The sequence below is a fragment of the Lithobates pipiens genome, unplaced genomic scaffold (assembly GCF_037356315.1).
Source record: "Lithobates pipiens isolate NorthernLeopardFrog02 unplaced genomic scaffold, aLitPip1_a1.2 Scaffold_27, whole genome shotgun sequence".
Taxonomy (NCBI): Eukaryota; Metazoa; Chordata; class Amphibia; order Anura; family Ranidae; genus Lithobates; species Lithobates pipiens.
Window position 1 is genome coordinate 214,683,269 of NW_027507788.1, and position 72,089 is coordinate 214,755,357.

Below are 72,089 nucleotides of genomic sequence, written 5' to 3' on the forward strand. Positions count from 1 at the left end.
ATATTTCCATGCTCTACTGCATGACTGATAGCCTTCAGTTTGAAATCCGCTTCGTAAGCATGTCTCTTAACAGGAGCCATTTTTGGGGCAGCGGGTATACCGTAGAAAATGAACGAATGAATGCGCACACCTCCTGACTAAGATGGCCGTAATGCCTAATCCAAGCAGTGCAGCTTCGTGAGCATTACGGCCATCTTAGTCAGGAGGTGTGCGCATTCATTCGTTCATTTTCTACGGTATACCCGCTGCCCCAAAAATGGCTCCTGTTAAGAGACATGCTTACGAAGCGGATTTCAAACTCATCGCTATCAGTCACGCAGTAGAACAACCTGAGAGGTTTACGGTACGTCAGTTTACGGTAAGAGACCGGGTGGCTTTTTCCACGAATCTCCATCCCTATTGATCTGTGACTCCATGCGCGCCCATCTGACAGATACTGTTAAAGCCCAAGTGAAGAAAACGAATTCGGTGCTTGCCATCATGTCAACAGGTCATATATAAGGCGCACCGGATTATAAGGCGCACGGTCGATTTTGTGAGAAAATTTAGGCTTTTACGTGCGCCTTATAGTCCGAAAAATACGGTATATATAGATAAGACAGATATAAAAGCACATAGGGCTTTTTCTCTATCTCTCTCTATATATATATATATATATATATATATATATATATATATATATATATAAAACAGCAAGTTGCAGAACAATTATCAAGGGGGACACCTGAGACTCTGGGAATGTGGGGGGACTCTGATGACTAGAGACGACCTTCCGCAGAAAGAATACACTAAGGTAAGGGGGGTGGATTACTGACAGGGCCACTGATAGAAATCATGGGGCCCCGTACAGCCTACCTGATGGGGCCCCCTTCAGCCCCATCCCTCGTCCCCCATGACCCTGCCCCTATACAGAGAGGCTAGGGTATACATAAAGGCTAAATTGTGGGCTTGGCTAATTTAAAAATATGTGCTGCACGGAGCAAGAAAATGGACATGGTTTAAATTACGCTTAATTATTGGGCATGGCTTAAAAGGATGTGGTTAGTCTTAGCCCTTGTACACACGGTCGGACATTCCGACAACAAAATCCGTTGGATTTTGTCCGACGGATTTTGTCCGACGGATTTTGTCCGAAACCGGTGTTGCATACACACAGTTGGACAAAGTTGTCGGAAAATCTGATCGTTCTGAACGTGATGACGTTATTTCATTATGATGTGACTATGTTCAGGCTAGTAGCCAATAGCTTTGGTCTAGGAATTTGATCTGAGCATGCGTGGCACTTTGTCCGATCGGAATTCTCTACACACAATCGGACAAAGTCCGATCGGATCATGTTGTTGGAAAGTTTTATAGCCCAGCTCTAAAACTTTGTCCGTTGGATATTCCGATGGAAACAGTCCGATGGAGCCCACACACGGTCGGATTATCCGACAACACGGTCCAATCGGACATTTTCCGTCGGAATGTCCGACCGTGTGTACAAGGGCTAAGATGACTGTGTGTAGGATGCAGATGATACTGTGCTGCAAAGAAGATGCCATTTGTGTCAGCTAAGGCCACTTTAAAATAAAATAAAAAATTCTAAACTTTTGAGAAGGGCTTGTTCACACCATGGCTGCATCTGAATTGTGAAGGAATGTGCTGTGGATTCCTCTACAATTCAACTTGCATGCAAAATGCACTGCTTTTGCGATCTGCAGCGGGTGTCAATAAAAAGTTAACCGCAAACGCAGGTCGCAAACATAGTGTGTTTGCCCTGCACCAGCCAGCCCTGGATCACCATGTGATCTGGTTACAGTGCATTTGTAAAAGTAGTGCATACACACCTTTTGTGCATTGCAATTTTAGCCCATTCAAAATGAATGAGCTTGAAATTGCACTGCACAGACCCACATGTGAATTGCACAGGAATGAACGGTGCGTTCCCCTGCGATTCAGCTCCAGGCATGTGATCCAGTGATCTAATCATTTAAATAGAAGTAATAAAAAGTGGGGTTTGCTGACATTGATGGCATCTCCTTTTTTTTTTTTTTAAGTTAAATGTTTATTACGTTTTTCAACAATGCAAAAAATTACAATATAGAGAAGAAAGATAAATAATAACAAAGTAGAAGGATCGAAACACAAATAATAGTAGTAGTATGCAGGCATGTTAAGAGTATATTCCTGATACTGCTAGTATAAATGATAAGATTGTCGGAAAGAGTTATTCAGTCATAGTTTACATGCTTTTATATTTGGTAGTCCAAATTTCCCAATTTTTGTCAAAGGTTGCACATTTGAGAGAATTAATTGCCAACATACCTTCAAATGTGTAGTTTCGTTGTATAATTTTGATATCAGTAATATTTGTGGCGGGTGCATTTTTCTAGGATCTGAGTATCAATGATCTAGCTGCCAGTAAAATGTGGGCTACAACCGATCTTATTGTGTATGGGAATCTGTCTATTCCTATGTGTAGTAGTGCCAACGCCGGGTTGGAGTGAGTAAGTATGCCTGTTAGTGAGGATATTAATCGGAATACCTGATTCCAGAAGCTAGTTAGGTTTGGGCATTCCCAAAACATATGCATGAGGTGGCCTTTGTGTCCACAATTGCGCCAACAGAGGAGGGGGGGGTAGTTGGGAACATTCTTGCCAACCTGCTTGGGGTATATTGCCATCTATTAAATATTTTGATCATCATTTCCCAGTGTCCTACACAGTGCGTCAATTTGTGGATTGTATGGAATGTATACTTTCATTGATTGCCCGTAAATGTATTTGCTAGCTCTGTCTCCCAATTCCTAAGTGCTGCTGTCTTTCTGAATCTTAGTTTGCCTTGTAGGATATTGTAGTACATAGATATGTCCTTACGTCTTGTTCTCTGAAGAGTGAGGTGGTTCCTTACCCTGAGTGGTACCTGTATGTTAGGAATGGGATGTGCACATAGAAAATGAGTAACTCTGAGGCATGTGAAAAACCTATGGCTTGTTAAACATATTCTTTGATAATATTCTCTACTGTTTTAGGTGAGTTGTTTATTGTTAAAGGGGTTGTAAAGGTTTGTTTTTTATTTTCTAAATAGGTTCCTTTAAGCTAGTGCATTGTTGGTTCACTTACCTTTTCCTTCGATTTCCCTTATAAATGTTTTTTTTTCTTTGTTTTCTTTGTCTGAATTTCTCACTTCCTGTTCCTCCTCAGTAAGCTGTTCAGTAAGCTGTTCTGGCTGACTAACCACCAGCTCGGATGATGGTGAGAAGTTTACTGAGGAGAAACAGGAAGTGAGATATTCAGACAAAGAAAAAAAACATTTAGAAAGGAAATCGAAGGAAAAGGTAAGTGAACCAACAATGCACTAGCTTAGAGGAACCTATGTAGAAAATAAAAAACAAACCTTTACAACCCCTTTAAGTCTTGGACAAATTCAATCCCATGACTTAGAAGGTGTTTCAGGGATAACATTGGAATTTTGGCCTCTAGTATGTGTAGAGGGAATGGGTAATTCACGGTTTGGTTTTCCCTATGTTGTTGGCTGAGAAAGAATCTCCATGTTTGCAGAGATATCTGTATAGTAGGGGGAAAGTCTCTAATGTCCCATGGAACCCAGGTGTCACCCATGAGGAGAGTCGCGAGTTCTGGTGTTGCGGCTAGGTGTTTTTCAGTGTCAACCCAGCGTGGTATATCACACTTAGAGAACCAATATTTGAGTTGGTCTAGTCTGGTAGCCTACATATAGTCGTGGACGTCTACCAGGCCTGCACCTCCTACATCTTTATGTGGGATTAGGTTATTCCTTGAGCATCTGGCCTTCTTTTCACCCCATAGGATTTTCCATAAAAGGTCGGATAAGGATTTAAGGTAAGAAGCTGGAATGTGTATTGGAAGTGCCCCGAAGATGTATAAGATTTGTGGTAGGATCGACATTTTAAATGCCGCTAATCTCCCAAGCCAAGACAATTCTTGTTTCACTATGTTCTTGGCCTGGGTGTCCAGTTTGGCCAGTAGGGGTTTGAGGTTAGATTCCGCTATCATTTTTATGGAGGTGGTCAGAGTCTTGCATAAATATGGTATACCAGTTTTATTCCAGCTGTATGGAAAGGATTGCTGTAGTGTATTGCTCATCTTTTTTGGGCATTCCTAGATTCAAAATTAAGGATTTGGTAAAATTCACTTTATAGTATGAGATCTTTCCAAATGTATGAAACAACTTGTAGACTGTGGGTAGTGAGGTAAGTGGATTTGCTAAGAGTAGTATGACGTCATCAGCGAACAAATTAACAACATGGGTATTGTTCCCAAAAGTGAAACCTGATATTAAAGGGTGTGTTCTAATGGCCTCCGCCAGGGGTTCGATCATCATTTTGATGATTGTTGGGGGTAGTGGACAACCCTGGCGGGTGCCATTGGTTATGCAGAAAGGAGTGGACGGCATGCCGGATGTGTAAACTTGAGCCGAAGGACTCGAATATAATGCCAGAACAGCATTCAGAATGTGTCCACTGAAACCAAACTTAGAAAGTGTCATTGACATATATTTCCAATGAACTCTATCAAACGCCTTCTCTGCGTCTATAGAAAGCATCAGAGAAGGCGTTTTGGATTGTTCAACATAGTGTAAGATATTTATAATTCTACGGGTAGCGTCCAAGGTTAGTCTCCCCTTCACAAAGCCCATTTGGTCGCGTTGGATAAGAGAGGGCATAAAATCTGCTAATCTTTTGGCTAATAGCTTGGCGTAGATTTTGATATCTGTATTTAATAAAGAGATAGGACGGAAGTTGGATGGTGTATTTGACTCTTTTCCTGGTTTAAGTATTGTGACTATGTATGCTTTCAGCATTTCTGGGGGAAGTGTTGCTGTATTTGCAGCTTTAGTGAAGACTGGTTGCATATGAGGTGCTAATGTATTACTGAATATTTTGAAGTATTTGTTCGAGAAACCATCAGGCCCTATTGATTTGCCATTAGGTGAGGTAGCAATGGCCTCTTGGATTTCGTGAGCAGTGAAAGGAAAATTTAGTGTGTGTAGTTGGGTCTCCAACAGAGAAGGTAGGTTCCGTTTTTGTAGAAACCGTTGTATGTTAACAGTTGTGGGTTGGTTAGTGGAGGGGTCCTCATGCAGGTTGTATAGTGTACTATAATAACTGGAAAATTGGTTTGCAATGTCTTGTGGGTTGGTGATTTTGTATTTAAGGGTAGGGTGGATCAGATGTGCTATTCTGGTTTTGGTGGAGATAGCTTTGATTCTGCTAGCTAGGTATTTACCTGCTCTATTTGCATTAGTGTATAATATAATAGCTCTCTCAGCTTTCCTCTTAATCGTGAGAGCGTGTGAGCCTGGGTTGGGTTGGGTGAAATTTTGTTGTGTGATTCTAAGGTGTGTATGTCATTTAAAATAGCATTGAGTTTGGAGGTGTACCATTTTTTTCTCTTGTACCTAATTTAATTAATATGCCTCTCATGTATGCCTTGTGGGCGTTCCATAGGGTGAACGGGTCCTCTAGTGATTGGGCATTATCCCAAAAGAAGTTTTGGAGGTGTTGGGAAAATTCAGTAGATGTTATGAGTTCCTGTAACATCCTAGTATTACTATGCCAAATGGGTGGTGAAGAGGAGACAATCTGGTCGTTAATAGACATTGTAATAGCTGCGTGATCTAACCATGTGATATCGTGGATCTCAGCTTTTTGTAGCAGCCATTTATCGGTTAGAAATAAGTCAATATGTGAATAAGAGCAATGCTCTCCACACATCGAATAGGTCTGCTTTGTGTTGTATGGTGTTCAAACATCTAGAATGGTTCCCTTTGTGTGCTGAATAGTCCAGTTGTGGATCCACAATGAGGTTAAAGTCTCTGCAGATAATGATGTTACCATACGGGCTAGATTGACCTTTTTTGAGCAGTCTGTTTAGAAAACGCGTTTGATGTAGTGTAGGGTTTAGAGTTGATATTGCCCTTGACTATAATGTATCGGCCATTGTCGTCTATAGTGGTTTCCTTATGTTGGAAGGTCAGAGTATTCTTTAGTGCCAACACCACTCCTCCTTTTTTCTGGTGTGGTGTGCATGCTAGGAATACATGGGGGAAATTTCTATGTGTACACATTTTGGTGCTTTAGAGGTTTAGAAGTGAGTTTCTTGAACACACAAAATGTCTGCCCTGTGTTTTTTGGCCTCAGCCCACATGGAAAATCTCTTCGCTGGGTGATTCAGGCCCCTGGCATTGATAGATAGACAATTAAAGGCCATGGAGGTGGAGTGATATGATGTGATCTGCTGTAGGGTGCATATACTCACTGTGGCCATAGCAGTCTGTCATGGATGTTGACCTTCCATGGAGTAGAGGACAATTTGCCAGGACAATTTGTGTGCTCGCAGGTGGAGTATAGGTTGTGATGACTTCAGGGCGTTGTGCTGCATTCATGGTGCAAAAAGAACAATAAAAAATAAGCAACGTTAAAGAAAAAGATTCAAATAGAACTTTAAGAATAGGATCTTTAAACCGACCCATTTGCAGACGTAACTGCTGCGATAAATTTGAGGGAGAAAACAGGGATTATAACTGTGAACCCCTGTGTCCAGAGAGATATGTATAATTGATTAATAGTCTGTTCACGAGTTGCCACCGGTGTTGTTGTTTTTTGAAGAACGTTTGCGTGAGACCATTTGTCAGTCTTCTTGAATTGGACATGGTTGTGGGTTAGATGAGTTGTGCGTATTATGTTCAGGGAGTTTTCCCCATTGGCGCAGGGCTGCAATGCCCTCCTCCAGAGTGGAAATAAAGACGGAGACCCCATTGGGGTGACAGACAGCTTTGCTGGGTATTTCCACTTGTGGAGTATCTTATGGTTCCTTAAGGTCTTCGTAATTGTTGCCAGATTTCGGTGTTGTTGTAGGGTGTGTCTGGACAGATTTAGAAGCAATTGGAGCTCCGCATATTGAGGATGAATGTTTTCAGCCCTGCGGGAAGCCATTAGGTTCTGCTCTTTCACATGATAGTAGTGCACGCTGAGAAGCACGTCTTTGGGGGTGGTTTCTGGCAAAAAGGAGGGTTTGGGGACACTGTGTATTTGGTCCACTATGAGGTCCTGTGGTGACAGGGCAGGGATCAGAGTGGAGAATAGCGTTTGGGCTTACTGTAGGAGCTGGGGGTGGGAGGTATGGTTTCAGGCACTCCTCTTATTTTGATGTTGTTCCTCCTGGATCTATCTTCTAAATCTGCCACTTTGTTTTTCAGCCATGTTACCTCCTCATTTTGGGTGTTATGAGCATCTACCAAGGTGTTGAAGGACTCTGAGTACTCATCCATTTTCTGCTCTATATGATCCACCCTGCCACCTATGGCCTGAACTTCCCTCTGGCAGGTATTGATTTCGGCTGTCATGTCAGCTTTCAAGGAGGCTTTCAGGGACAATATAATTTCTTTTAGAACCGTGTCAGAGACTTGTCTATCTGAGGTGGGGAAAGATACTATGGGATCATGTGGGAGATGTAATATGACGCTGCTCTTATCAGAGGGCCCGCTTACCTCCATACCAGGATCTGCCAGTGGCCTTTCTGGTGAGTTAATCCTCTTCTTCTGTTTGGCAGGGCTTCTGGTTGTGGGACTAGAGGTCCCAGAAGAGGATCCGCTTTGTGATGCCAGCCTGTTGGCAAGTTTGGGGGTTTCCGTCTTGCCGTTGGGAGTAAGCTGCGGCCTGGTGATCCAGCTTCTTGACTCGCATGCCGCCATTTTGTCGTGGTCCGCATGCAGCAAAAAAGTTATCCATCTTCCGAGGCTGCTGTGGATTTTTTCGGTGCCTCGGCATGCTTTGTGCATGCAGCGGAGTTCGGGGTGAAGATGCTGGTCAGCGGGTGTGTGGATGGAGTCGGTGGGCTCGGATGGATGCCGATTCTCTCCAGCGGCCGAGCGGAGCTCTCAGCTCAAGAGTCCATCTTGGCGCTCGGTCACCACACCCCGGCATCTCCTTTTTCATGTAGAACTTCTGTGAGAAATATGGCAGTGCAATATAAAACCCAATTTCTCACAGTCAGGACAGCTGTGCTACATGAAAAATCAGACATTAGACTTTACATTGCAGTTAATGTGACTGTGCTAACCTGCAGTCCCCAGAGAATCCAGATCCACTGCCACCATAATGCAGCTCATATGTGCACACCAGAAGAAGTCAGGAAGCTGGCCACACCCCCTCCTGCCCACTCAAACTATAATATCTCACAGTCAGGCTTCGCCTCTCTGCTTCTGAGATGTTTAGCCAGAGTGAGTGCACACTGAGAGCAGCTGAACAGCTGCTGAGGGAGGAGCGGAGGAACGGGGAGTTGGAGAAAGACTTTTTTTCATTCTTCTGCAATCTGTTCAGATTGCTCGGGCCCCCCCTGGTGGTCGGACCCGGTACAACAGGGCCAGGGCTTTATATCGGTGCCCCCTTACATTATTGTATTCACTACCCCTTACATCAGTGACCCTCCTCAGACTGTCCTGGAGGTGCTGTCACTGACCTCCTCTCAGGTGCACCTTGCAGGGCTCAATCAGTCAGCTCCAGCTTGGTGTCTCTGGTTTTCCTATAGTCTCCTCTCTACAGTTCACACAAGTCCGACTTCTCCCATGACCCCATCCTGGCGGTGCTGCCATTCTTGACTCCTCTCCAGACTCCCTCAGAGACTGCAGACATGATATAAGACAGGAGATGGTCAAAGGTTGCAGACGTGATACAGGAGATGTCAGAGGCTGTGGGCATGATGCAGAAGATGTCTGAGGCTGTGGGCATGGTACAGGAGATGTCCGAGGCTGCAGGCATGGTACAGGAGATGTCAAGATGTCAGAGGCTGTGGGCATGTTACAGGAGATGGTCAGAGTTTGCAGACATGATACAGGAGATGTCAGAGGATTTTGGCATCGTACAGGAGATGTCTGAGGCTGCGGTCATAGTACAGGAGATGGTCAGAGCTTGCAGACATGATACAGGAGATGTCAGAGGCTGTGGGCATGGTACAGGAGATGTCAGAGGCTGCAGGCATGGTACAGGAGATGCCAAGATGTCAGAGGCTGTGGGCATGGTACAGAAGATGTCAAGATGGCAGAGACTGCGGGCATGGTACAGGAGATGTCAGAGGCTGCAGGCAAGGTACAGGAGATAAATGCAGCGTCACTGTGCCTGTCAATGCAGCCTCACTGTGCCCATCAATGCAGCCTCTTTGCCAGTCCATGCAGGCTCGCTGTGCCCATCCTCACAGCCTCACTGCCCATCAATGCAGCCTCACTGTGCCCATCAATGCAGCCTCACTGTGCCCACCATTGCAGCCTTATTGTGCCCATCATTGCAGTCTCACTGTGCCCATCATTACAGCCTCACCGTAACCATCATTGCAGCCTTACTGTGCCAAACATTTCAGCCTCACCATGCCCATAATTGCAGCCTCGCTGTGCCCATTTTTGCAGCCTCACAGTGCCCACCATTGCAACCTTACTGTGCCCATCATTGCAGCTTCACTGTGCCCATCAATGCAACCTCACAATGCCCATTACTGCAGCCTCACAGTGCCCATCATTGCAGCCTTACTGTGCCAATCATTTCAGCCTCACCATGTCCATAACTGCAGCCTCACTGTAACCATCATTGCAGCCTCACTGTGCACATCATTGCTGCCTCACTGTGCCCACCATTGCAGCCTCACTGTGCTCATCATTGAAGCTTCAATTTACCCATCAATGCAGCCTCACAGTGCCCATCATTGCAGCCTCACCATGTCCATCATTGCAGCCTCACCATGCCAATCATTGCAGCCTCACCATGCCAATCATTGCAGCCTTACTGTGCCAATCATTGCAGCCTCACCATTCCCATAATTGCAGCCTCACCATGTCCATCATTGTAGCCTTACTGTGCCCATCAATGCAGCCTGACCATGCATAATCATTGCAGCCTCACCATGCCCATAATTGCAGCCTTACCTTGCCCACAAATGCAGCCTTACAATGCCCACAATTACAGCCTTACCATGCTCATCATTGCAACATCACTGTGCCCACAATTGCAGCCTTACCGTGCCCACAATTGCAGCATTACTATGCCCATAATTGCAGCCTTACCATGCCCATTGCAGCCTCAGCGTTCCCATAATTTCAGCCTTACCATGCCCATAATTGCAGCCCAGCCGTGCGCCCATAATTGCAGCCTTATAGTGCCCATAATTGCAGCCTTATCGTGCCCATAATTGCAGCCCCACCGTGCCCATAATTGCAGCCCCACCGTGCCCATAATTGCAGCCTTGCCATGCCCATTGCAGCCTTACCGTGCCCACATTTGCAGCCTTACTGTGCTCATCATTTCAGCCTCACGACAGTCAGTGCCTGGCTGAATTCCACACAGCAGGCATCCATCTCCTGCTGTGTCACAGTCGGAGTTCAGTGTGAAATGTTCTGCCGCACTGCCTGTGACAAAAGTCCCACCCTCCTCTTAGACCAGCTTGTGTGATAGACAGAACACTGCATCTATCACATGAGCTGCTCTAGGAGGAGGGCGGGACTTTTGTCACAGCGTGGACAAACTTTTCACATTGAATTCCGTGCCTGCTGTGCATGACAGGAGGAGGGAGGGGAAGCGCTGCAGCCATCCACAGCCACGGCCTATCTCAAAGCGGCCCCAGGGAAGGCAGCCTACCGGGAAATGTCCTGGTATCCCAGTAGGCCTGTCCGGCCCTGTTTGCACCCCCCCCTGGCCCCCGCCCTTAGCGGGCGCTGGTCTCACCATCCTTTTAGTACGCCCCTGACACTGGTTTGCTGTATTTTGGCCCATTGCTAGTGTATCCGCAGTTTTCCTGCGTTTTACCCACAGTCTTATTGATTTCTATTAGTTTGAGTGTTTTTTCTGAAAGCCCACCAAACTTCCTGCATGCTGCATCTTTGGTGCACTGTCAGCAAATGCAACAAAAACTTGAAACCTAATATAAACCAATAGGACTGTAGCTAAAACTGCAGATACACAAGCAGTTCAGCCACTGCAGCACACCAGTGTAAGACCAAAGGCTTGTACACACCCCCCTCTGTAGAACTTGGTCTGATCAATACTGCTGGCATTCATTTTACGCACAGCCATACCATCCCAGTTCAGGAGGGGTGGGGGCTCCAGGGATTTTTTTGCCTATGCAAGCCCTGTCCCTTCTACCCATCCGGACAGAGTCCTGGAGGGAGTGGCAGGCTGCTGGTGGCAAGGGGTACATTGCATCTGGTATCAAGTGGCACACTGTATCTGGTGGCAAGGCTGTGGGTGGCAAGTGGCACATTGTATCTAGTGGCAGGCTACTGGTGGCAAGTGGCACACTGTATATGGTGGCAGGCTGCAGGTGGCAAGGTGCACACTGTATCTGGTGGTAGGCTGTGGGTGGCAAGTGGTACACTGTATCTGGTGGCAGGCTGCAGATGGCAAGGTGCACACTGTATCTGGTGGCAGGCTGTGGTGACAAGTGCCACATTGTATTTGGTGGCAGGCTGCTGGTGGCAAGTGGCACACTGCACCTGGTGGAAGGCTGCTGGTGGCAAGTGGCACACTGTATCTGGTGGCAGACTGCTGGTGGCAAGTGGCACACTGCAACTGGTGGCAGGCAGCTGGTGGCAAGTGGAACAGTGTATCTGGTGGCAGGCTGTTGGTGGAAAGTGGCACAGTGTATCTAGTGGCAGGCTGTTGGTGGCAAGTAGCACACTATATGGTGGCAAGTGGCACACTGTATCTGGGGGCAGGCTGTGGGTGGCAAGTGGCACATTGCATCTGGTGGAAAGTGGCACACTGTATCTGGTGGAAGGCTGCTGGTGGCAAGTGGCACACTGTATCTGGTGGCAGGCTGCTGGTGGCAAGTGGCAAACTGTATCTGGTGGCAGGCTGCTGGTGGCAAGTGGCACACTGTATCTGGTGGCAGGCTGCTGGTGGCAAGTGACACACTGTATCTGGTGGCAGGCTGCTGGTGGCAAATGACATGCGGCATCTGGCGGCAGGCAGCTGTGCAAAGTGATACACTGAATCTGGTGGCAGGATATGGGTTGCAAGGTAACAAGCTGCATCTGGTGGCAAGTGACAAGCTGATTCTGCATAATAGTGAGTTGAACTATTTCACTATATATTACAATGTAGTAATAGACATAATGGAATTTGATCATCCTCACACCATATCAAGCATGGTGTTAGGATGATTTTAAGTGTCAACACCAGCCATTTGCCTGACAAACCACCCCCACTGCCAATTTACCCATCAACCCAAAGACTACATCCCCGACCCTCATCTTTTTTTGGGAAGGGAGGGTTGTCCCTGAATGGCAGTTTGGAAATGTGGTCTCCTATGTTGCTGCTGGTGACAGACTGCATAGCAGGTGGTATTGGTGGTGTTGCTGCTGCTCAAAGGCTGCACAGCTGGTATTACTGGTGAGAGTATATTTAATTTGTTTTAGCGAAAAATTGTTTGACTTTTTTATTTTGTTTCCATAAAAAGGCCCCCAAAATCCTCAGCACCAGACCCATGATGCTCTTAATCTGGCCCTGAGCATACATGGACCTCACTGTCCTATCAGTAATGTGTGTTTAGTGGCACAGCTCATCCTCAACCGTCATTGATAGATGATGGAAACCTCTTCATTTTTCTCAGTTTCCTCCTCCTCTTTCTTCCCCACACTCTCTTCTCTTTTCCTCCTTCCATCTTTCTCTTCTCTCTCTTCCTCCTCTTTCCTCCTTCTCTCTCTCTCCTCCTCTCTCTCACACTACCAATACTAGGGTTTATTACTGTGTGTGGAAACCTAGATTAACCCCCTAATGGTCAGAAAATTTCTTCATTTTGGAGATGTGGGGGTGGGGGAGGAGCGGTGTGGGGAGGTTTATGTAGACATGAAGGCCAAAAGGTAAGAAACTCCCAGACCTCTGAAACATATGAAACACTGAACTGAATGTTCCTCTGTGTGTAATCCCACTGGGGGGTGTTCTTTCATGATAGAAACTCTCATATTACCCCCATACATTCCCATCCTTATATTGTACAACCAGTACAGTCCAGGTCATTCTCTGTTATCAATTATTGGTCCACAGGATCATTAAGGATGGAGGATGACCAGAGTCACATGACGGAGGAGATACTAAACCTCACCTTGGAGATCATCTACCTGCTGACCGGAGAGGTGAGGAGGATTCTATAAGGTCACATGACATCACTCTTATCTCTATTAATAAAACACAGACCTGACCGGAAAGGTGAATAGGATTCTGGGATTCTAACATGATATTCCTATTGGTTCTCCAATACAGAGTTTTACTCCAATAAGGCCAGGTGATCATATGACCATCACATTGCCTCCATGTGACTCCCTAAAACCTGAGAGACACAACATGCAGAAGGTTCTAGAAGTCACCCAGAAGATGACGGAGCTCCTGACAGGAGAGGTGAGCGGCGCTGGGAATTTTGGGGCATTATCCAGTAACAGACAAGGGATGGGTCTGGATGGTGACTGTATCATTGTGTGTGTCAGGTTCCTATAAGGTGTCAGGATGTCAGTGTCTATTTATCCATGGAGGAGTGGGAGTATTTAGAAGGACACAAGGATATCATGATGGAGAATCAGCCGCCCCTCACATCACCGGGTAAGTGGAAACTGTATAGTAAAGGAGAGATCGGTATGGAGGGTCCACCTACTGTAGATTCTCCATCATCTGATAAACACATAGAAACAATGTATTACATGTACACTATTGTATTGCATTACAATGTACAGGTTAGTCTGTCCCCATTACAACCCCCCCAGATCAGTCTGTCCCCCGTTTAAACCCCCCCAGGTCAGTCTGTCCCCCAGTATAATCCTGCCAGGTCAGTCTGTCCCCCAGTATAATCACCCAGGTCAGTCTCCCCCCAGTATAATAACCCAGGTCAGTCTCCCCCCCAGTATAATCACCCAGGTCAATCTGCCCCCCAGTATAAGCCCCAGGTCAGTCTGTACCCCAGTATAATTCCCCCAGGTCAGTCTGTCCCCCAGTATAATCACCCAGGTCAGGCTGTACCCCAGTATATCTCTCCAAGTCAGTCTGTCCCACAGTATAATCACTCAGGTCAGTCTTTTTCCCAGTATAATCACCCAGGTTATGGCCCCAACAGCCAATCGCTTCCTCCATGGGAAATGACATAACAGGAAATGACCTCACAGGATATGGCAACACAGGAAATGACCTCACAGGATATGACAGTCAGCATGGATCCCATTCAATACTGCTCATTATGCCAGTATTTAGTGAAAATCATTCTATTTTTTCTTGCAAGCTTGAAAAGATCTGCGGGGACAGTGCTACTGCTGTTGTCAATATATGGTACAAGTACACCGTCACAACAGATATCAATGACCTCTTATAAAAGCAGATATGCATCCAAAAGGGATAGCACAGCCACAACAGAGATATAATAGGTTTCTCTTGTTATGCAGACTTCGCTTCTCTAATGTGCGTAGACATTTCAAGGCATTGCGCTTGATACTTACAAACCGTTAAACGTCCACACACACTTCTCCAAGCCCATGAGAAAGTTTTCATACTGACGGTTTTTCCTGCTGGTCTCGATTCAACCCAAGTGCGCTCTGCTAGGGAGAAACAGGGAGAAAGATGACAATCCATAAAACACACATAATAAAATTTCCACAGCAGTCTGTCACTCAGTATAATCGGCCGTTGTCATCTATAGTTGTTTCCTTATGTTGGAAGGTCAGAGTATTATAAAGTGCCAACACCACTTCTCCTTTTTTCTGGTGTGGTGTGCATGCTAGGAATACATGGGGGAAGTCTCTATGTGTACATTTCGGTGCTTTCGAGGTTTGGAAGTGAGTTTCTTGAACACACAAAATGTCTGCCCTGTGTATTTTGGCCTCAGCCCACATGGAAAATCTCTTTGCTGGGTGATTCAGGCCCCTGGCGTTGATAGATAGACAATTAAAGGCCATGGAGGTGGCGTGATATGATGTGATCTGCTGTAGGGTGTATATACTCACTGTGGCCATAGCAGTCTGTCATGGATATTGACCTTCCTTGGAGTAGAGGACAATTTGCCAGGACAATTTGTGTGCTCGCAGGTGGAGTATAGGTTGTGATGACTTCAGGGTGTTGTGCTGCATTCATGGTGCAAAAGGAGCAATAAAAAATAAGCAACGTTAAAGAAAAAGATTCAAATAGAACTTTAAGAATAGGATCTTTAACCACTTTCAGACCGGACCAATTTGCTGGTCAAAGACCAGACCACTTTTTGCGATTCGGCACTGCGTCGCTTTAACTGACAATTGCGCGGTCGTGCGACGTGGCTCCCAAACAAAATTGACGTCCTTTTTTTCCCACAAATAGAGCTTTCTTTTGGTGGCATTTGATCACCCCTGTGGTTTTTATTTTTTGCGCTATAAACAAAAATAGAGCGACAATTTTGAAAAAAACGCATTATTTTTTACTTTTTGTTATAATAAATATCCCCCAAAAATATATAAAAAAACATTTTTTTCCCTCAATTTAGGCCGATACGTATTCTTCTACATATTTTTGGTAAAAAAAATCGCAATAAGCGATTATTGATTGGTTTGCGCAAAAGTTATAGCGTTTACAAAATAGGGATAGTTTTATAGCATTTTTATTAATAATTTTTTTTTTTTTTTTTTTACTAGTAATGGTGGCGATCTGCGATTTTTATTGTGACTGCGACATTGTCGGGGACCCATCGGACATTTTTGACACATTTTTGGGACCATTGTCATTTATACAGTAATCACTGCTATATAAATGCAGTGATTCCTGTGTAAATGACACTGGCAGTGAAAGGGTTAACCAGTGGGTGGCAGTGTAGGGGTTAAGTGTTCCTAGGGGTGTGTTACTAACTGTGGGGGGGTTGGGCTTTCATTTAGTGTACACTGATCTCTGCTCCAATCACATGGAGCAGAGATCAGCGTCACTAGTTGCTAGGCAGAATGGGAAAATGTTGTTTATACAGCATTTCCTCCATTCGGCCGCTCCGTGAGATGATCGCGGGGATACCCGCAGCGTTCGAGTCCGCGGGTCCTGCGACCGGACTCACGGGGGTCCCGACCAGCGCGGGAGCGCACCGCCGGCGGCGCACTCCCGATGGCACGGCGGCAACGAATATTGGACGTACATGTACGCCAGTATGCCTGCCCGTGCCATGCTGTCGACATACATCATCGTGCGCTGGTCGGGAAGTGGTTAAACCGACCCATTTGCAGACGTAACTGCTGCGATAAATTTGAGGGAGAAAACAGGGATTATAACTGTGAACCCCTGTGTCCAGAGAGATATGTATAACTGATTAATAGTCTGTTCACGAGTTGCCACCGGTGTTGTTGTTTTTTAAAGAACGTTTGCGTGAGACCATTTGTCAGTCTTCTTGAATTGGACATGGTTGTGGGTTAGGCGAGTTGTGGGTATTATGTTCAGGGAGTATTCCCCATTGGCGCAGGGCTGCAATGCCCTCCTCCAGAGTGGAAATAAAGACAGAGACCCCATTGTGGGTGACAGACAGTTTTGCTGGGTATTTCCACTGGTGGAGTACCTTATGGTTCCTTAAGGTCTTAATAATTGTTGCCAGATTTCGGTGTTGTTGTAGGGTGTGTCTGGACAGATCTGGAAGCAATTGGAGCTCCGCATATTGAGGATGAATGTTTTCAGCCCTGCGGGAAGCCATTAGGTTCTGCTCTTTCACATGGTAGTAGTGCACGCTGAGAAGCACGTCTCTGGGGGTGGTTTCTGGCAAAAAGGAGGGTTTGGGGACACTGTGTATTCAGTCCACTATGAGGTCCTGTGGTGACAGGGCAGGGATCAGAGTGGAGAATAGCGTTTGGGCTTACTGTAGAAGCTGGGGGGGGGGTATGGTTTCAGGCACTCCTCATATTTTAATTCAATCTTATTTTATTGAGATAAGAAAAAAGGACATGTTAGAGAAACAAAAGAAAAAAAGAGTACATAATAATCCAACATATTTGTTTCAAAAATCAAACTCTGCTACAATGGGGTCAGACCATCTCTATGTTAATAGGAGTTCTTCGGGATCGGTTTGTGTAGTATGATGTAAGAGCCTGTAAGCCCACAGTGTCTATTACAAGGTAAAGTAAATATATGCGCACCACTATCCTCTCAATGAGTGATGCCCACTCATTACAGTTAGGCTAGGGCTGTTGTTCCTTTTCTGTCCATGTCTCCTCTTGGGGGGAGCACTGTATGTGGCCCATCCCGGTCTAATGAACTGGAGGTCTTGAATTAATTAATCAGGTGTTGTTGCCCCATGTATAAGGGAGGGAAGTAAGGGGGAAAAGAGTAAAGGAAGAGGGGTCAGGACAGTAAATAGCGTTAGGGTTAAAGAAATAGGCATTCCACCCTGGTCACACAGGTGTATCGGTAGAATCCTCTGTGGCCCACAAAATAAATTCTGAGGAATATCGAAACATAGACCACGAGGTCCAAGTCTTGGAAAGTTGCTCCTCCCTACCCATTTCCTGCGACAACATTCGTTCCAAACTATTAATTCGGTCCACTTCAAGTGCCCAATCCCCCAGGGAAGGCATGTCCATCGACCGCCAATGTCTGGGCAACACCGCCAAAAAGTGGAGCAGAACGTCCTGTTTGACTTAAATGGTCCCGGGAGCAGAGATAGCAGAACTAGCTCAGGAGAGGGTGTGATTGAGGTCGCCATGAGTCTGCAATACAAGTCTAGGATCTTTTGCCAGAACTTCCTCGCAGGGGGGCATTCCCACCAAATGTGAAGTAAGGTTCCCCTAGATGACAAGCAATGCCAGCAAGTATCCGGAAGCGCCGAGTTCATCCGGTGCAATGTCAAAGGCCACCTGTACCAACGGGTCAACAGCTTAAACCCCTTTTCTTGAGAGTTGGAGGCTAGAGACATTTTATGAGTCAGTATGAAGCACTTCTGCCAGTCTACAGGTGAGATGGAGTGGCCCAAGTCTTCCTTCCATGCCTGTGTGTAAGGGGGAAGGTCAGGATTGTAAGGCCGCGTACACACGCGCGGACTGTTCGCCCAACTTTGTCCGTCCAACAGTTTCGGCAAACAGTCCGCTCAAACTTAGCATGGACGGACATGGCCACACACGACGGACGAACAGTTTGCTGAAACCGTGCGCGATGACGTGAACGGCACGTACGACGGGACGAAAAATACGACGTCCTATACACTGCAATGCAACCTTCCGACGTGGAAATCCTTTCTGAGCATGCGCGAGACTTAGTTGGCCGAACAAGCCTACACACGAGCGAACAGTCCGCTGAAACCTTGTTTCAGCGGACAGTTTTTCGGAATTTCCGTAAGACCTTGTTCGGCCAACTGTCCGCTGAAACTGTCCGCTGAAGCCCCACACACGAGCGGACTGTCCGCCCAAACACTGTTCAGCGGACAAGGTTGGGCGAACAGTCCGCGCGTGTGTACGCGGCCTAAGCCGTATGCAAAAGAGAATACATTTGAGAGACTACATGTGCAGGAGGGGTGGCCTGAAGCAGCATGTTCTCCAAGTCTGTTAAGTCAGTGAGTAAATTGGGTAAAGATGGGAAGGTGCGAATGAAGGATATCACCTGTTGCCTCTGTAACCAATGCGTCGAGGCACGAGCAGATGAGTTGGGGGGAAAGTCTTGAGTCAGAGAAGGGTCTGAGCGTAGGACTTGAGCAAGTCGCCTATGGTCCTCCCACTCCTCTTATTTTGATGTTGTTCCTCCTGGAACTATCTTCTAAATCTGCCACTTTGTTTTTCAGCCATGTTATCTCCTCATTTTGGGTGTTATGAGCATGTACCAAGGTGTTGAAGGACTCTGAGTACTCATCCATTTTCTGCTCTATGTGATCCACCCTGCCACCTATGGCCTGAACCTCCCTCTGGCAGTTATTGATTTTGGCTGTCATGTCAGCTTTCAAGGAGGCTTTCAGGGCCAATAGCATTTCTTTTAGAGACCTGTATATCTGAGGTGGGGAAAGATACTATGGGATCCTGTGGGGGATGTAATATGGCACTGCTCTTATCAGAGGGCCCGCTTACCTCCATACCAGGATCTGCCAGCGGCCTTTCTGGTGAGTTAATCCTCTTCTTCTGTTTGGCAGGGCTTCTGGTTGTGGGACTAGAGGTCCCAGAAGAGGATCCACTTTGTGATGCCAGCCTGTTGGCAAGTTTGGGGTTTTCCGTCTTGCCGTTGCAGTAAGCTGCGGCCTGGTGATCCAGCTTCTTGACTCACACGCCGCCGCCATTTTGTCATGGTCCGCAGGCAGCAAAGAAGCTATCTATCTTCCGAGGCTGCTGTGGATTTTGCTTTGTGCATGTAGCGGAGTTCGGGGTGAAGATGCTGGTCAGCGGGTGTGTGGATGGAGTGGGTGGGCTGGGATGGATGCCAATTCTCTCCAGCGGCCGAGCGGAGCTCTCAGCTCAAGAGTCCATCTTGGCGCTCGGTCACCACACCCCGGCATCTCCTTTTTCATGTAGAACTTTTGTGAGAAATATGGCAGTGCAGTATAAAACCCAATTTCTCACAGTCAGGACAGCTGTGCTACATGAAAAATTAGACATTAGACTTTACATTGCAGTTAATGTGACTGGGCTAACCTGCAGTCCCCCGAGAATCCAGATCCACTGCCACCATAATGCAGCTCATGTGTGCACACCAGAAGAAGCCACACCCCCTCCCGTCCACTCAAACTATAATATCTCACAGTCAGGCTTTGCCTCTCTGCTTTTGAGATGTTTAGCCAGAGTGAGTGCACACTGAGAGCAGCTGAACAGCTGCTGAGGGAGGAGCGGAGGAACGGGGAGTTGGAGAAAGACTTTTTTTAATTCTTCTGCAATCTGTTCAGATTGCTCGGGCCCCCCCTGGTGGTTGGACCCGGTACAACAGAGCCAGTTGTACTGGCTTATCAACGGCCCTGGTTACTGATATAAGGGGGAAACCCTTATATCAGTGCCCCCTTACATTATTGTATTCACTCCCCCCTTACATCAGTGACCCTCCTCAGACTGGCCTGGAGGTGCTGTCACTGACCTCCTCTCAGGTGCACCTTGCAGGGCTCAATCAGTCAGCTCCAGCTTGGTGTCTCTGGTTCTCCTATAGTCTCCTCTCCACAGTTCACACAACTTCTCCCATGACCCCATCCCGGCGGCGTTCCCATTCTTGACTCCTCTCCAGACTCCCTCAGAGACTGCAGACATGATATAAGACAGGAGATGGTCAAAGGTTGCAGACGTGATACAGGAGATGTCAGAGGCTGTGGGCATGGTACAGGAGATGTCTGAGGCTGTGGGCATGGTACAGGAGATGTCAGAGGCTGCAGGCATGGTACAGGAGATGTCAAGATGTCAGAGGCTGTGGGCATGATACAGGAGATGTCAGAGGCTTTGGGCATGGTACAGGAGATGTCTGAGGCTGCGGTCATAGTACAGGAGATGGTCAGAGCTTGCAGAAATGATACAGGAGATGTCAGAGGCTGTGGGCATGGTACAGGAGATGTCAGAGGCTGCGGGCATGGTACAGGAGATGCCAAGATGTCAGAGGCTGTGGGCATGGTACAGAAGATGTCAGAGGCTGCAGGCATGGTACAGGAGATGCCAAGGTGTCAGAGGCTGTGGGCATAGTACAGAAGATGTCAAGATGGCAGAGACTGCGGGCATGGTACAGGAGATGTCAGAGGCTGCAGGCAAGGTACAGGAGATCAATGCAGCGTCACTGTGCCCGTCAATGCAGCCTCACTGTGCCCGTCAATGCAGCCTCACTGTGCTCGTCAATGCAGCCTCTCTGCCAGTCCATGCAGGCTAGCTGTGCCCATCCTCACAGCCTCACTGTCAGAGGCTGCAGGCAAGGTACAGGAGATCAATGCTGCCTCACCAATGCCCATCAAATTCAGCCTCACTGTGCCCATCAATGCAGCCTCACTGTGCCCATCAATGCAGCCTCACTGTGCCCACCATTGCAGCCTTACTGTGCCCATCATTGCAGTCCCACTGTGCCCATCATTGCAGCCTCACTGTAACCATCATTGCAGCCTTACTGTGCCAAACATTTCAGCCTCACCATGCCCATAATTGAAGCCTCACTGTGTCCATCATTGCAGCTTCACTGTGCCCATTATTGCAGCCTCACAGTGCCCACCATTGCAGCCTTACTGTGCCCATCATTGCAGCCTCACTGTACTCATCAATGCAGCCTCACAGTGCCCATTACTGCAGCCTCACAGTGCCCATCATTGCAGCCTTACTGTGCCAATCATTTCAGCCTCACCGTGCCCATAATTGCAGCCTCACTGTAACCATCATTGCAGCCTCAATGTGCCCACCATTGCAGCCTCACTGTGCCCATCATTGCCCCCTCAATATACCCATCAATGCAGCCTCATAGTGCCCATCATTGCAGCCTCACCATGCCCATCATTGCAGCCTTACTGTGCCAATCATTGCAGTCTCACCATGCCCATAATTGCAGCCTCGCCATGTCCATCATTGCAGCCTTACTGTGCCCGTCAATGCAGCCTGACCATGCATAATCATTGCAGCCTCACCATGCCCACAATTGCAGCCTCACCATGCCCACAATTGCAGCCTTACCATGCTCATCATTACAATCTCACTGTGCCCACAGTTGCAGCCTTACCATGCCCACAATTGCAGCCTTACTATGCCCATAATTGCAGCCTTACCATGCCCATTGCAGCCTCAGTGTTCCCATAATTTCAGCCCCACCGTGCCCATAATTGCAGCCCCACCGTGCCCATAATTGCAGCCTTATCGTGCCCATAATTGCAGCCCCACTGTGCCCATAATTGCAGCCTTACCATGCCCATAATTGCAGCCTTACCATGCCCATAATTGCAGCCTTGCCATGCCCATTGCAGCCTTATCGTGCCCACAATTGCAGCCTTACTGTGCCCATATTTGCAGCCTCACTACAGTCAGTCCCTGGCTGAATTACACACAGCAGGCATCCATCTCCTGCTGTGTCACAGTCGGAGTTCAGTGTGAAATGTTCAGCCCCACTGCCTGTGACAAAAGTCCCACCCTCCTCTTAGACCAGCTTGTGTGATAGACAGAACACTGCCTCTATCACAGGAGCTGCTCTAGGAGGAGGGCGGGACTTTTGTCACAGCGTGGACAAACTTTTCACATTGAACTCCGTGCCTGCTGTGTGTGACAGGAGGAGGGAGAGGGAGCGCTGCAGCCATCCACACCCACGGCCTATCTCAAAGCGGCCCCAGGGCAGGCAGCCTACAGAGAAATGTCCCGGTATCCCAGTAGGCCTGTCCGGCACTGTTTGCGCCCCCCCCTTGGCCCCCGCCCCTAGCAGGCGCTGGTTTTTCCATCCTCTTGGTACGCCCCTGACACTGGTTTGCTGTATTTTGGCTCATTGCTAGTGTATCCGCAGTTTTCTTGCGTTTTACCCAGTCTTATTGATTTCTATTAGTTTGAGTGTTTTTTCTGAAAGCCCACCAAAATTCCTGCATGCTGCATCTTTGGTGCACTGTCAGCAAATGCGGCGAAAACCTGCAACCTAATAAAAATCAATAGGACTGTAGCTAAAACTGCAGATACACAAGCAGTGCAGCCAAAACTGCAGCACACCAGTGTAAGACCAAAGGCTTGTACACACCCCCCTCTGTAGAACTTGGTCTGATCAATACTGCTGGCATTCATTTTACGCACAGCCATACCATCCCAGTTCAGGAGGGGTGGGGGCTCCAGGGATTTTTTTGCCTATGCAAGCCCTGTCCCTTCTACCCATCCAGACAGAGTCCTAGAGGGAGTGGCAGGCTGCTGGCGGCAAGTAGCACACTGTATCTGGTGGCAGGCTGCTGGTGGCAAGGGGCACAATTGCATCTGGTATCAAGTGGCACACTGTATCTGGTGGCAAGACTGTGGGTGGCAAGTGGCACATTGTATCTAGTGGCAGGCTGCTGGTGGCAAGTGGCACACTGTATATGGTGGCAGGCTGCAGGTGGCAAGGTGAACACTGTATCTGGTGGCAGGCTGTGGGTGGCAAGTGGCACACTGTATCTGGTGGCAGGCTGCAGGTGGCAAGGTGCACACTATATCTGGTGGCAGGCTGTGGTGGCAAGTGCCACATTGTATTTGGTGGCAGGCTGCTGGTGGCAAGTGGCACACTGCACCTGGTAGAAGGCTGCTGGTGGCAAGTGGCACACTGTATCTGGTGGCAGGCTGCTGGTGGGAAGTGGCACACTGCATCTGGTGGCAGGCTGCTGGTGGTAAGTGGAACAGTGTATCTGGTGGCAGGCTGTTGATGGCAAGTAGCACACTATATGGTGGCAAATGGCACACTGTATCTGGGGGCAGGCTGTGGGTGGCAAGTGGCACATTGCATCTGGTGGCAAGTGGCACACTGTATCTGGTGGCAGGCTGCTGGTGGCAAGTGGCACACTGTATCTGTTGGCAGGCTGCTGGTGGCAAGTGGCACACTGTATCTGGTGGCAGGCTGCTGGTGGCAAGTGACACACTGTATCTGGTGGCAGGCTGCTGGTGGCAAGTGACATGCGGCATCTGGTGGCAGGCAGCTGTGGAAAGTGATACACTGAATCTGGTGGCAGGATATGGGTTGCAAGGTAACAAGCTGCATCTGGTGGCAAGTGACAAGCTGATTCTGCATTATAGTGAGTTGAACTATTTCACTATATATTACAATGTAGTAATAGACATAATGGAATTTGATCATCCTCACACCATATCAAGCATGGTGTTAGGATGATTTTAAGTGTCAACACCAGCCATTTGCCTGACAAACCACCCCCACTGCCAATTTACCCATCAACCCAAAGACTACATCCCCGACCCTCATCTTTTTTTGGGAAGGGAGGGTTGTCCCTGAATGGCAGTTTGGAAATGTGGTCTCCTATGTTGCTGCTGGTGAGAGACTGCATAGCAGGTGGTATTGGTGGTGTTGGTGCTGCTCAAAGGCTGCACAGCTGGTATTACTGGTGAGAGTATATTTAATTTGTTTTACCGAAAAAAATTTGACTTCTTTATTTTGCTTCCATAAAAAGGCCCCCAAAATCCTCAGCACCAGACCCATGATGCTCTTAATCTGGCCCTGAGCATACATGGACCTCACTGTCCTATCAGTAATGTGTGTTTAGTGGCACAGCTCATCCTCAACCGTCATTGATAGATGATGGAAACCTCTTCATTTTTCTCAGTCTCCTCCCCTCTCTCTTCCCCACACCCTGTTCTCTTTTCATCCTTCCATCTTTCTCTTCTCTCTCTTCCTCCTCTTTCCTCCTTCCCTCTCTCTCTCTCTCCTCCTCTCTCCTGCTCTTTCGTCCTCTTTCTCCTCCTTTCTCTCACTAAACTTGTACCAATACTAGGGTTTATTACTGTGTGTGGAAACCTAGATTAACTCCCTAATGGTCAGAAAATGTCTTCATTTTGGAGATGTGTGTGGGGGGGAGGGGGTGGGGAGGTTTATGTAGACATGAAGGCCAAAAGGTAAGAAACTCCCAGACCTCTGAAACATATGAAACACTGAACTGAATGTTCTTCTGTGTGTAATCCCACTGGGGGGCGTTCTTTCATGATAGAAACCCTCATATTACCCCCATACATTCCCATCCTTATATTGTACAACCAGTACAGTCCAGGTCATTCTATGTTATCAATTATTGGTCCACAGGATCATTAAGGATGGAGGATGACCAGAGTCACATGACTGAGAACATATTAAACTTCACCTTGGAGATCATCTACCTGCTGACCGGAGAGGTGAGGAGGATTCTAGGAGGTCACATGACATCCCTCGTATCTCTATTAATAAAACACAGACCTGACTTGAGAGGTGAATAGGATTCTGGGATTCTAACATGATATTCCTATTGGTTCTCCAATACAGAGTTTTACTCCAATAAGGCCAGGTGATCATATGACCATCACATTGCCTCCATGTGACTCCCTAAAACCTGAGAGACACAACATGCAGACGGTTCTAGAAGTCACCCAGAAGATGACGGAGCTCCTGACAGGAGAGGTGAGCGGCGCTGGGAATTTTGGGGCATTATCCAGTAACAGACAAGGGATGTGTCTGGATGGTGACTGTATCATTGTGTGTGTCAGGTTCCTATAAGGTGTCAGGATGTCGGTGTCTATTTCAACATGGAGGAGTGGGAGTATTTAGAAGGACACAAGGATATCATGATGGAGAATCAGCCGCCCCTCACATCACCAGGTAAGAGGAAACTGTATAGTAAAGGAGAGATCGGTATGGAGGGTCCACCTACTGTAGATTCTTCATCATCTGATAAACAATGTATTACATGTACACTATTGTATTACATTACAATGTACAGGTTAGTCTGTCCCCATTACAACCCCCCCAGGTCAGTCTGGTCAGTCTGTCCCCCAGTTTAAACCCCCCCAGGTCAGTCTGTCCCCCAGTATAATCCTGCCAGGTCAGTCTGTCCCCCAGTATAATCACCCAGGTCAGTCTCCCCCCCAGTATAAACACCCAGGTAAGTCTCCCCCAGCATAATCACCCAGGTCAGTCTCCCCCCAGTACAATCCCACAGGTTAGTCTGCCCTCAGTACAACCCCCAGGTCAGTCTGTCCCCCAGTATAATCATCCAGGTCAATCTGCCCCCCCAGTATAAGCCCCAGGTCAGTCTGTCCCCCAGTTTAAACCCCCCCAGGTCAGTCTGTCCCCCAGTATAATCACCCAGATCAGTCTCCCCCTCAGTATAATCACCCAGGTCAGTCTCTTTCCAGGATAATCACCCAGGTAAGTCTCCCCCAGCATAATCACCCAGGTCAGTCCCCCCCCAGTATAATCTCCCAGGTTAGTCTGCCCCCCAGTATAACCCCCAAGTCCGTCTGTCCCCCAGTATAATTACCCAGGTCAATCTGCCCCCCAGTATAAGCCCCAGGTCAGTCTGTACCCCAGTATAATTCCCCCAGGTCAGTCTGTCCCCCAGTATAATCACCCAGGTCAGGCTGTACCCCAATTTATCTCTCCAAGTCAGTCTGTCCCCCAGTATAATCCTCCAAGGTCAGTCTGTCCCACAGTATAATCACTCAGGTCAGGTCAGGTCTGTCTCCCAGTATAATCACCCAGGTTATTGCCCCAACAGCCAATCGCTTCCTCCATGGGAAATGACATCACAGGAAATTACCTCACAGGATATGGTAACACAGGAAATTACCTCACAGGATATGACAGTCAGCATGGATCCCATTCAATACTGCTCATTATGCCAGTGTTTAGTGAGGATCATTCTATTTTTTCTTGCAAGCTTGAAAAGATCTGCGGGGACAGTGCTACTGCTGTTGTCAATATATGGTACAAGTACACCGTCACAACAGATATCAATGTCCTCTTATAAAAGCAGATATGCATCCAAAAGGGATAGCGCAGCCACAACAGAGATATAATAGGTTTCTCTTGTTATGCAGACTTCGCTTCTCTAATGTGCGTAGACATTTCAAGGCAAGAAGCCCAGCGCATTGCGCTTGATACTTACAAACCGTTACACGTCCACACACACTTCTCCAAGCCCATGAGAAAGTTTTCATACTGACGGTTTTTCCTGCTGGTCTCGATTCAACCCAAGTGCGCTCTGCTAGGGAGAAACAGGGAGAAAGATGACAATCTATAAAACACACATAATAAAATTTCCACAACAGTCTGTCACTCAGTATAATCCTTCCCCCTCCCTCTCAGGTCAGTTTGTCCCCCAGTATAATCTTCCCTGCAAGTCTTTTTTTGTTTGTTTCAATTTTTTTTATTAAGTTTTCAAGAAATAATAAAGAAACATATTGAGCACACATTGTATGTACACACAATTTCCATCACTGTACAATAGAATATATCTGTTACCTATAAATGGGAAGGGTTTAAAATGTTCAATATTTATACTGTAGATGGTCAGGCAGTTATGATCTTTTATATTTATCTGTCCATATTTCCCAGTTCCTGTTGAAATTTGCACAGGAAAGTTAATTGCCAATAAAGGTTCAAATGTATAGTTTTGTTGAACTATTGTTGTTACATCTGGGATATATACAATAGGAGGGTCTTTCCAATTGCGTAGGACTAGTGTTCAGGCAACTAGAACGATGTGGGACACAACAGATTTAAATGTATGGGGGAATTTTTCTATTCCTATGTGGAGGACTGCTGTTGTGGAAATATGGCTATACGCTACACGTAATCCATATCTCCTGTGCTAACAAGCACCCTTTCTGTCTGATGGTCTAATGCATCTTAATATCACTCTGTTTCCCCGCATAGCCCCAAATCAACAGACATGACCACAGCTTACGTGCTTACATTCTCAGGTCGACCAACCCAACCCTCCGAGTACTCTTTATTTATCTAACAATAGGCCAATCAAGCAAAGGCAATCTTTCCAACAGGAGGAGTTTTTACAAAAACCAATGAACAATGACTAGGGGAGTCTTATGGGCATGTCTGGGCCGAGACAGTGTGTATGATTTCCTGCCCCCTGTACCTGGAAGCCATCATCATGGCTGACCATAGCAATTCAAAGACTCCCATTTTTACTGTTGGCATGAATTCTTATTCTGCGCTGTTCAGAGAACAACGCATACCCGGATTGTACTACCATTCCTGTGGATGGGAGATTATCTGTAGGTGCACGCCATGGCCTCCCCATGTGTTGATCAGGCACATGGGGGTGACACGAGCGTTCATCCGCTCATAACTGATAATGTCTCTGCAGTGTGAACACATGCCCCTCAGACGATCGTTTTGTGCATCGCACAGGGACCCTTCGCTGGCAGACATATCCCCACTCTGCAAACACCTCTCTCCAACCTCAGGAAGTTTTCCACTACCAAACAGGACTCTACCAGCGTCAGTCTGCCCCAGTCAGCGCTTTAGAGCGGGCTCCGGGAGTACTAACACTGGGAAACACTATGAGAATACATATTAAATACATCTTCATAAAATTTCCACAACAGGTCCTCCTCTTTGTCATATGCGCCCATGTGTCCATTGATGAATTTTGATTTTCTTATTACACCTATATATTAATCATTCCTTACAGTCATATGAGTTCATAAAAAGGAAAACACGGCTTTACATGTAGACTCTTTTCTTCAGGGGGTGACTTAGAGGAGGACGTGAAGGCCGTTCAGTCTGGGATCCTCTGTGTCTTGTACTTAGGTTGGGCTTCGGGGCATCTCATCTCAGCGAGGAAGATGTGGTCATCTGCTCGGGCTCTGTTTACTCGTCCAATCAGGCAACAGTAGGGCTGGGGAAAAAAACGAATTGAATCTTGAATCGAGTTGAGAGGTCAAATCGATTCAAATTTTCAGCAAACCGATTTTTTAGATATTTGTTTTTCACCAGGACCGCCGGACCTGAGGAGCTGCTGGACTAGGCCGAAGCCATGGCCCCGCCTACAAACTCCTGCCTGCATCTCCCCAGGACTGGCTCTGACACCTGTCCATAAAAAAATAAATAAAAAAACTTGATTTGAATTGTGAATCAAGTTTTTTTTTCTTAAATCACAGATTTTTTTTTTTTGAGAAAATCACCCAGCTCTAGGCAACAGTAGAACCTCATCACGGCATATAGAAGGAATAGAAACAAAACCAACATGAGTATATATACCCATACTCCCTTCAACCATGATCTGCTGAAAAATAAAAAATCCCCAAAGATTTGCAGACCCTTAAAAGGATTCCAACCTTCACTAACTATAGCTCTGGCTTTGCCTTGCAGGGATTTAAACGTATCCATATGGACCTGAACTTTGTCACTTGTATCCCCGATCCAGGTACAACAATCTTTACCTATGAATTCACAGAAACCCCCCTTGGAAGCCAACAAGTAATCATGGGCCTTTTGATAGAAAGGTCTGGTCTGCCGTTGTTCCTGTGGGATCTTCCTTGTGGCTTCAACAGTTTAAATGAACAACCCATTCCCAATGGATGAGAAATTGTTCAATCGTATCATAAGCTCAAGCCCCCACCTTGTGCATGCAGGAAACCATGCCCAGACCTGGTCAGGGTTGGTGGACCATTCCCTTCTAGCTGTCCCTGCTATTCTTACCTTCTCTCGCGCCAACAGATCCTCATGATCGGCTGCGGCATAAGATACTGGGACGAGTTTTACCAGCATGCATGAACCTCTTGCATTAGGGGGAGTTACCTTATAAGCTGTAGATACGCATAAGTACCAAACTAAAGTTTAAGCACACTTGTGGGCTACCTACTAGTTGTCCCGATATCCAAACTGGCAAGAGGCAGAGCTATTGTTAAACTATAACCAATTTTACCCTCTAGAAATGTATTGATAAGTTCTATTGACAAGTGTCTGTTTGGAGTCTTTACTAGTTTGTCAAAACTCCTCATACCAATATGAACATCATATATAGCATGTACCGCTGCCATCGCTGGGGTACTAAAGCTCATGTAGAGTCAGAGTAGACCCAGCAATTGGTCCTTTTCACTTTATTAGCTAATACACTTTAAACAATAATTTGGGATGCTTTTCATTGTTACCCTTGCTAAAATATACTAAATAACAAAAAATATAAATAAAGATACTCCTCCATTCTTTGGTGTGGTTGAACAGCTTCTTGCAATGGCTGGCATGGTCTCGTCCCTCAAGCTTCTTTACAACTACCCAGTCACCTGGTTGGAAAGAATGTAAACCGGTTATTGTGTAAGGGTCCAGGAGGGACTCATGAATCCTGTGGTGGACCTTTTGAAGTTCATGTTACAGTGACTGCACCTACCCCATCAGCTGTGAATGTAGGCGACAGCTGCTGAGGAAAGTACAACTCTGGTTTTGGTTGACCTCCAAACAAACCTCATATGGCAATAACCCAGACATGTCGGAACTTAATGACTGTGGTTACTGCATAACCTGTGCGTGACATAACATCTGGGCTGTAATACCTGGAACCATTGACAAAAAGGTTCTTAGCATCTTGTATGGGAGCGTCCTTCATTAGACTGCTGCTTGCTGATTCAAAGTCCATCAAAGAAAGACAGTTGTGGAACCTGTTGTCCGACTAGGTCACAAACTTAGAATTAGAAAGGTTAGTATTATTACTGTGAAAACTGTCACTTACATTTATCCCCCCCCATTTTCTTCCTCATAAAAACTGAAGGAAGAAATGCAGGATTTAGAGGGGTGCAGGAAAAACAAAAAACAATTAAATAGCTTATGATACTTTTACCTCTTTAGGCCTGTGTATTTATGCATGTGTACAGCTGTCTACATACACCAGCTTTTTATGTACATACACTTTCAGAAACTCCTTGGACCTGAAAAGATATTCATAAAAAAAGTTATTACTCTATCCTTTATATTTAACCTGCAAAGAATGGCAAACAATAATGACATTCCTGTACATTGGTAAATTGTCAATGACATTCCTCAAAACCAACAACGAAACCCTCTCTAACCCTTAGGCCGCGTACACACGCAGCAACTGTTCGCCCAACTTTGTCCGTCAAACAGTTTCAGCGAACAGTCCGCTCAAACTTAGCATGAAGAAACTTGCCCACACACGACGAACGAACAGTCCGCTGAAACCGTGCGCGATGACGTTTCGACACGTACGACGGATCGAAAAATTCGACGTCCAATACACTGCAATGCAACCTTCCGACGTGGAAATCCTTTCTGAGCATGCGCAAAACTTTGTTTGTCGAACAAGCCTACACACGCGGGGACTGTCCGCCGAAACAAGGTTTCAGCGGACAGTTTTTCGGAATTTCCGAAAAACCTTGTTCAGCGGACTGTTCGCTGAAACTGTCCGCTGAAAGCCCACACACGAGCGGACTGTTCGCTGAAACCTTGTTTCGGCGGACAGTTTCGGCAAACAGTCCCCGCGTGTGTACGTGGCCTTACTTTCCCGTTCCTACAAAAATACAAAAGCTGTGACGTGTAGGAGGGTCACCGTGGTAGGTTCTAATATATTCATGTTACTACATACAAACAATAAGACTAAAACATGAGACAAACTTTCAGATACAAATGTGGAGCAGATACAGACAGAATGCTGCCTTCACTCTTTTAGCAATAGTAAAGAATATAATGGGAAAAAAAACACGAGAGAAGCTCAAACCTTGCATGGAAAAGCCATACAAAGTTTAAAAACAGGCATGAGAATTTTTAACCACAAAAGCGTGCACTACACATCCATCAACCTACTCATTACAGATTTCTGAAGCCGCAGTCGCACTATATCTAAAGTCTTTGCTGCCCAGTGCCTGGGTTTAAACTCAGTTATGAATTTTCTCCCACCTCCAGGCATCAAATGCCCCCTCCAGAGTGATAACCCAAGTAGTATCCTTGGACCACCTATATTAAGGGGTTTAATGGCCTTTGCCCCAAAACTAGACTTCATGCACTGTGCAACCATCTGACTGCGGGAAGCCTCGCTTTCCTTCCCTTGCACGGACTGCCAATTGCCCATGGTGATTCAAATCAGCTTATGGTCTTACCCCTGCGTCCAGGGAAACCCTTGTACCTGTTGGGGAAATTCCCTTGGGCTTTGTACGCAAATCCATACTGCGCCAAAATGTGCACTTCCAGCGTCTAAATGCACACAAAGCACATAACATTTCCTTCATGCTTAAAAGCACATTTGTATCAAGCTCTTGGGTACAAGGAAATTGAAGTACTTCAATGGCACCAGGTAGAATCAGAAAATAGGAATGCACTGAAATTTCGGCCGCTGAAACATATCTGCCGAAAATTGCCTTTTTGGCAATTTGCCGAAAGAGAATCCTTGCCCCACCCCTGGTGCCGCCCAGTACGGGGGTGTTGTTCTGGAGCGTCCTTGTCCAGCCCCAGTCCAGTCCTCCAGTGCTCTATGGAGGAAAGCTGTCAGCACACCACGTTAAGGAGCAGCTTGTCAGTATGATCAGCGGGAGGAGCATTATCAGTGTGCAGCGCCACGGGGGTTAAGAGTGCAGGACTTGTTGTTTGACATGCTGTTATAAACAGTGAGCCCGCTCGCTTTGGCTTGCTAACACTGCCCTATCCTGATCCTGTCTGACATACTAAGGCAGGTTGCATGATGGGCACTAGTAGGCTGCTGGGCACTGGTGAGGCACAGGCAGGCTGCAAATGATGGGAACTGGTAGGCTGCTGGGCACTGTCAAACTGCATTCAAAGGAACCTGGTGAGGCTGCATTGATTTCCTGTCCTACGTTTGCAGTCTCTGACCATCTCCTTGAGTGTGTCTGCAGTCTCTGACCATCTCCTGTACCACGTCTGCAGTCTCTGACCATCTCCTGTTGTATGTCTGCAGTCTCTGACCATCTCCTGTATCATGTCTGCAGTCTCTGACCATCTCCTGTACAATGTCTGCAGTCTCTGGCCATCCCCTGTACTATGTTTGCAGTCTCTGACCATCTCCTGTTTTATGTCTGCAGTCTCTGACCATCTCCTGTTGTATGTCTGCAGTCTCTGATCATATCCTGTATCATGTCTGCAGTCTCTGACCATCTCCTGTACCATGTCTGCAGTCTCTGACCATCTCCTGTACAATGTCCCCAGTCTCTGACCATTTCCTGTACAATGTCCCCAGTCTCTGACCATCTCCTGTTTAAAAATATTTTTTTAAAAACAGTAATTTTCGGTATCAGTCATTTTGGGTATCGGTTTTTGTATTTTTAATTTTCGGTATTGGCTTCGGCACCAAAAAAAACATTTGGTGCACCCCTAAGCCAAGTGCGCTCTGCAAGAGCGCTCCTTGATTAAATCAGCCACAGGGTGTCACGGTACTACTATAGTGAGCCCACAGGCAAGCAAGTGACACAGGATCCCCCAGGGCATGGAGTCTAAGGGTCAGCCGGTATTCTGCTATTCTGCCAAGAACCCCCTCATAGGGTTTTGGGCTTAGCTGCGTGCTGACCCCAGGTCACGACCCCTGGGTTCACCCTGCTTGCTAGGGAGTACCAGAAGACACTGTCAGACAAGGATGGATGGATGGATGGATGAAGCAAAGGAGAGCTGGATAGCAAGCCAAGGTCAGGGCGGGCAGCAGACAACGTAATAAGGAGGACTAGCCGAGTCGGTACACAAGAGATCAGTTAACGAGAGATCAGGTTAAAGCAGGTTACATGAAGGGAGCTCAGAAAAAATCGTTGCTCAAGCAACCAGAACTGGTCTGAGAGGAATTTAAATAGAGAAGCACATGGTGGGCTGGACAGGAAGTAATAACATAATTAAGCAAGAGGTGAGACCAGCGACACCCATAGCTGCAGAGTTAGCTAGTGGAACAACAGGTGGCAGCCGACCTACAGCAGTAAAGGTAAGACACAGATCGGCTCTGCAGCTGATCTGTGACAGTACACCCCCACTTACGAGGTCCCCCTACACGTCTGGGGGCTGGCTTGAAGGGGAATTTCTGATGGAATCTGGTCACCAAGCGTGGGGCTGAGACATCAGTGGCAGGAACCCAAGACCTCTCCTCCGAACCATAGCCCTTCCAATCAATCAGATAGAGTAGCTTCCCTCTGTAGTATTTGGAGTCCAATATTTCTTTAATCTCATACTGAGCTGTGGTATCAGCCACAGGAGCAAGGTGAGTAGAGGGGTGAGAGAAGCGATTGAGAACCACTGGCCTGAGCAGGGAGACAAGGAAGGCATTGGGTATCCTGAGATGAGAGGGCAGACGGAGCTTGAAAGCAATTGGATTGATCTGATGGAGAATAGCAAATGGACCAATGAAGCGAGGGGCAAATTTCATTGAGAGCACCCAGAGTTTGATGTGCTTGGTAGAGAGCCAAACTCTATCGCCAGGCAGGAACTTAGGAGCCGGATGGCGATGACGATCTGCTGCCGTTTTATGCCTGGAAGCAGCCAGATGAAGATTCCCAGAGACTTCTTTCCAGATTGAGTTGAAGGACCTTTGGGTTTCAGCTGCTTCTGGTACAAGAGGACAAATGGGAACAGGAAAAAGGAACAGATGGATGCTGCCCGTAAACAGTAAAGGGACATTTTCCAGAACTGGCATTGAAGTGATGGTTTAAGGCAAACTCTGCCCAGGGCAAAAGGTCCACCCAGTCATCTTGGTGGGCTGAGATGAAAGCACGGAGAAAACGTTCTAACTTTGAATGAAACGTTCCGTTTGCCCATTGAACTCGGGTTGAAAGGCAGATGAAAAATCCAATTTAATCCCAAAGGAACTGGCCAAGGCTCTCCAAAACCAGGCAGTAAATTTAACTCCTCTGTCAGAGACGATATATGAAGGCATCCCATAAAGATGAAAGATCTCCTTAATGAAAGTTGTGGCAAGACTGGGAGCAGAAGGTAGGCCTGGGAGAGAAATCAAGTGACACATTTTAGACAACCGATCCACCACTACTCAGATGACTGTAGAACCTGTTGAGGGAGGCAGTTCCGAGATAAAATCCATAGAAAGAGAGATGTAATAAGGGCCACCAAGGTGGAGTAGTTACGAATGAATTGGCTACAGTAATTTGTGAAGCCCAAAAAGCGTTGGGTGGCTTTAAGACCAGAGGGCTGGGGCCACTCAGAGATTATGTAGCCCAGAAATGGAACTTGTTTTTGTTCAAGTAGACATTTCTCCAATTTTGCATATAGACAATTGTCCTGTAGACGCTGTAGCACAGCTTTCACATGGATACGATGGGTAGGTAAGTCTGGTGAGAAAATAAGAATATCATCCAGATATACAATAACACAGACATACAGAAGGTCGCGGAAGATCTCATTAACCAAATTTTGGAAGACAGCTGGGGCACTGCATAAGCCAAAGGGCATTACAAGATATTCATAATGCCCATCCCTGGTGTTAAAGGCAGTCATCCACTCATCTCCTTCCCGGATTCTTATTAAATTGTAGGCCCCTCTGAGATCCACTTTGGTAAAAACATGAGAGACTAGCAGCCTGTCAAAGAGTTCTGAAATTAAAGGAAGAGGGTATCAGTTCTTCACGGTGATGGCGTTAAGGCCCCTGTAGTCGATGCATGGATGGAATGAAACATCTTTTCTCTTATATTCACCGACTGACACAGCTCCTCTCTGTAACTAAATGGGTTTGTTAGCCTACCACTAGGAGAACTAGGCAAAATTGTAACACAATACACAGAATTGTCAGTACCGCCCACAGGGCGGACCCTGTGCTAACAGCCCTTCCTGCTGCCCCAGCAGCCTCAGCCTCAGTTTTATTTTGCCTAGTGAAGGAGAATGACCTAGGAACCCTGCGGGCCCTTTGGTCCATTTTTTTGATGCAGGATTTATACTTTTGCGCAAGATGAAAGATCCTGGGATCTTCTATCAACTGCCGGCTGGGTGACAGGCTGGTTGAGTTATCCTTGTAGTCCCCCCAGTCCAGCCTCGGCAGGCCAGGACATACCTCAGCTCCAGAGGTGGTCGGTGAGCTTTAATGCTCTGGTGGTTTTTATAACCTCTCCTCTAAGCATGGCTCCACCCAAGGCCCTATCAGGGAACCCTATATTAACCTGTGCACTGCAAGCCATCGGTGCTGATCAACCATTGTGTATTAATTGTGTGTCTGGCTTCCTGGTTCCTGCTTGCAGTGTGCTCTATGTTTGACGCTGTTACCGACCTTGGCGTGTTCTCAACTAATCCTGTCTACTTGTGACCTTGACCTTTTGCATGTCCCTGACCATCCTTGTCTGCCTCTGACCCTAAACCTTTGGCGTGTACTCTGTTGTTCCTGTCTGCTAGTTGCCCTCACCTCTACCGTATCCCCTTACTATCCTTGTCGTTCCAGCCTGCTGCTTCCTTCTCCTGTAGACTACTGTGAGCGTGAGCTGTGAGACCCTAGGGGCCGCGACCTGGAGCCAAACTGCAGCGAAGTCCATCCTCACCACTGGAGGCTCTGGCGAACACCCGCTGGCTCTTAGACTCCGCGCCCTGGGGAATCTATGCTCCAGCTTCCATTGGGATCTGTGTTAGTGATCCTGTAGACCTGTGTGCTGAATCACCCTGGGTACAATCCGCAGCAGTCAGTCCTAAGGTCCACTACCTAGTGGTGCACTTCTGACTCCTACGGGGTGCATCTGTCACCTGGTCTCAGGTGACCTGACACCTATTTTTTCCCTAAAAAGAAAAACCCGGCTCCGGCAGGTGAGTTGGATCTCCTGATGAAACCCTTTTGCAGGTTTTCCTGAATGTATTCAGACATGGCTTGTGTCTCTGGGATAGATAGAGGGTCAACTCGGCCTCTGGGAGGAAAGGTCCCTGGTAAGATATCAATGGAGCAGTTATAGTCTGTGTGAGGAGGAAGGCGATCAGTGGACTTTTTGCAGAAAACATCTCGGAAGGACTGATACTGGGAAGGCAACATGGGAGTTGTGGAGGTCTCAGCCAGAGGAATGGAAGGAGGTGGTAGAACCTTGGAAATACATTGTTGCTGACACTGAGGACCCAAAGCCAATACTTGTCCAGAGTTCCAGTTAAGATGCGGGGAGTGTTTCTGCAACCAAGGAAGGCCCAGGATGATGGAGCTGGAGGATTTAGGCAGAATTAGGAAAGAGATTTCCTCCTCATGCAAAACCCCAATGAGTAACACAATAGGAGGGGTTTTAAACTGGATGGGGCTCATTGGCAAGAAGGAGCCATCTACTGCGGTCACGGAGAAGGGTATAGCCAAGGCAACAAAGTAAGCCAAAGTTTGTTCAATTTAAATTCCCGGCAGCTCCAGAGTCCACGTATGCAGTGAGTTGATAGGCATTTTGAGCTCAGTGGATAGACACGGGAAGGGTGAAAGAAGTGAAGCTGACAAAATCAAAGGATCAGTCTAGATCACTTCCCTCCAAGTGACCTAGACCCTGGAGTTTCCCGGACGGACTGGACAGGAGTTCAAAAGATGTCCATTATCACCTCAATAAAGGCACAAGCCCAATCTCATACGCCGGGCACATTCCTCTGGATTGAGGCGAGTTCGCCCAAGCTGCATAGGTTCTTCCAACGTGTGAGAGGTTGAAGATGGAGAGGATTCCACAGGTTTTTGGACTACCTGTGCTAGACGGCCAGCAGGGGGACGACTGGATCTGAATTTCTCCAGGACCCGCTCTTGGAAGCGAATGTCTATTTGAATGCACAATGCGATTAAATCATCCAATGTGGTAGGAATGGTGTGTCCAGCGAGTTCATCCGTTACACGCTCAGATAGGCCTTGCCAGAAGGTAGCAATAAGAGCCTTATTATTCCATTTGAGTTCAGCGCCCAGCGATGATACATGCGACTTTGGTGCGATTAGTTGGAAAATGGTGGCTGGAAAGTTGAAAGTGGATGGAACACTGATTAATGAAGCCTTAGGGTCGCCAGAAAGACGAGGTGGCAGCAGCAGATGCAATCAGGGATTGCCAGGTGTAGGTGGTAACACGGAAGCAGCTGAAGCAGAAATGGGAGGAGCTGAAGTTGCAGCGAGTTGCAGACGATCCAGATGGAAGGCAAGATCCTGTAGAACCAACATTATCTGCTCTTAAATTGGCTTGCTGGAAGTTAAGTCTCTGAACTAGATGTTGCATTTGATCCTCGGTCAGTGGCTGACTCTCTGAGGAGCTCAGTGCTTGAGCAAACTGTCACGGTACTACTATAGTGAGCCCGCAGGTGACACACGATCCCCCAGGGCGTGAAGTCTAAGAGTCAGCTGGTATTCTGCCAGGGACCCCCTCACGAGGGTTTGGGCTTAGCTGTGTTCACCCTTCTCGCTAGGGGAGTACGAGAAGACACTGTCAGATAAGGATGGATGGATGGATGAAGCAAAAGAGAGCCGGATAGCAAGCCAAGGTCAGGGCGGGCAGCAGACAAAGTAATCAGAAGGACTAGCCAAGTCGGTACTCAAGAGATCAGTTCACAAGAGATCAGGTTAAAGCAGGTTACACGAAGGGAGCTCAGAAACAAGTGTTGCTCAAGCAACCAGAATTGGTCTGAGAGGAATTTAAATAGAGAAGCACTGGACAGGAAGTAGCAAGAAGGAATGACACAAGTAAGCAACAGGTGAGGCTGTCGATACCCATAGCTGCAGAGTGCAGCAGAGCTTAACACAAGCTAGTGGAACAACAGGTGCCAGCCGACCTACAGCAGTAAAGGTAAGACACACAGCGAGACAGATGACAATCTATAAAACACACATCCTAGCATAAAATGTCCACATAAATTTTATATAATAAAATTTCCACAACACACCCATTTAGGAGAGCACCGTGTCTTCTTCTATGGTGGATTGACGGACTGCAACCACTATCTGGTCGAGTCCCCCAACTTGAAACCCTAACCAAGGCATTATCACCCCCTGCATTATGTCTCTACCCCTCATAGTGTATGCATACACAAAGCGTTTTCCGCTGTACGCCCATACACTGTGTCGCCAGACAAAACTGCACAGAACACTCTCATGCCCGCTTTCTCTACAGAACAGTGTGGCTTCTCTCTGTATCTAGATGTTTCAACAATATTGTGGATGCCTCCCGTTTACTCTCTACCCAAAACTGTATTACAGTATAAAATTTCACAAACAACTGGAATTAAATTTAAAAACCAAAGGAATTTCCATTGCCCTTTCAAAACACAAGTCCCTTTGCCCACATGCTCATTTAAAAAGACCACAAGCTCCTCCCACCAACTTTCTGTAGAGACATCACATCCTGCAATAGACTTCCATCTCTGCTGAGCTCCAAAAACCCATCAAACTGGTTTATTTACATATCAATGGACAGGAAGAGGGAGGGGGAGGTGAAGCCTAGCTTAATTTCCCCTGAATTTCAAACTATGTCTATCAAAACATTAAAAAAAAATCTATGGCTAACATCATATAGGAAAATGTAACATCTCTTAAAAAAAAAACAAAAAAACTTTTGTCCAGGAAAGGGGGAAATATATATTGCAAATTGGAGGGAATCCCCTTCTAATTCCATATCCCATGGGCAGTCAGACAACTGAAACTCCTGTAAAAAGATGACTCAAGGAGGTCAACCAAAGCCTTTTTTTCCTCCTGCAAGCTATACAATACAAGATGCAACTAAAGCGATAAAACCCAAAACAATAGGGGAGGGGCATGAATTATCCTCTGAGCCCTTGTACACACGGTCGGAGAATCAGTCGGAATGTGTCTTATCGGACCGTGTCATTGGATAATCCGACTGTGTGTGGTATGCATCGGACTGATTTCGTCGGAATATCCGTCGGACCCAATTTTCCAACATGTTGGAAATATTTCCCGACCAACTGGGCCGATCGGACATACTCCGATCATGTGTAGAGAATTTTGATCGGACCAAGTGCCACGCATGCTCAGATCAAATTCCTACATCAAAGCTATTGCCTACTAGCCTGAATGTAGTCCCATCGTAACGAAATTATGTCATCACGTTCTGAAAGATCGGATTTTTCGCCAACTTTGTCCAACCGTGTGTATGCAACAGTTTCGGACAAGATCCGACGGACAAAATCCAACGGATTTGGTTGTGGAAATCTCCGACCGTGTGTACAGGGGCTAAGAAACTCAAAGAAAATGCCCAAACAACCAAATCTAAAAGAAAAACACACCGCTAAAAGTACAAAAACTCACAGTCAAAGTTAGTCTCACTATCCACTGAAATTCAGTGCAAAGTAGAGACCCCACCTGAAAACCGAAATTCAATACAATAAAACACAATGGTTTTACTGAAAACTTAATAAAAAGTACAAAAATAGCTAAACCTGAAAAGATTGAATTCACTTAAAAGCAAAACAACAAAATGGTGAGGGTGGCTCAGACAGTATGGAAACTGCACCTCTACAGACCAAAATCACCTTTTTACCACAGAACAGAACGTACTACTTAACTGACACTAAGCGTTGAAACCTGGCCGAAAAGCAGAGAAATTTCACCAGAACCAAAACACAGCAGACACAAAATGGAAGTCAAAACAAATGAAAATCAAGCCACGACAAAATGGCTGACGAAAGCTGGACCACGACCACATGGTAGATGAAATCTGGACTACAGCAAAATAACCAACGTAAACCTGGCCACATGGTGATTTAACACATGGAAATGCAATTGCTGAGCCCGCCAAAACCAGCACAACCCGAGATTTCTTCATTAGGAAGCCAAAATTTCTCCCCAGAAAAACTGGCTACACAATTGAGACACCAAATGAACACTTAACCTGTAGACAAACACTTTAGGCTACTGTAACTGGGGCCCCTGGCCAACCAAACAACATATTCACAAATTATAAAGTTACATGAAACACAAAATAACACGGCACAACCATACACTCTTGTCATGAAATAAAGCCCATATGCCCTCTCTGAAAGCTGGAAGGTCACCAGACACACAGGGCAATTCTGCTTGCATGTTTTCTAAAAACATTAGAGCTCCCTCATGCTGGCGCCGAAAACCAGGACAGCGCGTAGCCCTTTCAACAAACAGCTCCTATTGTAAGTCATGCAACAGCCATGCGTGGCCGCCCTTCCCCCTCTCAGCCACATGACCACTTGAATTTGCAGCAGCCATTTTCAAAAGTAACTTTCAAAACAACTTCAATACAAACTATCTGTGTCTTGAGTCAGTTAAACACCATACACAACTCACACATCTCCATTTATTATATGCATCACAAACTTATTACACAGCATCAGTTACTTACACAAACTGCTCAGTCACACACAAACATTCCTAGTGGGGGTTAAAAGTTGCCGAATATCGCAGCAAAAATGACGGTAAAGCGCACTTTACTACCGATGCCGCCCGTGACCCAGTGTGAATGGCGCTTTTGAGGAGCCTTTCAGGCGCTTTTGAAGAACTTCCCATTCATTTCAATGGAGAAGGGTGTTTTTTCACCGCCCTGCCAGTGCACTGCTCCAGTGTGAAAGCATTAATTGATTTTTATGGAAATGGGTTTTCGTGAGCTTTTCAGGTGCTTTTCTTTGCAACAAAAACGCCTGAAAAATCACATCAGTGTGAAAGGGGTCTTATAGTTAAAAGCTCTGGATGCCGACAGGAGGGCAGAGGAGGATTGGTACTGCCACTGATGTGTCCAGGTCTCAGGCAGACTCAAACCCGGGCAGAGGATTCAAAACCCTGACTGCCCGGGTGAGCCCTGGACAGGTGAAAACCCTAGGACTGGGTGATATCAGCCTGTAATACCCTGGTAACTTCCCCGTCCTGTATTTCTCTCCGATAATGTTCCTTCTCTGAGCTGCAGACACAGTTCCTGTATCTAGGATGTATTTATGGAGACTCTGGGGTTCAGCTGGCAGCAAAATGCTTATTTTCTCCATAGGCATCTGGGGTATGTGTCTTAGGTCAGTCCCATACCCAGATCTAGCGAGATCTCTGACAGGAATTCTCCCGGGGTTACTAGTTCTGATGTTTCCTGGCAGTGCCAGGTGGAGGGATATGTCTGTATAGTCTCAGACCCAAGACAAGAAGAACTCTCCATATAGTATAGATCTATAACATCTCTCAATTTATTACATAGCATCGGTAGACATGCACAGTGTATCTTCTCGGTGCTTGGTTCAGCCGCAATGGGCGTGATGATGTTAGAGTGTTATACTCCGCCAAAAGAACTGACATCATCACATCAGAGATCAGATAAATGATCCAGCACCTGATGACCTCATCTGTGGTGCAGTTGTTTTATATATAATTTAAAGGGACAACGCTGCATATTTTAGAGGAATTCTGCTATACCTCATATCTGGGTATTAAGTGAGCAGTTTCATAATTACTTATTTCATTTCAGCGTGGAATCAGATTATAGTGGTTTGATTTTTATATCTGATAATGTGATTGGAGCACAGACTTTTACATGTTGATAATATCCTCCAACTTTGGAACCTTAAACAGAAAGTGATAAAAGACAGTTCTTGTTGTGTCCTCACTCTTTGACTAAGGTCCATGAATAAAGAAATGAACTGGTAGGCAGTGTTAATTTAGTCAATTAAAACCAACTAAAACATTTTAGTTGACTAACTTAATACCATTTTAGTTGACTAAAATACGACTAAAACTAAAACAAATTAGATGACTAAAATACGACTAAAACTAAAATAGCATTTTAGTCAAAAGACTAAAATGGGACTAAAACTAAAATGCCATTTTAGTGAAAAGACTAAGACTAAAACTAAATTGAAATGTGATGTCAAAATTAACACTAGTCTGTAGTGCATGTTCAAACCTCAATACCATAAATAATAACAAATTAGATCTTTCATTCCAGCAGTATATAATGAGTTTGGAAATTGTAGAGAAATGCTTAAACACTGCATTACAAATTTAACTACACCCATTAGATTTTAGATGACTAAAATTAGTTTTAGTCGACTAAAATGTACTGGAGATTTGGTCGACTAAATATGAGTAAAACTAAAACACTAACAGAAGACTAAAATGACACAAAAACTAAAATGCTATTTTAGTCCTAAGACTAATGCCGCGTACACACGACCGGAAAAGAAAAGTTCGATGTGAGCTTTTGGTCGGAAATTCTGACCGTGTGTAGGCTCCATCTGACTTTTTCTGTCAAAATTTCCGACCTGGTTCTCTGGTTCAGACGAAAAAAGTTCTTGATGGAAATTCCGATCGTCTTTATGCAATTCCAACGCACAAAATTCCACGCATGCTCGGAATCAAGCAGAAGAGGCGCACTGCCTATTGAACTTAATTTTTCTCGGCTCGTTGTACATCTTGTACATCACCGCGTTCTTGACGTTCGGGATTTCAGACAACATGTGTGTGACCGTGTGTATGCAAGACAAGTTTGAGCCAAAATTCCATCGCTAAAAAATCCACGGTTTTCTTGTCAGAATTTCAGATCGTGTGTACGTGGCATGAAACTAAATCGAAATTTACTGCTAAAATGAATACTGCTGGTATGAGATCAGAGGACCCATTTACTAGTTACTTTGAGGGGGGAATTGTAAGATCCTCAGAGACAAAACTGTCTGATGTGGGCGGAGTCCTGATTTAGGGGAATCAATCTGCTCATGTCTAGTAATAATCTTTTTATTTCTATTTTAGTAGATGGACGGGAGATGAGGAAAACCTCAGAGGATTGTCTCACTTTGTCTCCAGACTGTGAAGTAGAAGATGAGGACATCACACAGTATAGTTCAGGAGAACACCCGACTACCTCAAATGCCCATCCGGCACCACACAGTGTAGATGGACCATCATCTTCCTCTTATCCTGAGGAACCTCAGACTGTGAGGGACGGTGCCGTCCTTGTAACAGATAAGAAGTTTTCCTGTCCTGAGTGCGGGAAATGTTTTTCCCTTAAGTGGTATCTTTCCAGACATCAGAGATCTCACACGGGGGAGAAGCCCTTTTCCTGTCCTGAGTGCGGGAAATGTTTTTCCAGTAAGTGCTATCTTTCCGTGCATCAGAGATCTCACACGGGGGAGAAGCCCTTTTCCTGTCCTGAGTGCAGGAAATGTTTTTCCCATAAGTGCTATCTTTCCGTGCATCAGAGATCTCACACGGAGAAGAAGCCTTTTTCCTGTTCTGAGTGTGGAAAATGTTTTTCCCAGAAGTCCTATCTTTCCAAGCATCAGAGATCTCACACGGGGGAGAAGCCGCATTCCTGTCCTGAGTGCGGGAAATGTTTTTCCCTTAAGTGCTATCTTTCCAGGCATCAGAGATCTCACACAGGGGAGAAGCCGTTTTCCTGTCCTGAGTGCGGGAAGTCTTTTCCCCAGAAGCGCAGTCTTTCCATGCATCAGAGATCTCACACGGGGGAGAAGCGCTTTTCCTGTCCTGAGTGCGGGAAATGTTTTTCCCAGCAGTGCTATCTTTCCATGCATCAGAGATCTCACACGGGGAAGAAGCCGTTTTCCTGTCCTGAGTGCGGGAAATGTTTTTCCCATAAGTGGTATCTTTCCATGCATCAGAGATCTCACACGGAGAAGAAGCCTGTTTCCTGTCCTGAGTGCGGGAAATGTTTTTCCCATAAGTGGTATCTTTCCGTGCATCAGAGATCTCACACGGGGGAGAAGCCCTTTTCCTGTCCTGAGTGCGGGAAATGTTTTTCCCGTAAGTGCTATCTTTCCGTGCATCAGGGATCTCACACGGGGGAGAAGCCCTTTTCCTGTCCTGAGTGCGGAAAATGTTTTTCCCATAAGTGCTATCTTTCCGTGCATCAGAGATCTCACATGGAGAAGAAGCCTGTTTCCTGTCCTGAGTGCGGGAAATGTTTTTCCCGTAAGTGCTATCTTTCCGTGCATCAGAGATCTCACACGGGGGAGAAGCCCTTTTCCTGTCCTGAGTGCGGGAAATGTTTTTCCCAGAAGTCCTATCTTTCCAAGCATCAGAGATCTCACACGGAGGAGAAGCCCTTTTCCTGTCCTGAGTGCGGGAAATGTTTTTCCCAGAAGTCCTATCTTTCCACGCATCAGAGATCTCACACGGAGGAGAAGCCCTTTTCCTGTCCTGAGTGCGGGAAATGTTTTTCCCAGAAGTCCTATCTTTCCAGGCATCAGAGATCTCACATGGAGAAGTTCTTTTCCTGTCCTGAGTGCGGGAAATGTTTTTCCCAGAAGTCCTATCTTTCCGTGCATCAGAGATCTCACACGGGGGAGAAGCCCTTTTCCTGTCCTGAGTGCGGGAAATGTTTTTCCCATAAGTGCTATCTTTCCAAGCATCAGAGATCTCACACGGGGAAGAAGCCCTTTTCCTGTCCTGAGTGCGGGAAATGTTTTTCCAAGATGTCCAATCTTTCCAGGCATCAGAGATCTCACACGGAGGAGAAGCCCTTTTCCTGTCCTGAGTGCGGGAAATGTTTTTCCCAGAAGTCCTATCTTTCCAAGCATCAGAGATCTCACACATAGGAGAATCCCTTTTCCTGTCCTTTGGGTACAGTGTCACACGACCACGCAATTGTCAGCTAAAGAGCTGCAGTGCCATATTGCAAAAAATTGCCTGGTCATTAAGGGGGTAAATTCTTCCGGGGCTGAAGTGGTTAAACAATTGCTTTTACAAACAAATCCAGTTTACAAAGTTAACTTAAGGAGAGCAACTTAACAAAAAGGACAAAACCTCCCAAAAATATCTTGTATGTCTGCAAATTTCAGGCTCCACTTCCTGTAGTAGTGTCTATTTGTTGTTTGTTACATTAAAGTTCATTTAAAAATAAAAAAGGTGTGGCGTTGTGAAGGACACATGTTTCTTGTGACAGTGGAGCTCCAGCTGCAGAGATTCACAATAAAGTTCAGAAAAAAAAAAAAAAAGAAGTGGAGTGGAGGTCACATGCTTCCTGTCATCGCTGGAGCTCCACTCTGCAGCCAGAATCCTTTGAGCAGAGGAGATAATAATATTATATTCTATATACACCCATTAACCCCCATCATGTCCGTCCTCTTCCTCCATAGTCACTGTGATGTATTTTATCTCCAACAGATGATGATACACACTAGACATGTGCACTGACAAACAATTTGTTAATTTTAGTTTTCGTTTCATTCTTTTTTTGCTTTTTTAAGAATTTCTAATTTTCGGATTTCCAAATCATACATTTCCGAATTTCCTATTTTCGTACTTCAAAATTTTAGAATTTACAAATTTACAATTTTCGGATTTCCGAATTTCGAAATTTTCAGATTTCCACGTTTTCAAATTTTCAGATTTACGGATTTTGGATTTTCGGAATTTGCGGATTTTTGGAATTCGAAAATTCAGAAATTCAAAAATGTGAAAATCCAAAAATCTGAAAAAAAGAAAGAAAATCAGTTTATCGGTATTGGAATTTCCTTTCAAATTTAGCTATTAGTGAACGTAACAAATACAAATTTATCCGAAGTTACGAATTATCTGTACTAACGAATGCCATATCTAAACAAATGGAACATAACAATCTAATAATAATAAATAACAATAATTAAGCCTTTTTATTATTTTTAATTATTTATTATTAATTTGTTTTCCGTTCCATTTGTTAAGATACGACATTCGTTATTTCAGATAATTCGTAACTTTGGATAAATTCGTATTCGTTACGTTCACTAACAGCCAAATTTGAAAGGAAATTGCAATACCTATAATTTAATAGTTAGTTATTATTTCAAATGAAACTGATTTTCTTTCTTTTTTTCAGATTTTCGAATTTTTGAATTTGGAAATCCAAAAATTTGAAAATTTGGATATTTGGAAGTCCAAAAATTGGAAATGCGGAAATCCGAAAATTCGAAATTTGGAAATCCAAAAATTCGAAACTCATAAATTCCGGAAATTCGTAATTTTGAAATTTTCGGAAATTGAAGTAGTCTAACATTTGTTTATATTCATCTTAGGTTTCTTTCCAAGGGTCAAACCTATTTTCTGCTGGGTATATCAACAATATCAGAAATTAGTGATGCACCGATATTGGTATCGGTGCTGATACTAGGCATTTTCTTGAGCATCGCTACTCGTGAAAATGCTCGGATAGCAAGGTGTCAGCCATTTCCACAGGTGGAGGGGCCGCCTCCCATCACACTCAGCACTGACTGCACATGGTGGTCAGCAGGCCCAGACTGGGACAACAAATAGGCCCGGGCATTTTGGATTGAGCAGCCCATGACATGTTCCCTACACTCCTCCCTGACAGATCCCCTGAGAGAGGGGAGGGGGGAACCCAGCAGACTTAGGGGGGAGGCGAGGTGGGACCAGGAAAGAGCATGGGGGGATGGAGAGCACAGGGAAGAACCTTGAGAACATGGGGTGGGGCGAGAGCACAGGGAGGAAGAGAAGAGCAGCAGAGAGCATGGGGGGAGGTGGAGAGCATAGGGAGAGTGGTGGAGAGCACAGGGGGGCTGGTGCAGGGCTTGGGGGAGATGGAGAGCACAGGGAGGGTGGTGGAGAGAATGGGGGATATGGAGAGCACAGGGAGGGCGGCGGAGAGCATGGGGGAGGTGGAGAGCACAGGGAGGGTGGTGGAGAGCATGGGGGGAGATGGAGAGCACAGGGAGGGCAGCAGAGATCATGGGGGGAGATGAGAGCACAGGGAGGGCAGTGGAGAGCACAGGGGGGCTGGTGGAGAGCACAGGGGGGAGATGGAGAGCACAGGGAGGGCGGCGGAGAGCATAGGGGAGGTGGAGAACACAGGTGGGCTGGTGGAGAGCATGGGGGAGGTGGAGAGCACAGGGAAGGTGGTGGAGAGCACAGGGAAGGCAGAGGAGAACACGGGGGGCTCGTGTAGAGCATGGGGGGAGGTGGAGAGTACAGGGAGGGTGGTGGAGAGAACAGAGGGGCTGGTGGAGAGCATGGGGGGGTGGTGGAGAGCAAAGGGAGGGCGGTGGAGAGCATGGGGGGAGGTGGAGGACACAGGGGGGCTGATGGAAAGCATGGGGGGAGGTGGAGAGCACAGGGGGGCTGGTGAAGAGCATGGGGGGAGGTGAAGAGCACAGGGAGGGCGGCAGAGAGCATGGGGGTGGTGGAGAGCACAGGGGGCTTGTGGAGAGCATGGGGGGAGGTGGAGAACACAGGGGGGCTAGTGCAGAGCATGGGGGGTGGTGTAGAACACAGGGGGGCTGGTGGAGAGCATGGGGGAGGTGGAGGACACAGGGGGGCTGGTGGAGAGCATGGGGGGAGGTGGAGGACACAGGGGGATGGTGAAGAGCATGGGGGAGGTGGAGAGCACAGGGGGGCTGGTGGAGGGCATGGGGGGAGATGAAGAGCACAGGGAGGGCGGCGGAGAGCATGGGGGGTGGTGGAGAGCAAAGGGAGGGCGGTGGAGAGCATGGGGGATGGTGTAGATCACAGGGGGGCTGGTGGAGAGCATGGGGGTAGTGTAGAACACAGGTGGGCTGGTGGAGAGCATGGGGGGAGGTGGAGGACACAGGGGGCTGGTGGAGAGCATGGGGGAGGTGGAGGACACAGGGGGGCTGGTGGAGGACACAGGGGGGCTGGTGGAGAGCATGGGGGGAGGTGGAGGACACAGAGGGCTGGTGGAGAGCATGGGGGGAGGTGGAGGACACTGGGGGCTGGTGGGGAGCACAGGGGGATTTGGAGAGCGTGGGGAATATGAACAGCACAGGGGGGTGAGCACAGAGCACTAGGGCTGGCAGAGAGCACGGGGATGGCAGATAGCATGGGGGAGGTGAAGCACACCGGGGGGTGGCAGAGAGCACGGGGTGGGAGAGAGCATGGGGGGTGGCAGAGAGCATATGGGAGATGGAGTGCACGAGGGGTGGCAGAGATCATGAGCAGGCATAGAGTATGGGTGGTGTGGAGAGCCCAGGGGGCAGCAGAAATAAGCAGGATAGGAGGAGCGGTGGGGGCAGCTGCATATAGAACAATCATTCTCTCCAGCTTCCTCCTGCTTCTCCTCTACCTCTCACAGGCATTCCGATACTGCAGGAGGAAGATGGAGAATATGATTGTTCTATATGCAGCCGCCCCCACCGCTCCTCCTATCCAGGTTACAGGGGGGTGAGCGCAGAGCACGGGGCTGCACTCACATTTTCTGTTATCTGGCTTCAAGTTGTCAGGACTCAGCAGCAGGTCTCTGCTCTGGCTCCTCCACCTTTGCAGTCATGCCCCCTGGTACCTATGGCTGACCTATATGGGCAGCCACAGAGAGGCCAAAGGCTTCTCATCTAGCTCCACCTCCTCTATGTTTACGTGCCCCTGGCGCCAGTGGGCTGAGTTTAACTGGCAGCTGGGCGGCCGCGCAGAGGCTGCATGAGCGGCGCAGGCTCAAAGAGCCTTGTGCTCCCTGCATAGACTTGCAGCCTGGCGGCCCCGGCCCACCGGGCGATTGCCCATTTTGCCCTATGGCCGATCCGGGCCTGGTGGTTGTAAGGTGCGTCCCTCCTTGATTAGCCCTACCCTACCCTTACAGTGGTCAGCCAAGACAAACATGCAGCAGCACAGTGGGAACAAACTGACACTCCTGCTCCCGGTTTGTCTTCTGTCATTATATAGCTCAGCCACCATCATCATCTCCTTGCCTCTGTAAACAAGAAGGCACACCTCCCAACATCCTGAGATGGGAATGAGGGACACCTATCAGCAAAAGTATGCAGGCATAGGACACACCCCTTGCCACGCCCCCTTAAAGGAGAACTATACAAAGAACAAGATTGGTTTAACATGCTTTTTTTTTTTTTACCACTAGTATTCCTTTATATTGGCTTTTGGAATTTACAAATGCAAAAATGTAGAAATCAGATGAAAGGTTTAGTGCTGAAAAACACTTTTTGACAGATAAAAAAGTGCATTTTATATACATCTATATCAGGGGTCTCAAACTGGTGGCCCTTCAGCTGTTGCGGAACTACAAGTCCCATCATGCCTCAGCCTGTGGGAGTCATGCTTGTAACTGTCAGCCTTGCAATGCCTCATGGGACTTGTAGTTCCGCAACAGCTGGAGGGCCGCCAGTTTGAGACCCCTGCTGTAGCAGATTGGCTTCCGCTGGGCAAATCTCCGTAGCTGTACGTCAGCCACTTTAAGACCACTAGGGGGCGCTCGCGATCACTCCTGAGAGAGCCAGAACGGGGATCTGTCAATGTAAACGCACAAATCCCCGTTCTGACAGGGGAGTAGTCAGAGATCCAGTGGCGGACGGGGCTCAACATTTTTGGGGGGGCGCAAGCCCCTGTGCCCATCACATGCAGCCCCTGTGCCCATCAAACGCAGCCCCTGTGCCCATCAATTGCTGCTACTGTGCCCCATCAGATGCTGCCCGGCACTTACCTGTCTCGGAGCGGGTCAGCGGCAGTCTCCTGCACATCCTCCATGTCTTCTTCCGTCCTCTCACAGGCGTCCAATCACAGTGCCTGACATTTCAGCCAATCAGGTGACCGGTAACAGACCTGGCAACCTGATTGGCTGGGAGGCAGATTCAGTGTTAGCAAAGCGAATTCCTTGGCTTTGCTAACACACAGCTGAGTGAACAGCGAATGCCCAGCATGGCGCCCGCTGTTCACTTTTTTGAGCGCCTATTCCAAAAGATACCCCCTGCCAGTGTAATTCAAGTGCCCTGCACCCGAAAAGGGGGCGGACACCTGAATAGGGGGTGTCAGCGGCGACCATAGATTCCTGCATTGCATGAATCTATCTATGGTAATAGAGCGGCGCCAGGAGAGAGTGGGCGGCGCTCCTGCGCCCTTTATGGATGCACCGCCACTGGAGAAATCGCCTGTTCCTAGTAATAAGGAACAGCGATCTGTCTCCTCCTCTAGTTAGTCCCACCCCCCCACAGTTAGAACACGCTGATGGAAAAAAACGTAACCCCTTAATCGCCCCCTAGTGTTAACCCCCTTCCCTGCCAGTGACATTTATACTGTAATCAGCGGCAATTTTTTGCTCTGATCGCCGTATAAATTTCAGTGGTCCCAAAAAAGTGTCAGCTGTGTCCGCCGCAATGTAAAAAACAAAAATATATAGTAAAAATTCCCTAAATCTTTCCCCTATTTTTTTTAGACTACATAACTTTTGCACAAACCTATCAATAAATGCTTATTGCGATTTTTATTTTATTTTTATTTTTTATTTCTAAAAATATGTAAAAGAATAAATATCGGCCTAAACTGAGAGAGAATTTTTTATTATAGCAAAAAGTAAAAAATTATATATTTTTTTTACTTTCAAAATTGGCGCTCTGTTTTTGTTTATAGCGCAAAAAATATAAAACACAGAGGTGATCAAATACCACCAAAAGAAAGATCTATTTATGGGGAAAAAAGGACGTCAATTTTATTTGGGTACAACGTTGCACAACAGCGCAAATGTCAATTAAAGTGACGCAGTGCCGAATCGCAAAAAAAATGGCCTTAAGCAGCCAATTCTTCCGGGGCTGAAGTGGTTAAGATTTAACTGAAACTGACTTTAGCACGGTTGCAGTGCTTGCTGGATTGTATTTGCTTTTCACTCACTAATTACACTGGCCGGCTATTAGAGGTGAATGGCTCATTATGGTTTTCCTTTTTTTTTTTTTTTTTTTTTTTTTTTTTTTTGTTTACAAACGATTTTTATTTGGTACATAGAGAAAATACAGGGAGTAAGCATAGATATAATATAATAAATGCGTTTCCTTTTGTAATGGAGAATAAATGCTCCTCTGTAGGGGGGGGCGTGGGACACACGGACGCGGGGCTCTCCTGGGTGTGAATGTAGTGCTCTGTACTCGTCTCCTCATCTTCTTCTTCTTCTTCTTCTTCTTCATCATCTTCATCATCATCTTCTTCTTTATCATCATCTTCTTCTTCTTCTTCTTCATCATCATCATCTTCTTCTTCTTCATCATCATCTTCTTCTTCTTCATCATCTTCATCATCATCATCATCTTCTTCTTCATCATCATCTTCTTCTTCTTCTTCTTCTTCATCATCTTCTTCTTCTTCTTCATCATCATCTTCTTCTTCTTCATCATCTTCATCATCATCATCATCATCTTCTTCATCATCATCATCATCTTCTTCTTCTTCTTCATCATCTTCTTCTTCTTCTTCATCATCTTCTTCTTCTTCTTCATCATCTTCATCATCTTCTTCATCATCATCTTCTTCTTCTTCATCATCTTCATCATCTTCTTCATCATCTTCTTCTTCATCATCATCATCATCATCTTCTTCATCATCATCTTCTTCTTCTTCATCATCATCTTCTTCATCATCTTCTTCGTCTTCTTCATCATCTTTTTCTTCTTCTTCTTCTTCTTCATCATCTTCTTCGTCTTCTTCATCATCTTCTTCTTCTTCTTCTACATCATCTTCTTCTTCATCATCTTCATCATCATCATCTTCTTCATCTTCTTCTTCTTCTTCAAGAAGATGAAGAAGAAGATGAAGAAGAAGAAGAAAAAGAAGAAGATGAAGATGATGATGAAGAAGAAGATGATGATGATGATGAAGAAGATGATGAAGAAGAAGATGATGATGAAGAAGAAGAAGATGATGATGAAGAAGAAGAAATAGAAGAAGAACGGAAGGCGGCGGCGAGTAAACACAAAATGCAATTTGTAAATGAAGGTGTTTATTATTAAAGGTGAAAAAAAATCCAAACCATCATGGCCCTGTGTGAAAAAGTGATTGCCCCCTAAACCTAATAACTGGTTGGGCCACCCTTAGCAGCAACAACTGCAACCAAGCGTTTGCGATAACGTGCAATGAGGCTTTTACAGCGTCCTGGAGGAATTTTGGCCCACTCATCTTTGCAGAATTGTCCTAATTCAGTTACATTAGAGGGTTTTCCAGCATGAACTGCCTTTTTAAGGTCATACCACAACATCTCAATAGGATTCAGGTCAGGACTTTGGCTAGGCCACTCCAAAGTCTTCATTTTGTTTTTCTTCAGCCATTCGGTGGTGGACTTGCTGGTGTGTTTAGGATCATTGTCCTGCTGCACAACCCAAGTTCGTTTCAGCTTGAGTACACGAACAGATGGTCGGACATTCTCCTTCAGGATCTCTTGGTAGACAGCAGAATTCATAGTTCCTTTTATCACGGCAAGTTTTCCAGGTCCTGAAGCAGCAAAACAGCCCCAGACCATCACACTACCACCACCATATTTTACTGTTGGTATAATGTTCTTTTTATGAAATGCAGTGTTCCTTCTACGCCAGATATACTTGGACACACACCTTCCAAAGAGTTCCACTTTTGTCTCATCGGTCCACAGAATGTTGTCCCAAAAGTCTTGGGGATCATCAAGATGTGTTGTGGAGAAATTGAGACGAGCTTTGATGTTCTTTTTGCTCAGCAGTGGTTTTCTCCTTGGAACTCTGCCATGCAGGCCATTTTTGCCCAGTCTTTTCCTGATGGTGGAGGCATGAACGCTGACCTTAACTGAGGCAAGTGAGGCCTGCAGTTCCTTGGACGTTGTTGTGGGGTCTTTTGTGACCTCTTGGATGAGTCGTCGCTGCGCTCTTGGGGTAATTTTGGGCGGCCGGCCACTCCTGGGAAGGTTCACCACTGTTCCATGTCTTCGCCATTTGTGGATAATGGCTCTCACTGTGGTTCGCTGGATTCCCAAAGCTTTGGAAATGGCTTTATAACCCTTTCCAGACTGATAGATCTCAATTACTTTCTTTCTCAATTGTTCCTGAATTTCTTTGGGTCTCGGCATGATGTGTAGCTTTTAAGGATCTTCTGGTGGACCTTACTGTGTCAAGCAGCTCCTATTTAAGTGATGCCTTGATTGTGAACAGGTGTGGCAATAATCAGGCCTGGGTGTGGCTAGAGGAATTGAACTCAGGTGTGCACAACCACAGTTATAGTATGTTTTAACAAGGGGGGCAATCACTTTTTCACACAGGGCCATGATGGTTTGGATTTTTTTTCACCTTTAATAATAAACACCTTCATTTACAAATTGCATTTTGTTTATTTTTTTTTTTATATTTTGTTATAAAATGTTGCAAACGGGTAATTTTTTCTCCTTCATTGATGTACATTGATGAGGCTGCACTGATGGACACCAATAAGGCGGCACTGGTGGGTTCTGATAGCTGGCACTGGTGGGCTCTGATAGCTGGCACTGGTGGGCACTGATAGGTGGCAGTGATGGGCACTGATAGGTGGCAGTGATGGGCACTGATCAGCACTGTTAGGTTACACTGATAGGCAGCACTGCTAGGTGGCACTGATGAGGTACTGCTTGGCACCACTGGTGAGCATTGATAGGTGGCACTCATGGGCATTGATAGGTGGCACTCGGAGGCACTGACAGGTGGCACTGGCAGGTGGTAATCGTGGGCACAGATGAGGCAGATGTGACTCCTTCCTCTTTGGGACCGATGTCCCTTGCACATAAGCCGGTGATCAGCTTTTTTTTCCTCGCACGCTGGCAGCGTGAGGAGAAAAAAAAAACGATTACCGAGCTTTTGTTTACATCATGTGATCAACTGTCATTGGCTAATAGCTGATCACGTGGTAAGGGGCCCGGGAACGGCCCCTTACTCGGATCTGTGATCACCCGAGTCTCAGTGACCTGGTGATCACAGCACGCGCACCCTGCAGGGGGGGGGGGGGGGGCGCGGGGAGCAAGAAAAGGGGAGGACGTCTGTTGAAATTCAGGTCGGCGCTGTGGCCGTCATTTGGCTATAGCGCGGACGCCAAGTGGTTAAACTAATTTTGAATTCGTAAATACGTCAATTCGTAAATTTTAAATTCCGAAAATCTGAAATAACAACTAACTATTAAATTATAGGTATTGCAAAGTCCTTTCAAATTTTGGCTGTTAAGCCGCGTACACACGTAGCCGTCTGTCCGACGTACTTAGTCTAGCAGACTTCCCGCCAGACTGTCCGTCGGACTTTCCGAACGGGCTACTTGCCCACACACAGCACTTTTTCAGCGGACTAATACGGCGTACTAAGTCCGCCGTACTATCCGCCCTACTTTTGAAATGAACGGACTCGCCCACACACGCGGAGGAAAGTCCGCTCATTTCGAGCGCGTCTCCAGATAGGCGGGGCCCGCTAAGGAGACGTCGCTGGCCCCGCCGCCTGGTATGGACTTAAAGGGGAACCCCAACGCCGAAAAAAATCGGCGTGGGGGTCCCCCCAAGTCCACAACAGACCCTTGTCCGAGCACGCTATCCGGCCGGCCAGGAAAGGGGGGGCGAGCGAGCGCCCCCCCCCTCCTGAGCCGTACCAGGCCGCGTGCCCTCAACATGGGGGGTGCCTTGGGGAAGGGGGCCGCGGGGCCCCCCCACCCAAAAGCACCTTGTCCCCATGTTGATGAGGACAAGGGCCTCTTCCCGACAACCCTGGCCGTTGGTTGTCGGGGTCTGCGGGCGGGGGGCTTATCGGAATCCGGGAGCCCCCTTTAATAAGGGGGCCCCCGGATACCGGCCCCCCCACCCTATGTGAATGAGTATGGGGTACAATGTACCCCTACCCATTCACCTGTAAAATAAAAGTACAAAAAAAACACAACACACGAGATAAAATACTTTATTGCACAGCTCCAGGGGTCTTCCGTCTTCGGGGGTCTTCTCGCCGGACTCTTTCGCTATCTTCTTGTAGCTCTTTTGCTAGCGGAGGAGCCCGGCTTTCTTCCTCGCCGCCGGCCTCTTCTTCCGACTTCGGGGGTCTTGTCCCCCTCTTCGGTTCTTCTGCCGGCGCCGCCTTCCGTTCTTCTTCTTCTTCTTCTTCATCTTCATCTTCATCTTCTTCTTCTTCATCTTCTTCTTCATCATCTTCTTCTTCATCTTCTTCTTCTTCATCTTCTTCATCTTCTTCTTCTTCATCTTCTTCTTCTTCTTCTTCTCAGATTTGCTATCTCTCCTCCTGCAGGCTACCTAGTGTTATCTCCGCCCACTACTGTCGTGTTCCGCAGGGAACCTGTTATGGGTGGAGCTTCCCCAGCTCTGCACAGGCACTGTGATGTCACTGTTGCTTTTACAAAGTAATATCTGAGTTTGCAAAGGCATTTGATGCACACAGAGTGGATTCATACTTTTGTGGCTATTGAGGAATATATTTAAATAGGAGTTTTTGTGCCTGGATGTCTTTAACCACTAGAGGACCAGCCGCCGCAGTTATACTGTAGCAGATTGGCTTCCGCTGGGCAAATCTCCGTAGCTGTACGTCGGCCACCTTAAGACCACTAGGGGATTCCCCGTTCTGACAGGGGAGTAGTCAGAGATCCAGTGGCGGGCGGGGCTCAACATTTTTGGGGGGGCGCAAGCCCCTGTGCCCATCACATGCAGCCCCTGTGCCCATCAAACGCAGCCCCTGTGCCCATCAATTGCTGATACTGTGCCCATCAAATGCAGCTCCTTTGCCCATCAATTGCTGCTACTGTGCCCCATCAGATGCTGCCCGGCACTTACCTGTCTCGGAGCGGGTCAGCGGCAGTCTCCTGCACGTCCTCCATGTCTTCTTCCGTCCTCTCACAGGCGTCCAATCACAGTGCCTGACATTTCAGCCAATCAGGTGACCGGTAACAGACCTGGCAACCTGATTGGCTGGGAGGCAGATTCAGTGTTAGCAAAGCGAATTCCTTGGCTTTGCTAACACACAGCTGAGTGAACAGCGAATGCCCAGCATGGCGCCCGCTGTTCACTTTTTTGAGCGCCTATTCCAAAAGATACCCCCTGCCAGTGTAATTCAAGTGCCCTGCACCCGAAAAGGGGGCGGACACCTGAATAGGGGGTGTCAGCGGCGACCATAGATTCCTGCATTGCATGAATCTATCTATGGTAATAGAGCGGCGCCAGGAGAGAGTGGGCGGCGCTCCTGCGCCCTTTATAGATGCACCGCCACTGGAGAAATCGCCTGTTCCTAGTAATAAGGAACAGCGATCTGTCTCCTCCTCTAGTTAGTCCCATCCCCCCCCCCCCACAGTTAGAACATGCTGATGGAAAAAAACGTAACCCCTTAATCGCCCCCTAGTGTTAACCCCCTTCCCTGCCAGTGACATTTATACTGTAATCAGCGGCAATTTTTTGCTCTAATCGCCGTATAAATTTCAGTGGTCCCAAAAAAGTGTCAGCTGTGTCCGCCGCAATGTAAAAAACAAAAATATATAGTAAAAATTCCCTAAATCTTTCCCCTATTTTTTTTTAGACTACATAACTTTTGCACAAACCTATCAATAAATGCTTATTGCGATTTTTATTTTATTTTTATTTTTTATTTCTAAAAATATGTAAAAGAATAAATATCGGCCTAAACTGAGAGAGAATTTTTTATTATAGCAAAAAGTAAAAAATTATATATTTTTTTTACTTTCAAAATTGGCGCTCTTTTTTTGTTTATAGCGCAAAAAATATAAAACACAGAGGTGATCAAATACCACCAAAAGAAAGATCTATTTATGGGGAAAAAAGGATGTCAATTTTATTTGGGTACAACGTTGCACAACAGCGCAAATGTCAATTAAAGTGACGCCGTGCCGAATCGCAAAAAAAAATGGCCTGGTCATTAAGCAGCCAATTCATCCGGGGCTGAAGTGGTTAAGATTTAACTGAAACTGACTTTAGCACGGTTGCAGTGCTTGCTGGATTGTATTTGCTTTTCACTCACTAATTACACTGGCCGGCTATTAGAGGTGAATGGCTCATTATGGTTTTCCTTTTAGAATGGAGAATAAATGCTCCTCTGTAGGGGGGGGGTGAGTGGGACACACGGACGCGGGGCTCTCCTGGGTGTGAATGTAGAGCTCTGTACTCGTCTCGTCTCTTCATCTTCTTCTTCTTCTTCTTCTTCTTCATCATCTTCATCATCTTCATCATCTTCATCATCTTCATCATCTTCATCATCTTCATCATCTTCATCATCTTCATCATCTTCATCATCTTCTTCTTCATCATCTTCATCATCTTCTTCATCATCTTCTTCATCATTTTCATCATCTTCTTCTTCTTCATCTTCTTCATCTTCTTCTTCTTCTTCTTCATTATCTTCATCATCTTCTTCTTCATCATCTTCTTCATCATCTTCTTCTTCTTCTTCTTCATCATCTTTTTCTTCATCATCTTCTTCTTCTTCTTCATCATCTTCTTCTTCTTCATCATTTTCATCATCTTCTTCTTCTTCATCTTCTTCTTCATTATCTTCATCATCTTCTTTTTCTTCTTCTTCTTCATCATCTTCATCATCTTCTTCTTCTTCTTCATCATCTTTTTCTTCTTCTTCATCATCTTTTTCTTCTTCTTCATCATCTTTTTCTTCTTCTTCATCATCTTCTTCTTCTTCTTCATCATCATCTTCTTCTTCATCATCTTCTTCTTCTTCTTCTTCATCATCTTCTTCTTCTTCATCATTTTCATCATCTTCTTCTTCTTCATCTTCTTCTTCTTCTTCATCATCTTCTTCTTCTTCATCATTTTCATCATCTTCTTCTTCTTCATCTTCTTCTTCTTCTTCATCATCATCTTCATCATCTTCTTCTTCTTCTTCATCATCTTCTTCATCATCTTCTTCTTCTTCTTCTTCATCATCATCTTCATCATCTTCTTCTTCTTCTTCTTCTTCATCATCATCTTCATCTTCTTCTTCTTCTCTTGAAGATGAAGAAGAAGATGAAGATGAAGAAGAAGAAGAAGATTATGATGATGATGATAAAGAAGATGAAGAAGAAGATGATGATGATGATGAAGATGAAGAAGATGATGATGATGATGATGAAGAAGAAGAAATAGAAGAAGAACAGAAGGCGGCGGCGAGTAAACACAAAATGCAATTTGTAAATGAAGGTGTTTATTATTAACCACTTAACAACCGCCCATTGCCGATTAACGGCATCAGGGCGGTTGTTTAACTCTAAGAGGCCGTTAATTAACGGCCTCCCAGAATTCTGCTCTCGCGCGCCCCCTGGGGCGCGCACACGAGAGCATCCGTGACCGCTGGGTCCAGTGGACCCGGCGCATCACGAATCACGGTAAACGGCCGCTCATCGCGGCCGTTTACCACGTGATCGCTCCGTCAAATGACGGAGTGATCACTTGTATACAAGCCGGCGTCATGTTATGACGCCGGTTCCTCCCTCCCCCTCTCTGTACCGATCGGTACAGCGGAGGGGGAAGAGATCGGTGTCAGCAGCGATGTGGGCTGCATCTGCAGTGCCCACATCGCTGCTCACCGAAAATTAACCCCTCAAATCCCTGCAAATACTCTGCATTACTCTGCAATTCCCTGCAAATACTCTGCATTACTCTGCAATTCCCTGCAAATACTCTGCATTACTCTGCAATTCCCTGCAAATACTCTGCATTACTCTACAATTCCCTGCAAATACTCTGCATTACTCTGCAATTCCCTGCAAATACTCTGCATTACTCTGCAATTCCCTGCAAATACTCTGCAATTCCCTGCAAATACTCTGCAATGCCCTGCAACACTCTGCAATGCCCTGCAACACTCCGCAATGCCCTGCAACACTCCGCAACACTCTGCAATACCCTGCAACACTCTGCAACACCCGCCAATACCCTGCAACACTCTGCAATGCTCTGCAACCCCCGCCGATACCCTGCAACACTCTGCAATGCTCTGCAACCCCCGCCGATACCCTGCAACACTCTGCAATGCTCTGCAACCCCCGCCGATACCCTGCAACACTCTGCAATGCTCTGCAACACCCGCCAATACCCTGCAACACTCTGCAATGCTCTGCAACACCCGCCAATACCCTGCAATGCTCTGCAACGCAGTACTCTGCAACACCATGCTCTGAGATACCCAGCCATAGTCGGTGATACCCTGCAATACCCAGCCATAGACATCTCCCGCCGCCCTCCGGTGCTTCTACCGAATCGCTAATACGATCAAAGCCAGAATCTTTTTTTTTTTCAGGCTTCCCAGCTTAGAGGTGAGATGTGGGTCTTATTGACCCCACATCTCACTGTAAAGAGGACCTGTCATGCCATATTCCTATTACAAGGGATGTTTACATTCCTTGTAATAGGAATAAAAGTGATCAAAAAAATTATTTTTGGGCAAAAAAATGTCAAACTAAAATAAATAAAGTAAAATGAACAATAAAAAAAAATGTTTTTTTTAAAGCGCCCCTGTCCCCATGTGCTCGCATGCAGAAGCGAACGCATGCGTAAGTCCCGCCCACATATGAAAACGGTGTTCAAACCACACATGTGAGGTATCGCTGCGAACGTTAGAGCGAGAGCAATAATTCTAGCCCTAGACCTCCTCTGTAACTCAAAACATATAACCAGTAAAAAAAATGTAAATCGTCGCCTATGGGGATTTTTAAGTAGCGACGTTTGCCGCCATTCCACGAGCGTGTGCAATTTTGAAGAGTGACATATTAGGTATCTATTTACTCAGCGTAACTTCATCTTTCACATTATGCAAAAATTGGGCTAACTTTACTGTGTTTTTTTTTTTTTAAGCACAAAACAGTTTTTTTTCCAAAAAAAAGCATTCGAAAAATTACTGCGCAAATACCGTGCGAGATAAAAAGTTGCAAAGACCACCATTGTATTCTCCAGGGTGTGTGCTAAAAAAACATATATAATGTTTTGGAGTTCTATGTAATTTTCTAGCAAATAAATGATGATTTTTACATGTAGGAGAGAAATGTCAGAATTGTCCTGGGTGCTCCAGAACACCTGATGGCGCTCCATGCATGTTGGGCCTCTGTATGTGGCCACGCTGTGTAAAAGTCTCACACATGTGGTATCACCATACTCGGGAGTAATAGAAGAATGTGTTTTGGGGTGTAATTTGTGGTATGCATATGCTGTGTGTGAGAAATAACCTGATAATATGACAATTTTGTGAAAAAAAAAAAAAAAGTAAAAAGAATCTTGATTTTGCAAAGAATTGTGGGAAAAAATGACAACTTCAAAAAACTCATCATGCCTCTTACTAAATACCTTGGAATGTCTTCTTTCCAAAAAGGGGTCATTTGGGGGGTATTTGTACTTTTCTGGCATGTTAGGGTCTCAAGAATTGAAATAGGCCGTCAGTCCTTCAGGTGTGATCAATTTTCAGATATTGGCACCATAGCTTGTGGACTCTATAACTTTCACAAAGACCAAATAATATCCACCAATTTGTACTTATTTTTACCAAAGATATGTAGTAGTATAAATTTTGGCCAAAATTCATGAAGAAAAAATTACTAATCTGCTAAATTTTCTAACAGAAACAAAGAAAAATTCGTTTTTTTACAGAATTTTCGGTATTTTTTCTTTTATAGCACAAAAAAAAAAAACCCAGCGGTGATTAAATACCACCAAAAGAAAGCTCTATTTGTGTGAAAAAAAGGACAAAAATTTCATATAGGTCCAGTGTTGCATGACTGAGTAATTGTCATTCAAAATGCGAGAGCACCGAAAGCTGAAAATTGGTCTGGTTATTAAGGGTGTTTAAGTGCCCAGTGGTCAAGTGGTTAAAGGTGAAAAAAAATCCAAACCATCATGGCCTAGTGTGAAAAAGTGATTGCCCCCTAAACCTAATAACTGGTTGGGCCACCCTTAGCAGTGTGAAAAGTGTCAGTGTCAGACTATTCACCGCAATATCGCAGGGCCGCTGTAAGTAAATGAATAAAAATGTTAAATAAATAAAAATATCCTATAGTTTGTAGACCCGAACCAATCAATATGAGCTTATTGGAATTTTTTTTTTTTTTTTACAAAAACATGTAGCAGAATATAATTTATTCAAATTTTTCAGAATTACAGAGTATAAAATAAACAAACAAATTGACTTTCATGCATATGAGTTGTGCAATCAGTACATTTCGGAGACTTTTTTAGGTTTATCTAGGTAACAACGTTTTAACATCCATATAACAAGAGTGAGATCTATCATTACAGCATGTTTCCACTCAGGCATCTGCACTGAAGCCTGGGTCTGTGCTGCCCCCCCATCGGAGGTGCCCCTTCCGGGAGCTAGCTGCACCCCCGGGGGAAGAGGCACACGGGACCTTTTGCAAAATCCCGTGTTGCACAGAGACCAGTCGATTGCATTTCCAGCACTCTATAGTGTCTCCCATACCTCTAGAAGAAAGTCGTGAACAAAAGGAAGAACAGAAACAAAAACCAAAATCTGGGAGGGGGAAGGGAAAGGAAAGGAAGGAAGGAGCCTAATACTCGGTCCCAAAGCAGGAGATTATCGCTCAACCAAAGTTTTGCATTTATTCATTTGTTTTAGGAGAGGAAGATTTAGTATACCAGTCACTGTGGAACATTAGCCTTGTACCAGTCGCACCAGGGTTGCCAGTTATTTTGAAAGGCAGTACGCTTTCCTGACATCGATGCCAGAATAAGTTCGTAGGCATGATGGGTAGCGAGGGATCTAATAACTTCTGAGATTTCCGGGGGATGAGGTGCTTTCCAAATCCTGAGAAGCACCAGTTTAGCTGCTAAAAAAAGGTGAGTTACAAACTGTCTAAGTGAAGGAGGGATATCTTCTATTCCTATGTTAAGCAAGGCCAAGGCAGGCGTGGGGGGAATAATAATACCTGTTACTTGTCGAAAGATCGCGAATATTCCCACCCAGTATTTAGCTAGTTTACCACATGACCACAGTACATGAAAAATAGTGCCAGTTTGGGAGCAGTTCCTCCAACAAAGTGGCGAAATCGAGGGTTTAAACTTGGCAAGACGGTATGGAGTTAGATACCACCTTTGCGTAGTTTTATGTGATAGTTCCCACAGGGAGGTACATCTAGTGGCGGCGTGTGTGTGGTGGATAGCTCTGCCCCATTGATCCTCAGAGATAGAGACCCCAAGGTCTCTTTCCCAAGCCAGCATGGGTCCAGTCTTTTCTAGTAGTGATTTATCGTTCAAGGTGTCATAGAACAGGGAGATTCCACCTTTTTTCTAATTTCCGGTACTAAGATATTGTTTAATTCGCCAATGGACTACGTAAGGGGGAATACATTTACTAGTGAGATAGGATTGCACACGGTAATGAGTGAAATACTCTGAGTGAGGTAGACCGTATTCCTCCTGCAACTGATCAAAAGGCTTAAGTCGGGATCCCCTAAATAGATCCTGCACCCATTGAATTCCCAAATTATTCCAACTATTGAGGGACATTTCGGGGATTAGCAATGTTAATATTGAAATAGGTACTGGGATTAAAGAGGTCGGGCTACTACGCGGGTGTGTGGAAACTAAAAGTTTCCAGGAGTTCAAGGATGCCAATACAGGGAGTGGAAGGCCTTTCGGTGCCCGTGCATAGTGAGGGAATGCTAGTGCAAAGTTGAGTAAATTGCCACCTGGAACACTTTGCCGCTCTATGTCACCCCACAACGAGGAAGGCCTAGCAGTAAACCAGTCCCTCAGTTGTGCTAGGATAGCAGCTCTGTGATAGTCCACTAAAACCGGCAGGCCTAAGCCGCCAGCCCTCCTGGTTTTGCTCAGTTTCTTGAAAGCACTTCTAGCTTTTTTACCTTCCCAGAGAAATCGTGATAGCATAGTCTGTAGTTTACTAAAAAACGTATTAGAAACCGGAATGGGAACAGTGCGGAAGACATAGAGCAGCTGGGGTAGTAGTTGCATTTTAAATGCCGCTAGGCGCCCTGACCAGGAGAGAACATGCTTGCTAAGTGAAAGAAGACCCAACCTCAGTTTGTCAACAAGAGGGACATAGTTAGCTTTGAAGAGTTGGTCAGGGAAAGGGGTTAGAGTGGTCCCCAGGTAAGATATCCCGGAGTCTTGCCAAATAAAAGGGTAGCTAGTCTGTAAAATTTTCCTTTCGTGAGGGGAGATACCCAGGTCAAGAACATAAGACTTGGTTGTGTTTGCTCTATAGTATGAGATTTTGCTAAAATGCTCCAGAGTTCTAGCGACGTGCAGCAGCGAGGTTGTCGGTTTCGTAAGCATGAAGGCCAATGACGTGCTTGCGATTATTCACCTCGAACCCACAGATCCTAGGATCCTGCCTGATACACGCCGCCAGAGGCTCAATTGTCAAATTAAAAATCAAAGGGGATAATGGGCATCCCTGACGGGTACCATTCGTGATCCGAAAGGGTTTCGACAGCATTCCTGAGGAGTATACCCTAGCCGAAGGAGAGGAATAAAGAGCCAATATTGCTGATAAAATATGACCAGTAAAACCAAATGATCTCAACACCTCACCCAGATATCCCCAATGTACTCAGTCGAACGCCTTCTCCGCGTCCAAAGCAAGGAGCAGAGAAGGCGTTCGCCGAGCCCGTGCTAAGTCAATAATGTTTATAATCCGCCTAGTGGCGTCCGATGACTGCCTCCCTTTAGTAAAACCAGATTGGTCAGCATTGATCAGATTAGGTAGCATCGGCATTAGGCGTAGTGCAAGCATTTTAGCATATATCTTTAGGTCATTATTCAGCAATGAAATGGGCCTAAAGTTTTGAGGTGTCTCCGGAGCCTTGCCCGGTTTGGGTAGTGTAACTATAATAGCCTCCAACATCTCCGGCGGGAAGAGAGCAGAGGCAGCGGCATTCTCATAGACCCTAAGAAGGTGGGGGACGAGGACCATCTTAAAAGTTTTGTAATAATCCCCAGTCAGCCCATCGGGCCCTGGTGATTTATTACTTGGTAGCGTGCCTATGGCCCTATACAACTCAGCTATCGTGAAGGGCAGATTTAGGCTATCTAATTGCTCTGTAGACGGTGTAGGAAGTTTTGCTTGCGCTAGGAAATTTCTTATGTCTTCCTTGGAAGGTTGTGGAGTAGAGCTATCATTGCTCAAATTGTACAGGGAATCATAATAGTCACTAAAAGAATCAGCAATCTGTTGGGGATCAAATACTTTGATGTTAGTCTTAGGATTAGATATATAGGGAATTTTTGATTTAAAACGCTGTCCCTGGAGTCTACGCGCCTTACGCGCTTTACCAGCCTTGTTACCCGAGGAGTAGAAGGACAATTTGAGTCTCCTCTCCACTTGTTCAAATTTGTGTAATAACAAAAGCCTAAGTTCATGTCTAAGATGAACTAAGGCCGTATGATGAGCCTGAGAGGGGTTGGATTTGTGTAGGCTTTCTAGCGCGGCTATTTTGTTCAAAAGGTCGTCTGTCTGCCTCTGCCTCTGTCTCTTCAACCGCGCCCCCTGCTGGATAAAAATTCCCCGGATAAACGCCTTATGGGCGTTCCATATTATATCAGGAGAGATCTCAGGGGTAGAATTAAACCGAAAAAATTTGGAAAGGTGGTCCTCAAGTAGGCGTTTGGAAGTAGGATCTTGAATTAAGCGGGAGTTAGATCGCCACAAATAAGCGGCATTAGGGGGACTATTATCTGCAATGGTGACCAGCACAGATGCGTGGTCCGACCAGGTGATCGAATTTATTTTAGTATGTGTAATATTTTGGAGGAGCCACCTGTCCGAGAGGAAGAGATCAATCCTGCTATAAGAGTGATGCCTATGAGAGTAGAAAGAATAATCTCTCTCATCGGCATGTCTACAACGCCATACATCAAAGATATCATTCTTACGCAAAAAGTTACCCAGAGACTGAGGTCTCCTAGTGGTAGTGCAGGTTGAGTCCATCTTAGGGTCTGGTGCAATATTAAAGTCCCCACACATCAGTAAGGCCCCTTGTTTAATTTTGCATATTTTGTTCATAAGTCTGTTCAGAAAGCGGATCTGTCGAAACATTAGGTACATAAACATTTACCAGCGTGTAGCGGGCGTTATTAATATCGCATACTAATATGGTGAAGCGACCGTTCGGGTCTGTAATTTCCTGATGCAGGTGAAAAGAGACAGAATCTCTAACGGCTATCATCGTTCCTCTTTTTTTCTTCTGTGCGCTGGATAGGAAGTAGTGCTGGAAACCACTGGCTGTGCACTTGGGAGGGGAGTCCCTGTGAAAATGCATCTCTTGGACGCAGAGAATGTCGCATTTGGATAGTCTAGCCTCTTTCCACAAAGAAAATCTCTTTGCCGGGTGGTTCAAGCCGTGGGCATTAATTGACAAAATATTAATAGACATTGCGACTTTGAGGCTGGAAGCTAATCCTGAGGAGACAATGATACTCACAGCACAGCTTGACCCGGTATTTCTGTGAAAGGTAGAGGAACAAATGCGATGAGTAGGATGTCACCTCCAATTCTCCTTCGTGAAGAAAGTGATTTGATGACTTAGGATTGACGGTTCCTAGACGTTGGGATAGTGCTGGAATCTCCTGAGGGGAAAAAAGAAAAGGGAGAAAACTTCCAAAACAGTAACAAAAACTGGATAAAAGGAGGGTCATCATAACCCGTGTGCAAATTATATCTGCTCAAGTGAGTGGGGTCTGTATTGACCAAACAAAGCACAGCTCCATCAGGCGGGCCCCAGTAGGGACTAGACAGAGTAGCACAGCGGCCGCCAACTGGCAGCTATACCGACAAAAAAGAAACATCAGCATAGTATAGTTACTCGACAAATGGACGACTCTTAGGGCTGTGAGCGGCAGGAGACGGAGAGGAGTCGTCAGGGAGGATATTCCACTTCCTAAGAAGTTGGAGGCCTTTATCAGGTGAAGAGATCACGTAGTTAGACCCATCCCTGTTCACCACTAGTTTGGTTGGAAATCCCCACTTGTAGTTGATGCTGTGGTTCCTCAAAACTTTGGTGATATTGTTCAAGTTCTTGCGTAACTGCAGAGTGTGTTGCAAGAGGTCTGCATAGAATTGTAGACTAGAAAATTCCGTGTTGCGGTGTTCCCCTCGCCTTGTGAGTTGCATGAGGCGATCTTTGGTTTGAAAGAAATGCATGCGGAATAAGACATCCCTGGGGACATTTTCGGGAATAAAGGAGGGTTTAGGGATACGGTGTATTCGGTCGATAGACATCTCGATTGGCGAGAGATCCGGCATGAGAACGGTTAATAGGTTAGTAACATAGGGACACATGTCTGCCGGGGTTACCGACTCGGGGATACCCCTTAACTTCACATTGTTTCTTCTGCCCCTGTCCTACAAATCCGCCAATTTGGCTTTAATCCAATTCTGATCCTCCTCGACTGAATCTTGGGCATCGATCAGGTCATTAATGGTGGTGGCGTATTCCCCCATTTTGTTTTCAACATGGCTCACCCTCTCACCCACCTCTTTGAGTTCTGTATTGAAACTGCGCATACAGGACATCATATCCGTGTGTATAGTACTACGCAAAGAGATGAGCATGTCCTTAAGGGTGGTATCCAGAACAGGCTGGTTAGCTGTAGGAAAAGAGGTAATGGAGTCATGCAGTTCTCCGGTGTCGTCCTGAGAGTCTATGGGGGATCTCACCTCATGCTGCTGCGGTGCGTCCGAGCAATCTCTCCTGCTCCTGGCCTTGGCTGGGCTCCTACTCAGCGGGGTTGACGTCTGCGAGTCGCCAGGGGAGAGCTCACCGCTGGTGTGGGCCTGCTTCTCCTGCTGCTCCAAAACACTGTGCGATAGGAACGGAGTGGAAGACGTGCCGGCGCCATCTTTGCCATGCTGTCTCGGCGGCTGCACGAAGTAAGCCGTCAGTTTTCTAGGCTTCTTCTCCGCTCTTTTTCTCCTGGACATGTTGAGAGGTGCTGCCCGAATCGAACCGCCGCTATGGGGCTGAAAACTGTGGCCGCTGTGCTCCGTGAGCCGCTATGTATTCCCGATGTGCGCCGGAGCTCTAATGCTAAGCTGCCATCTTGGCTGCGATCAAGCCACGCCCCCCAATTATATATATTTTTTTTGATTAATATATATCACAAATCAAAAAAGAAAAAGTTGTGCATGTAAAAAAAAAAAAAAAAAAAAAAAAAAAATATATATATATATATATATATATATATATATATATATATATGTATATATATATATATATATATATATATATATATATATGTATATATATATTTATTTGGCTTTTTTGATTTGTACTATATATTTAATATTACAAACCAAAGTAACATTATATATATACATATATATATATATATATATGTTGCTTTGATTTGTAATATTAAATATATATTACAAATCAAAAAAGCCAAAGAATATACATAATATATATATATATATATATTTATTTTTGGCTTTTTTAATTTCTAATATATATATTTAATATTACAAATCAAAGTAACAATATATATATATATATTATATATCATATATCTATATCTATATCTGTCTATCTATATTTTTTTACATACACAACTTTTTTTTATATTAAATTATATATATATATATGAATTAAAAAAATCTAAAATAGAATTTTTATATATATATATATATACTTTAAATATTCTCCTAAGTAAGGGGTCCATTTACAAAAAAAAAAAAATTGGCAGAGCTATTTCTCATGTAAAACCGCAAGTACATTCGTTCAGTGTGATTGCCTGGAGGGGGCAAACTGATATTACTTTTTTTCCTCTTCAAGTTGATTGATATTAATTCAAGCGGGACTTAATGAATTAAAAAATACTGCATTATGGCCACTAGATGGAGCTCACGATCATAAAGAAAAAAAAAATGTATTTGCTGTGATTATTGGCTCCATCTAGTAGCCATAATGTGGTATTTTCTGCTGCACACCTTCTGAATAACATTCGACCTTGAGGGAAAAATAGCCTAATAAGTTAAATTTTTCCACTTTTTTGCACAGACCGAATGTACATGCAGTTTCACAGGATGAATAGCTCTGTGAATTATTATTTTTTTTTTTAAATGCACCTCCCTGTGCACAGGACCGCAATGAATATATAGTTTTCAATGGTAGATTCCCAAAAATAAGAGAAGAACAAAAGAGTATGAATGGGCCCCTAAAGGGATTCCGATGGCCCAGTTCCCTTGGAACACATTAGCAGGCCCCTGATTTTAAATTTTTTTTTATAGTTGTTTAGAGCTGATTTTTAATTCTGTATTTCCCACCTTTATAGGAGCTGTTTGACAAGCATCCCTGAATATTGCTGCTCAGCCGCCTGCAATCAAAAGACGGCAAACAATTCAAGAAGCGTGGTGGAAACCTGTCCGAATGTTTCTGGAAATACTGCGTCTGAATGCGGAGTGTGTAAACGCTTGGAATGTATGTCTAGAAAAAAATTCTCAGAGCCGTTTGTCTATGTAAATCAGGAAAAATGTAATGTTATTAAACTGTTATTCTACATACAGAATAAAGTGCATCAGGAAAACAGTGCATTATGGCCACTAGATGGAGCCGACAATCATAGTAAATAGGTTTTCCTATTAACGCCAGCTCCATCTACTGACCATAATGTGGTATTTTCTTGATTCGCTCTTCTGTATGAAATTTCACATGATGAATAGCTCTGAGAATAATCTTTTTTTTTTTATATTAATACATCCCATAATATCTGCTTATTTTTACAACATTCCCCTACCCCATGTATATAGAAGAATGCCTCCTACAGGGCATCCGAGAACGCCTGAGAATGTGAAGCCGGACTTGCCAAAGAAGTAGATTATTTTTCATTCTGAGATGAAGAAGTATTTTATGTTTTGCGGATATTTGTTATGTTTTTTTTTCTTTTCTTTTCTTTAAAAGTAATAGCTATTTAATAAAAACAGACACAATTGTATTGAACTTGAGTCCTTGTTTGAAGACTGTGTGAGTGCTTCCATGAGTTCCACAATTACAGCTGACCATGTAGTGAAATGCAAGGTCTACTTTAAATATTAGGCCTTCTCTCTCATCGATAATCTGCTTTTTTTTTTGTAATAAAAAAAAAAGAATAAAGCAAAAAGAAAAAAGATCAAAACAAAAACAAAGATCTTAAGGTCTGCTTAACCACTTCAGACCCGAACCATTTGGCTGGCCAAAGACCGGAGCACTTTTTGCGGTTTGGCACTGCGCCGCTTTAATTGACAATTGCGCGGTCGTGCGACGTGGCTCCCAAACAAAATGGACGTCCTTTTTTTCTGACACAGTCCTGGGCACTGGATGACCTTGTCCCGGCACTGGTGGTAGAAACAGAAGTATGTGTGGCCAATGAACACTGTGAGGATGAATGGGAGGCGGGCACACTTTGGCATCTTTGTCCTGGGCACTGGATGACCTTGTCCCGGTACTGGTGGTAGAAACAGAAAAATTATTGGACAAGGAACACTGAGGATGAACGGGAGGTGGGCGCACTTTGGTATCTTTTTCCTGGGCACTGGGTGATCTTGTCCTGGCACTGGTGGTAGCAACAGAAGAATGAGTGGCCAAGAAACACTGAGGATGAACGGGAGGTGGGCGCACTTTGGTATCTATGCCCTGGGCACTGGATGACCTTGTTCCGGCACTGGTGGTAGCAACAGAAGAATGAGTGGCCAATGAACACTGAGGATGAATGGGAGGTGGGCACACTTTGGCATCTTTGCCCTGGGCACTGAATGATCTTGTTCTGGCATTGGTGGTAGCAACAGAAGAATGAATGGCCAAGGAACACTGTGAGGATGAATATAAATATGTTTACGAAGGTGGGCTTTCAAGAGACCTGGTCTTGGACTAGAATGGAGGCCTACAGACTTTTCAGTACAAGGGCCACTTAGTATACTTAAAAAAAAATATTCATGGGCCAAAAAACAAAACAAATGTTTTATTAATAAATGAGTCTCCTTCTATATCATGGCCCCTATCAGAGTCCCCCCTCTACTTCAGGATCCTCCTCACAGTCTCCCCCCTTACATCAGGATCTCCATCAGAGTCCCTCCGTACATTAGGGTGCCCATCAAAGTCCCCATTTTCTTCAAGATTCCCATGAGAGTGCTCCTTACATCAGAGTCCCCCCTTACATCGGGGTCTCAATCACTGTCCCTTCGTACATTAAGGTGCCCATCAGAGTCACCTTTTTCTCCAAGATCCCCATCAGAGTGCTCCTTACATCAGGGCATCCATCAAAGTCACTCCATACATTAAGGTCCCCATCAGAGTCCCCTTTGCCTTCAAGATCCCCATCAGAGTGCCCCTTACATCAGAGCCTCTATCAAAGTCCCCCTGTACATTAGGGTCCCCATCAGAGACCCCTCCTTACATCATGGCCCCCATCAGAGTCCCACTTACATCAGGGTCCCCATCAAAGCCCCTCTTATGTCAGCCTACCCCTTATATCAGGGTCCCCATTATATCAGAGTCCCCCTTACATCAGGGTCCCCATCAGAGCCCCCCTTACATCCTCTTCAGAGTCTCCCTTACATCAGGTCAAAGTAGAGACCACAGGCTGGCCTGTATCCTCAATCTTTTCACAATAAGTATATGCCACTGACCTTACCTGCAGGCCATGTAAAATGTTGTAGCGGGCCAGATCTGGTCCATGGGTTGTAGTTTGGAGACCCCTGGTCTAGAGGAGGGAAAAATACCCCCCCAACCCCAACCCCACAGCTGCTTGTACCAATCTTGCCATACACAATGCTTCCTGACCCCCCCCCCCCCCAGAGGACCAGCAGATCGATTGCCTGGATCATCATACTGTCCTCTTGGCCTTTACTAATTATCAGTTTAGAAATAGCAAACTTAGTAGAGTATAAAAAAAAAGAAAAAAAAAAGAAAGATGTCAAACACAACATCATGTCTCCAACCCCTGAAAACACGAAGGGGGTAAACCTGGCCGGCGGAGAGCGGATAGTGATAATCTCTGGTGAGAGCCGATATTAACTCAGATGACTGAAATCCAATTATCTTTAATCCTCAAATCAAGTGAAGTCTATTTTTTCAGATGGTGAAAGTTCCGCATTTCCGGGTGCCAAGCCTAATTCCATTGTAACCGGCTCAACCGTGTCTCGGTCCTCGCAAATTTTAGGTCAGACAATCAAAAAAAAAGTCAATTTAAAGGGGAACCCCACTGAATGATTATTAAAGTAGATGGTATAATAATAAAAATAAAAAAAATGGGGCAGACTTCGTCGCCCGCTCGCTCTTTTTTTCTGCTGTCGTTCTTCTATGTCTCTATAAGTAAGCTTTATATATGGTGACGTTTTTATCAGTATGTCAGATAGTGGAGGAGGAAGCAGTGTTGGTGCAATAAGCTGTATATAAGGCGGCAGCGTTTGATTTACTAAAGCTGGAGAGTGCAAAATCCGGTGCAGCTCCGACCAATCAGCTTCCAGGTTTTGTTTTGTTTTTTTGTCAAAGTTTAAATGGCCATGCAGCTGCACCAGATTTTGCACTCTCCGGTTTTTAGTAAATCAGCCCCTGTGCATCTTGTCAGATAATGGAGGAGGAAGCAGTGCTGGATCAGTAATCTGTATATACAGCGCCTTGAAAAAGTATTCATACCCCTTGACATTTTCCACATTGTGTTATGTTACAACCAAAAAGGTAAATGTATTTTATTGGGATTTTATGTGATAGACCAGTGATGGCGAACCTTGGCACCCCAGATGTTTTGGAAATACATTTCCCATGATGTTCAAATACACTGCAGAGGGCATGAGCATCATGGGAAATGTAGTCCGAAAACATCTGGGGTGCCAAGGTTCGCCATCACTGTGATAGACCAACACAAAGTGGCACATAATTGTAAGGAAAAGAAATGTTTTAAAAACTTTTTTACCAATACACATGACAGGTCCCAGATGACTATGCGGCACGTGGGGAAGTGATGTCACCAGCCCGGGCAATGAAGGAGGCAGACTACGAGGGACCCCCTAGCAACCCCCTAGCAACAGGCATTTAGATGTGAGTAAAAAAAAAAATATTCAAATTTTTTTTATTTTTTTTAAGAATTTTAAACTATTTTTTATTTTTTGGTGGCAACACCACTTTAACCACCTCAGTACAGTGCAGTTACACCCCCTTCCTGACCAGACCAATTTTCAGCTTTCAGCGCTCTCACACTTTGAATGACAATTACTCAGTCATCCAACA

The 72,089-nt window shown here is 45.7% G+C and overlaps 1 protein-coding gene across 1 annotated transcript; it reads left to right on the forward strand.

The window, feature by feature from the left end:
• The first annotated feature begins 13,068 nt into the window (after positions 1 to 13,068).
• LOC143933018 (uncharacterized) lies at positions 13,069 to 45,009 on the forward strand. The gene is made up of 8 exons (XM_077455935.1): positions 13,069 to 13,140; positions 13,268 to 13,402; positions 13,489 to 13,600; positions 24,647 to 24,735; positions 24,863 to 24,997; positions 25,084 to 25,195; positions 27,560 to 27,612; positions 42,971 to 45,009. Exons 1-8 carry the CDS (start codon positions 13,084 to 13,086, stop codon positions 44,768 to 44,770), a joined length of 2,493 nt encoding a protein of 830 aa, XP_077312061.1. The 5' UTR covers positions 13,069 to 13,083; the 3' UTR covers positions 44,771 to 45,009.
• Positions 45,010 to 72,089: the final 27,080 nt, after the last annotated feature.

Excerpts from the sequence above, each read along its gene's own strand:
- LOC143933018 (XM_077455935.1), top strand. The coding sequence starts at position 13,084 with ATGACGGAGGAGATACTAAACCTCACCTTGGAGATCATCTACCTGCTG. Across the intron at positions 13,403-13,488 it reads CGGAGCTCCTGACAGGAGAG|GTTCCTATAAGGTGTCAGGA; the intron begins GTGAGCGGCGCT and ends TGTGTGTGTCAG. Across the intron at positions 24,998-25,083 it reads CGGAGCTCCTGACAGGAGAG|GTTCCTATAAGGTGTCAGGA; the intron begins GTGAGCGGCGCT and ends TGTGTGTGTCAG.